The sequence below is a fragment of the Pyxicephalus adspersus genome, chromosome 9 (assembly GCF_032062135.1).
Source record: "Pyxicephalus adspersus chromosome 9, UCB_Pads_2.0, whole genome shotgun sequence".
NCBI classification, from domain to species: Eukaryota; Metazoa; Chordata; class Amphibia; order Anura; family Pyxicephalidae; genus Pyxicephalus; species Pyxicephalus adspersus.
In genome coordinates, this window is record NC_092866.1 from 52,587,468 (window position 1) to 52,649,321 (window position 61,854).

At 40.9% G+C, this 61,854-nt stretch overlaps 3 protein-coding genes across 44 annotated transcripts in view; 1 reads left to right on the forward strand and 2 right to left on the reverse strand.

Annotated features, from left to right (window-relative positions):
- The window catches only part of MADD (MAP kinase activating death domain), an 84,737-nt gene extending 70,754 nt beyond the window's left edge, over positions 1–13,983 (reverse strand). For 39 of the 42 annotated variants that reach the window (XM_072421989.1, XM_072421982.1, XM_072421986.1 and 36 more), the window contains exon 1: positions 13,832–13,983. The gene's annotated coding sequence lies outside the window, so the exon portion shown is untranslated. Of the gene's footprint in view, positions 1–3,185; positions 3,361–4,793; positions 4,946–13,831 lie in introns of those variants that run through there. The other 3 variants (XM_072421947.1, XM_072421948.1, XM_072421946.1) reach the window with 3 other exon arrangements.
- Positions 13,984–28,681: 14,698 nt separating this feature from the next.
- Positions 28,682–45,499, forward strand: ACP2 (acid phosphatase 2, lysosomal). Its single transcript, XM_072421547.1, has 11 exons — positions 28,682–28,900; positions 32,702–32,797; positions 34,123–34,209; positions 35,399–35,551; positions 35,652–35,750; positions 35,828–35,917; positions 37,162–37,294; positions 38,698–38,783; positions 40,089–40,195; positions 41,235–41,431; positions 42,082–45,499. Exons 1-11 carry the CDS (start codon positions 28,778–28,780, stop codon positions 42,216–42,218), a joined length of 1,308 nt encoding a protein of 435 aa, XP_072277648.1. The 5' UTR covers positions 28,682–28,777; the 3' UTR covers positions 42,219–45,499.
- A 1,954-nt stretch (positions 45,500–47,453) lies between these two features.
- On the reverse strand, positions 47,454–60,152 carry DDB2 (damage specific DNA binding protein 2). The gene is made up of 11 exons (XM_072421990.1): positions 60,063–60,152; positions 58,202–58,394; positions 57,443–57,543; positions 57,088–57,276; positions 54,844–54,989; positions 53,252–53,351; positions 52,391–52,568; positions 51,995–52,140; positions 50,672–50,836; positions 50,421–50,466; positions 47,454–49,561 (listed from the first exon to the last, which is right to left on the reverse strand). Exons 2-11 carry the CDS (start codon positions 58,392–58,394, stop codon positions 49,305–49,307), a joined length of 1,521 nt encoding a protein of 506 aa, XP_072278091.1. The 5' UTR covers positions 60,063–60,152; the 3' UTR covers positions 47,454–49,304.
- Positions 60,153–61,854: the final 1,702 nt, after the last annotated feature.

Sequence of the window (61,854 nt, forward strand, 5' to 3'; positions counted from 1 at the left end):
AGTTTGATAGAACAACATGGACTCCGAAAAATAAATTAATGCTCTCATAAAGAGAGTTATGTCTCTAAAATCATAATATTGTCATCATCTGTCTATCATAGTAAACAGAAGACAGCTTAGATCGGTTAATAAAAGTAAAACTCATAATATATGTTTTGTTAAAATATGTTCTAGTCCTCAACATCAGAAAAAAGGTAAAAACACAAAGCAGCTCCTTAAGGAACTATAGACTGTTATCACACATTTTTGTTTTATGGAAATTGTTATGGTGGAGCAGCCTTTCCTGAATTTTTTTTTAACATGGAGGAACCCTTGAAATAACTTTTGGGTCTTCATGGAACCCCTTCTATAATTACTATACCCGCAGCTCACAATAAATTAGTGTGGCGGTCAGTGGGAAGAATGCTCCCTATATTGTTAGCCAGTGGGAAGAATGTCACCATTACAGATAGCTAAAAAAGATCATTGGTGTCACTTAAACGGACCTGAGAGGTACAAACTGATCATTACACAAGCAACCCCGAACAAACCCTGGAAGAACCCTGGTAGAGAAACGCTGGATTAGAATCTGCTGTGACAAGTCAGCATCTGTCCAACTTTACATACCCACTGACCCCAACACCTAAACACAAGACAGCAATAGCAAATTAAACTATGAAAATGTACAGTAAACCTTTCATCACTTGTTCACTTTAAGTAGTAAAGGTTCCCACAGACAAATGCCGGCTCCAGCCTTGGTATGAGTGAACAGAAGAACTCACTGCTGGCCAAGGCTTGAAAGGGGAAGCATTGATCACAAAAGCTTGTGTACACAATATTTTATTCCCATAAAAGTCTACATTAATGGTATCTGCACTAAATCCATCTTCCCTTTCCATAGGCAAAACAAAGGGCCCGATTTATTAAATCTCTCCAAGGCTGGAGAGGATACAAGTGAAGCTGGGTGATCCAACAAACCTAGAATGGATTTCCAAAAATTCATTTGCTATTTGTTAGCAAATGTTTTCAATACTAGACCGGATCCATTCCAGGTTTGCTGGATCACCCAGCTTCACTGATAAAAATGTGTGCTCTCCAGTCTTGGAGAGATTTAATAAATCAGGTCCAATATGTATATTGTATATGATCATTTATGTGTAAGGAAATACTGATATACTGCATAGCCAGCTTCCTCTAATTTGCACAGTCCTCCCTAATATTTTAAAGCTAAACTCAAGGCAAATAAAAAACAATTATTCTAGGTAAGTTTCCTCAAAAAACATTACAATTTTTTTTAAACAGCTCCGCAAATTATTGAGGAAGATGGGGGGTTTGGATGCCTTCTTTATGGAGGAGACTTCAAATGTATTCAGAGGCTGAATCTATACCAGCATGAGGGAGAAGGGTTTGCTCCTGACTACATACTAGTTGGTGTATGCGCCCCATGTGCATGATTAACCCAGGTCATACTCCACTCCGTGGCTTTGTTTTCCCTCCTGTGTGTGGCTTTGATGCTTTTTCCAAGACTGTGGACAATGGCAGAGGTCCTATAAAGTAAATTGTGATCCTGATGAAGCATAAAGTTCCTCCCATTGAAGCATAAAATGCGAAACGCGTTGGGTAACAGAGATTAATAAGAAAAATGGTTATTGCGATGGTCACATTTTTAAAAGTGTGTATATGTTTGTAAATTTTATTATTCTTTTTTTTTTACGTAAATTCATATTTTATTTTAAAACAGCTAATATAAGATAGAGGCATTCATATTTTTGCAGTCATCTGCACAGAAGGGCTCAACTGTGGGTGGGAGGGCAATTATTGGAGTCAAATAAAATCCACTGTGCTCAATTCAGTCAAAACTGAAGGTTGCTAACAGAAGAATAAAATCAGTAGCAATGCTTCCTTGAAAGTCAAATGAAGTCACAGAAATAGATATGCAGTGTAACAGACTTTGCATTAACAACCTCAATTTTCATAGTTCAACGGGCACCAGTTATATTCAACACAAACCCAATCAGGCCCAACCCTCCACCTTTCTATGCAATGCAAGATATGTCATGAGGAGCGCTGTCACTCAGCTCTGCTGGCAAAGGGCTGAGCCCCTCATATTCACAGAGGCTAAAGGGGTATTTAGGCATTTCTTAGTACATATCCGTAACTAATGACATGAGACTTTAAATACTGTTGGGTCACTCTGACCTTGCTGTCTGACATAGGAGTTTAGATCACACAACTATTTATTGTACAGCGCTGCATAATATGTTGGTGCTATTCAAATCCTGTTTATTAATAATATTATTATTATTATTATTATTAATAACTGGGTGAACAGAATTACAATATTCATAGCTACTAAATATATAATAACTGTGCTTTTAGCTATTTGCTAAATGTTCACCTCTAAGTCAAGGCAATGAATCCATCCATGCTATTTTGTTTTTTTTTTACATCTCTTAGATTGTAAGCTTTTCGGGGCAGGTTCCTCTCCTCCTCCTGTGTCACTGTCTGTATCTGTCATTTGTAACCTCTATTTAATGTACAGCGCTGCGTAATATGTTGACGCTATATAAACCCTATTATTAATAATAATACATTGTCATTATACCAAACAAATCCTTTACAGTACGGGGAAACAAGAAAGTAGGGTATACACAAAGGACAACAAACAAGTCGTGAGCAAATTACCCAACTATGAGCGTGTCCTCATAGTATGGTTTCATTCTGACATCTGGACTGAGGAACATTCAGAAATATAATATTACAACAGTTTTCTCAACCAAAGGACATTTCTGCAAACACAGATGAAGCATGATTTTCTGATCATTTCTAAACATTTCCTTCCTTTCCACAGAAGCTGACAATATTCCTGTTATATGGAGGTCACCTCTATGCAGGCCAGGGACCCCAGCTGGGTCACCTCTACCTATACTATGTGCCTGCAGTTTACCCTTCACAGATACCAATATGACCAGTGCATATACACTTCCCCAGTTATTACAAACCCCAACTGCATCCATCACTCACCGGTCCCTTTCACACACAGATGTTGCTTGTGAATCTGCTTTCACCTCATTTCCTGCAAAATCATTCTAGAATATAACAGCTTATCCATCCTTGTACCGGCAATCCTATGATCAATTCCTTCCCAGCCTCTCCCTTGTAACCTATTAATCATCCATCCCCGCTGCTATTCTGGAACATCTTACCCTGCTTCTCTTGCACCTCCAATGATGTCCTGTTCACCTGCACAGTGGGGTTTATCCCTCCAGGAATACAGCCATCACTGCCTGCGTCTCACAGTGAATATATACACATCTCTCAGAGATTCATCCCCGCTTCTCAATCCAGCACGGCCAACAATTCCATCCTCCAGCAAAGCTGGCCCTCCCCGTTTGCCTTTTCACACGCATGCTGTTATTAGGTTCTCTGCTGTAACAGCTATTCTCTAACACTCACATTGCTTCCTGATAAGGATGCTGGACTTCCTCACATTACCGGGATGATTTAATAATAAATGGTGTAAATGGTGATGGTGTGGAAACCACTGACCGATATTTTCGTAGCTTAGGTTCGTCAGTTTTGGATCCTTGTATATACACAACCTTGGATGCAGAAGGATTCCTGAGTTGGAGTGGCTTCAAGGCTGAAGTTTGGCCCACCAACTATCATGGTGGCTTGCCAGGGTAAGGCTGCCTACACTCGTCAAATTATCATCATTCATGACGAACGATGAGAATCTGTCATGTGTACAGCGGTCCCACAACACTGTTTATTGATCCGTCCTGGCAGATCAATGAACGACCAATCAGGAACAATCATTATGCACATCAATGGAGAAGACAGTGCAAGGCCAATCGCCAGCCCCCCCCCCCAAAAACAGAATGTGTACAGAGCTCGTTCATTCATCTGGAAATGATCACAAAAGGTAATTTCCTGCAACAGATATTGGACATGTGTACATAGACTTCAGGGGAACTGTTCATGAGAAAATAATAAAAGGTTGCCATTGCTAATCTCTGCTTTTGAGAATGCCAGCTGCCCATCCATCATGTTATCATCATGTTTTGTTTTAATGATGTTTGAGTAATCTGGAGTAGACCTGGGTGATCCAGTAAACCTGGAATAGATGTCTTAAAAAATAATCTGCTATTAGTTAGCAAATGTTTTCAATCCAGGAACAGATCCATTTTAGGTTTGATAGTTTATCTTGTCCAGTCTTGAAGAGCTTTAATAAATCAGAAGCAAGTGTCTTGAGCTGGAACAATTTATGCCACTTTCATTTTTTAAATCCTAGTATTAGACCTCTAGATGTCAAACACAATTCAGTATTTGTAGGTATGCAATGTCTTTGCTGCGATATCCAAAGAGCAATCATTCTTCAATCAATCAAAGCTGCAAATACTCATAACATCATATTGGATTCTCTATATTGCTGGAACTGGAAATAGTGTGATCAGACAGGTGTCTTCATTTCTGGGGTATCAGACTAACAGAGATGAGGTGTGAAAGCAATAAAGATTGATTCTTGTTCAGGGCAATAACACACGGTGTGTTTAAGGCAAACCACATTCATTTTAATAGGGCTGCCAACACACAAATAAAACTAGACACTTTTTTTTCCCATTACATGGTTCCACAATTTGTGTAATAAGGTGCGCTGAGCAAGGTGCACTGGGGTGCCACTTCCTTCATTCCTCCTATCCCTAAGTCTCTGCCATTCATTGCAAGCTTCCTAATCATTCCCACTGTATTAAAGTCCTAATCTAGCAGCCTCCTTTTTATAATAAGCACAGTAATAATAAAAAAGATCTTACCTTGTGTATACACAGATCCTCCTACCTGACTGCACAGACAGCCATCTCCGCTATGCCCGTGCACACAGCCAATTCCAGTCATGCCAAGCTGGCTGATAGCAATACTCACTGAAGGGACGACAATCCTCCCAAGTATAAAAACAGAAAGCCATCTGCCTCCTTCGCACACACCCCTCCATTTACAGACAGAAATCCTATGTTTATTCACGAGTGCTGTGTGTAAGTTATCGCGGTGTTTGCTGTGACACACGGCTCCCGTGGGTGGCTAAGAGATGTCAATGATTATTAGGTGGGCAGAAGAGGGTCTGTTCAGCAGAATCGTCTACTTAGAGAAGACATAATGCATTTCTGCTTTGTGTATACACAGCCCGTCCACCAGGAAATTATATTTCAGCCCTGAGTGCAGAGATCTTGTTATCAGATTCATGGAGACTGCCCTGGGTAATGTACGCATGTGATGATGAGCCTCCATGATTGAAAGAACTGAAATCAAATGAATAAAAGGAGTGAGACAAAAGGAGTGAGACAATCAGCATGGATTGGAAAGGGATGGATGACGCTGGATGTCTTTAAGCCAGAAAATGAGGCAGGGCTCTGTCTGATTTCCTGCAGCTTTTAATGCACACTGTGTGCAGTGATATCAGTAGACAAAGGAGAGGTGCAACTGTTGAAAATAAGGCTGAAACTCAGCTTTAAAGATTAAAGAAAAAAAAGGACAGAATAATTACCGTATTTTTCGGACTATAAGACGCACTTTTTTTCCTCCTAAAGTGGGGGGAAAATCAGGGTGCGTCTTATGGTCCGAACGCAGAGGTACAGGGGCATATTTTTTTACTTACCTGTGTCCCCGCCGGTCCCCGGCTGCGCCGATCTCTGCCTGTTCTGTGATCCAGCGTGCGGCACTTGTGCTCGCCCACGAAGGCGGCGCCGATTGATTTGATGAATGCCGATCGGCGCCGCCTTCATGGGCGGGCACAAGTGCCGCACGCTGGATCTCAGGGGAAATCAAATCAATTTTTTTTTTCTTGTTTTCCCTTGTGCGGAAAACCTGGTGCGTCTTATAGTCCGGAGCGTCTTATGGTCCGAAAAATACGGTATCTGTAATAATCAATACTTTATTAAATGTATTCATTTTTTTATTGCATGTGTACGGTTCAGTCTGCACAAGAGCTCAGATATAGGAAAGAAGAAGCAGCACAAGAGCTCAGATATAGGAAAGCAGCACAAGCAGCCAGTCAGTTGTGCTGCAGTGGTGCATGCCAAACTCATCCACATGCTTCCCACACATTGAAGAGAGACGGAAGGGGTTTTGTGTGTGGCCAAAAGCAAAGTTTCTTTCTATAGAAATAAATATTGATCATAAATTACATCATATAATTACTAATACATTTTAGTAATCTATGGTACCAACATGGATTATATTAGTATACATTACACCAACTGAGGCACTGGTATTTCAAAATAGTGAGGTACAGATGTTGAATTTGAATGTGATACCTAGTCTGGCTCGACATAGGACTATTGTTTGAAAGTCAGAAGAGAAGTCTCAAACCCGACGCGTTTCGCCTCTTGGCAAGAAGAAGAATTGATGCCCCCTTCAGATTGGAACGCTTTAGCTCTGACTCCCCAGATAGCATGTCTGCAGAGATATCACTGCTTCCATTTAGAGAGCAATGGTCCTGCCTACAACATGTTGGCAGAAGAGGAATTTCTTAAAAAGCAACCAAAACTGTAAGACTTTGCACTCCATTTGTTTTGATGCACCTGAAAAGTATTAAGCCAATATAAAAAAATAGATCAATTGGGCTTTCTCTATTTAAATCACAACAGACTCATTAAACCATCCAAGATAAAATGAATTAGGTTACCCATAACGGGTTCTGGTGTCATTTGTCAGCACAGCCTTGAGAATTACAGAACAAATCTGAGATTATGAGCAATAAATGCCTCGTTTAGAAACCTTGACAATTGCGGCCCAATGTCACAGATGCAGAAGAACAGATCTAAGAGAATTCTAGAATATAAAACGGTTACCTGATGCCAAAAGCGGAGTTTGCTGGGAATCGCTGACTTGTACAATGGCATATGATACACCTAATGGATATTTAGCTAAAGCCAATATAGATCTGAGGGAAGGGTAAAGAGGAATGACCAGGCATAACACAGAAAGGTGACAGCAATGTTGTAATGTATTTTATGATTACTATGTCTTTCTATAAAAATACACAATGTAGGAACGCTGGAAGGTGACACAAGGAGGGGGGCTGAGACAGTATGTGCAGATGTCTAAAAATCAAAGCGCCGGTTACTAGGAGAAAACTGGAGCTGCAGCTACATCTTTGGTAATAGGTAATAGGTGTGAAGGCACGATTAATACATCACAGATCTAGAAGCCCCTAGGATTTTACTGGACTACTTTCAAAAAAAAGTGTGCACCACAGAGTGACAACGCTCCCCTGAGCGTAGGCTAACTGGTCTCAGAGTTGTCACCCTATGGCATAAATGGCATTCACTGGCATGGTCACCTGGTACACCGACAGTGAATGTGAGCCTCAAAAACAAAGACTGGCTTATTGTGGAATAAACGAACAGAATTTAACTTTTTATTATTTGGGAATTACATCACCATTGGTCACACATATATCAACATTTTCATTTTATTTGACTTTAGTTAAACTCATCAAGACACAGATCTAATGCTACGTACACACAACAGATGATTCTCATCCGATTATTGCATCAGGGCTGATATCAAACAAGAATCTGGAGTGTGTTCAGGGCTTGTCATTCATGGATCTGTCCGAACAACGAACGATCGTAATGAAAGTGAAAGGGGGAAAGCGAAGCGGGGTGCCGCTCCATCGTTCTCTCACTCCCCTTTTCAAATAACAGAACCGCGCTGTATGTACATCGCTCGTTCAGTCTTTTGTCGGTGGAAAGGATTGTGAAAGATCCTTTCCAACGACAATTATTGCACGTGTGTACCAGGCAAAAGACTAATTTGAATATCTGATGCAAAAACCATTCTATTGCCTTAAAATGAACCAATGCCCCCCACCGCTTATATTCAACTCCCCTCTTTGCTTTCTGGATTGAAGAAAAAAAGAACTGTGCAACCTCCAATTGGTTCTGATCATCTACATCCAAATGCCATGGCATCCACACAGGTCATGGGATGGTCTCCATGTCCCCATGTGATAGCAATCAGTATGGGTGATTGGCCGCCCAGCATTGCAATGTGAGAAGAAGAAATGTGCACATGCTCCTCCATACCAAGAAATGTAGCTCAGGTGGAAAATGGAGTTTGGTGAAATGAAAAAAAAAAAAAAGAGCTGCTTGAAACTACCAAGCCGTTTCTGACCTCCAAAGCTGTGTACACGCGTGCAATTCTTGTCATTGGAAAGTATCTTTTATGATCCTTTCCAATGATAATAACCGCATGATGCATGAACAAGTGCTGTACATACTTCTGCTCTATGGAGAGGGGAGGGGGAGAACGACGGCGCGGCTCCCTGCTGCGTGCTCTCCCCCTTCCCTTGTATTAAGATTGCTTGTCCTACATCAGGGCAGATCCACGTATGATTGCGTGCTGTACACACGCCAGATTCTCGCCTGATATCCGCCCTGAGCAGATTATCGGGCAAGAAATTTGACGTGTGTACGTAGCTTTAGGCTGATACGAAGCATCTCTGACTGAAGAATGTCATCTCATTTCCATTAGTCTTATAATCTGATTGTTTACTTCTCAATGAAACAGAGAAAAGGATCAAAACACTCCTAGATTGTAAGCTCTTTGGGGCAGGGTCCTCTCCTTCTCTTGTGTCACTATCTGCATTTGTCTGTCGTTTGCAACCTCTATTTTATGTACGGCGCTGCGTAATATGTTGGCGCTATATAAATCCTGGTTAATAATAATAAAACATCACATGTACACCATTATCACCAACAGATAACAGCCCTGCCATAACCAAACATTATGTAGCTAGCACAAAGATGAGCAGATATTTCCCCACACAAATTTCTCAAGCTGATTATTGATTTTTATGGCCACAATAAGTAAACCAGACCGGTAATCAAAATCTGTATTTTAAATAGGGAGTACCGGCTGCATCTGGTCATCCTAATGAGCACAGAGCCATTCTGAATGATGGACACCAGAGGATATGTTGGCTATCTCTGTGTTCCTCTTCCCAGACATCACCATCTTAGGTGTAGACGCCAAGAAAGGCTTCTGTACTCATTCCCAGCTAAAACGTACTTACGAAAGAACCTAATGTAGTTTTTGAACCGACATCAGAAGTATTGCAATGTTAGGGAAGTGGTGGCATGGATCTTTCAAAAGTAATGCACAGAGATGTCACTGAGGTTGGATGTCATTACTAAGTTGGGGCCACGCATGTATAAATTACAGAATGGAAAGGGACGCTATTAATTCAGGAGGCACGTCAAAATATTCTCGCATGAGACGAATGGTTGTGCTTGTCTTAGGTGAAAAACTGTCTTGAGTACAGCGTTCATCCAATGTCGTTCATTGATCTATTCTGGTGGATCAATGGCCTTCAACAGCCTGATCAGGAACGAATTCTGTGGATGTCAATGAAGGAGAGCACAGCAGGGTGCCGCTTGCTCGTCCTCCCCTCTCCTCTTTCCTTTATTATTATTACACAGCATTTATATAGAACCAAGATATTACGCAGTGCTTTACAAAGTCCATAGTCAGCTGTCCTTTAAAGGGGCTCACAATCTATTGTCCCTACAATAGCCAAATGTTATTATTACAGTCTAAGGGGAACCAATTAACCTAACTGCATGTTTTTGGAATGTGGGAGGAAACCGGAGTACCTGGAGGAAATCCACACAAACACAAGGAGGACCTGCAAACTCCATGCAGATAGAGTCCTGACCGAGATTTGAACCCGGGACCTAGTGCAGCTAACCACTGAGCCACCGTGCTTTCCTTAGAACAGCATTTGTTCGATCATTTTTCACTGGAAATGATCGCAAAAGATCATTTCCAGCATCATAAAGTGTCCAAGTAATCTGCATGAGTGCTGGTCCGCTTTATTCAGCCTGCAAACCGAGGTAACACCCATCAAATCCAACAAATTGTTGCCCTAAGGATAATTACGATGTGTACAGACCTTGTCATCTGCCCACACAAACAACAATTATCAGTCTTCCTCCAATGTTTATGGTTACCTTTAAATCCAATGACAACAGCTGGCCATTTAAGAGGGATGGTGACTGTGACAGATTTGGAGATACCAAGGGGGAGGGATGTGGTGACAGAAGATTTGGAGGGGGATGGAAACTGTAAAAGACTCTTTTTTTTGGTGGAAACTGTGACAGATTGCACATGAATTGCAATTCTTTCTTCCAATCAACCTCAGGGACAGGAAATTTCAGGACAGGAAAATCTAATTGCAAGAAAATGGTAAAGGCATGAATAAAGACTTCCTTGGAGTGACTCTGTTGACACAAGCAATGGATGTAAAGATAACAGGGGTGTCAGAAAAATGAATAATGGGCCAACAATGGACAACGCCGGCTATTTATATAAATGAAGTAGTACAGGAAATAATAAAGAGAAAAGGAATTATCTGCATCAGGGAGCCAGGCAGTCACAACTGCTGCAAAAATCCAAAGGTTTGCCTTTAATAAAGTTTTCTCAATCAATAGGGAGTGACCGGATTTTTTAATAGATTTATATAAAGTCTGACTACCAACTAGTCAATGGCCACATTAAAGCTGAACTTAAGTTCCACTTTTAAAAATCAATGATCAGGCCAGTTATTATTGGAGAAAGAGGCAGGCGAATGCCTTCAGCAATAATCCTTCCACCGGTCTGATTGCTCCATGTATCTGGAAAAATGACGAAGTTCCAGCTTCAGTTTCCAGGTAATCCCGGGAATTAATTAACTCTGGCGCAGGTGTCATCCCGGTCCAGCCAATCAAGATGGCTGAAGGTCAAAACAAGGAAGAGAAGAAGGAAGAAATGGCAGCAACGGAATGGAGACGGAGCAGTATACAGGGTTCGGTTCCACTTTAATAAAAACAAACTAAAAAGACATTTTTTTTCTAAGTAAATATTATATTTATAATTCAAGGCAAAATATTCAAATTCTTGCAGAAGCCCAATTGTAATCGCTGAGATAATAAACCCAGCAAAAATGTGGTGCTGCAGGAAATATGAAAACAGGTAGCAGGTAGCAATAAGATGGAAAAAGTAAAATGAACGAGCCGTCCTACAAGGTAATAAATCTTCAATAATGGGACTGACCAGTTTGATAACAGAAAAGGAACAGCCATGCAGTATATCCAGGGGTTTAATGTGCCAATATTGGAAGTGAATTTAGAGAAACAAGACGACTAAATAAAGTGTATACAATGAAAAAAATGTACTAATTTAGCACCCCTATCAAGAGATCTCCCATGAATCCCGGCAGCTGGCACCTTGCCAGTCACTCAGCTCCTTGCACCGCTGGGCTCATTCTTAACCCCCCTGGTGGTATGAATACTAAGTATTTTTAAATGTAAAAGCGGTACATTTAAAAATACTTAGGATTTTAAACTTTCCCTTTGTCCCTGGCTCCCAGCTGCACAGTCCCGCCACCCATACACGCACTCACGAGCAGATGCCCGGCCGGCATCTGCTTCCCCTGACTTCGCGTCTCCAACATTCACATGCCAGGGACGCAAATGACAGACATTGCCAGGTTACACAGAAGCCCGGCCGGCATCGGCAGGTGAAGAAGTTTCCGGATATCATTGGAGGAGCCTGCGAATCCCGCTGGAATGTGGGAACTAGGTAAGGAGTTTTAAACTCCCTGGAAATTTCACCACGAGTGTGGCTCGGGGTTACCGCATTTGGTATGGAAAATTTATCCCAAGCCATACTCGAGAATACTGCCAGGAAGGTTAGGAAACCAGCATTTGCACATTTGACAGCTTATGGCAGGAATGGTATCAAACCTCTCACTGTCCCCGAAGCCCCCAACCCCGGACTAATTTTTTATTTCTTAACAGTATTTATATAGCGCCAACATATTACGCAGAGCTGTACAAGGTATGTAGTCATGTGACTAGCTGTCCCTAAAAGGGATTCACAATCTAATGTCCCTACCATAGTCATATGTCTTTAATACAGTTTAAGGTCAATTTTAGGGGGAAGCCAGTTGACATAACTGCATGTTTTTTGGAATATGGGATGAAACCCACAGAGACACGAGGAGAACCTGCAAACTCCATGCAGATAGAGTCCTGGCCGAGATTCGAACCCGGGACCCAGAACGCCACCCTCTGAGCCACCATGCTTTTTTTTTTTTTTTTTTTTTTAAAAAAGTGTTTTTTCGAGGAAACAGTTCACTGGCATGAGGAAACCATAAGTGTACCACAACCTCACCGCCAGTCTGACCACAGCCTAAGTGTCCCCTCTTTGTGCGGGGTATTTTGGAATGATGACTCTGATGCAAACAGTAGGAGAACCTATTGGGCCACAGGACATTGTGCTGGACCTGTACACATACCAAGGTTGGAACGAAAGGACCCAAATCTATTAAGTTTGATGGAAAAGCTGCATACGCAGAACCCTAAACCAAAACTGGATCCAGAGGAAGACAAGAAAATCTTTAGAAACAATGATCTAATTTGCTCCAATGTGCAAAACAAAATTCCTTCTGTGCCCCTGGAGTGTATTTCAGCAATTTATGGTGTTGTTAACTAAATATTGACTGTTACATTCTGTGTGTTTAGTAATTATTGTAGATTATTTTTACAACAAATTATTGAGCAGGCCAGGACTAGATCCAAAGAAATCCATTACAAATTCTTACAGTTTGAGGGATAATTCAGACTGGCGGTCAGCTTTTTATTATTAAACAGTATTTATATAGCGCCAACATAGGACGCAGTGCTATACATTAAATAGGGATGTGCTGCATTTTCCAGGAACCTCTGCCACTCGGGGGGGGGGGGGGGGTTGTTATGTGTAGCATCTCCCTGCAGCAGTCCTAATGGGAATGAATAGGGTAACAGTATGAGCACTGCCACCAGCTGTCACACGTGCAGAGTCACAATTAGCCAAAAAGCTAATTGATGTGATTAAAACTGACCTAAGAGGTGCAAATTGCTCATTGCTCAAGGAACCCCCCCAGCAACCCCTGGTTGAGAAATATTAGTATATTATTATATTTATTGTTATTAAACAGGATTTATATAGCGCCAAATTTTACACAGTGCAATACATTAAATAGGGGTTGCAAATGACCGACAGGCAGTGGCACAGGAGGAGAGGACCCTGTCCCCAAGAGCTTACGATCTAGGGGGGGAATCTGGGGGAAGTCTCACACAATAGGAGGGGGGATATAGAGTGCTGGGAAGTATTGAGGGTTTAGGAGACAGAAGAAGATGGGATATTGATTGGGAATACCAGATTTGAGCACCTTTCTAATCCAATGCCGCTCCTCTAATGTAAATCAGCAGCCAATGGGAACAATCCCCATCATTTACTACCCTGCAGGATGTTAATGTGAACAGCAGGGAGCACTCTTATGGGCTGCTGATTTGCTATAACCCTTGATCAGACTGGTTGATGGGTACATGGCGCTTATACCATGTGAACCAATCACTTACCTGGCCATGAACCCATCAACCAATCAGTGGACATAAGAGACTTCCTGCCCGGTTGCCATGGAATCGCAGGCCCATTGCTAGGGGATGACTTTCATCAGCCATCATGGTGGTGATTCCATAGAGGTAAGTAGTAGGCCTCCGGTAAGTTCTCACAAATAAATAAGGGTCTGATAAGAAGCACAGAGGTAACATGATGGTCATTTACCCCAGTTGTGGTAACTAAGCAGACCTGAATATGGTGCAGAATGTCTAAGCATAGCTGCAGGTAAGTAAACCATCAATGTGCACTGACTGACACATGCCATGGCAGGACCACTGACAGCCGGAGGAGGGGAGGAGCAGCTACGGTCCTTATACACACACAATAACAGGAGAGAAGGCCACAGCTAATGTCAACCAGAACCTACCTGCCGGTAGAATGAAGCACCGAAAGCCCAATGCCGCTGTCTTCCCTTCTCCCTCACTCGCTGCCGCAGTCACTCCGGGGCCTGACAGGACATACGAGCGCATCCCCGAGAACCTCTCCACCTCACGTGAACGCGCGCCAGCTCAGGGACGTGCCAATAGCAAGCCCCGCCCACTCTCTCAGTCTGCCAAAGCCGCGACGCACACGTCACCTGTACGTCATGACGCACGCAGGTTGCCTGGCAGCTGCTGGTGTACTGCAGTGGTGGAGGTGTTATGGTGGCTCCTGGTGATTACTGATCTGCCTGTAAATCTACTGGAGAGTCAATAAACAGTAGCTGGAGAGTGATAATGTGCACTCCACCCTGTGTGCTTGTTTATCCGTAATATCTGTGACCTATTTCAAGTGTTCTATTCTTATTCTGGCTCTAGTACACATCCTGGATATTTATTTCCCAGGATATTATTAGTATACAGAATTTATATAGCACCAACATATAATGCAGCGCTGTACATTAAATAGGGGTTGCAAATGACAGATTGATACAGACAGGAGGAGGAGAGGACCCTGCCCCGAGGAGCTTACAATCTAGGACATTCGCATATAATAACAACGGGTGAAAATTTGGTATCATGGATCTGAAGTTGCTGTTTTTCTATTGTCAGATTTTGTTACAACCATGCTGAAATTTTTCAGATGAGCAGACTGGAGGTGCAAATTGCCCCAGATCCTCCTCAGCTAATGGGGCCTTAAGTATTATGAAACTGGGTTTATATAGCGCCAACATATTACGCAGCGCTGTACATTAAATAGGGGTTGTAAATGATAGACAGTGACACAGGAGAAGGAGAGGACCCTGCCTGGAAGAGCCTGCAATCTAGGAAGTGGGGGAAGTAACATACAGTAGGAGGGGAGATATGGAATGGTGGGAAGTAGTGAGGGTTTGGCTATGTACACACCTGCAATAATTGTCGTTAGGATCTTTTGAGATCCTTTCCAATGACAGCACAATGCATGAACGAGCGCTGTACATGCAGCACCATTCTGCTCTATGAGGAGGGGGGGATGACGGAGCAACACCCCGCTGCTCCCTCTACCCTTCACTTCCATTACGATCGTTCCTCATCGTCCGTGGATCCGCCAGGACGGTCGTTCCGACGATTGATGAGGCCCAGAGCCGATTATCGGATGGGAACAACGTGTGTACTTAGCTTTAAGGAGACTGAAGAAGACGGTTTTGAAAAAATGGGTTTTGAGCCCTCTTTTAAATGTGCAGAAAGTAGGGGCAAGCCGAAAAAGACCATTTCAGTGAGTCAGGCGGCTCTAGAAAAGTTTTGGAGCCATTCGTGTGATGAAGGTATGAACTAGGAAGTCATTAGTAGGTCACTGGAGGAGTGGAGAGTGTAAATTCTGCACAGGGGCCCACCGCTGGCTACGTCTGCTACTGTCTAAATATCTGCCTTATGTTACCCCCCCCCAACCACCCTTCTTAACATATGCCTAACCTGAAGTGGAACTTTCTATAAAATATAAAATGAGACTCACCTTCACTTCTGCAGAGCCCTCCAACCATTCACAATCGGATTAAATTCGGCCCTCTGCCATCCTGAATTCTTCCTTTGTCCTGGCATGGAGGAACCACAGAGATTGTCATCTTCTTCTTTTGTCTTCTGCCTATGTCACCCAATCTCACACTGCACAGTCAGGTGACATTTCTTCCTGTAAATGTAAAAAAAAATACTGATCTCACTGCGCATACACAGAAGGAGCAGCCCAACGCCTCCTGGTATTCGTGACATGGGTATTCCTGGGGGCTCTGGGCTTCTCATTTGGTCGTTACAGAAGAGAAGAGAGAAAAAAGGATTTTGAAAAAAACACATTTTTCGCTTTTTTAGTTTTTATAAAACAGTTATCTTTAAGTGGTCGCCAACTATTTAACTATTTAGACCTCAAGAACCACTAAATTTACAGACTCCAGGCCGTGCATGCATGGGAAGGTGTGTGACACTCAAAGGGGAAGAAATTTTCCCCAGAGTGACGTCATGATGCAAGAACCTGCCCACTCTCCCATCACAGGTTTGAGCCTGCCATGGAAGAGTGGACGGGTTGTGTCCAGAGACACAACCGCCCAGAACCTGCGATCCATACAGGAGACATGACCTGTGGCTCTGGCCAGTGTGTCCCTCCCAGAAGGGTCCTTCCCCTGGCCCCGCTGGGTGGCGCACCGGCCACAGCCACGGACCACCAAAATTTGATCTAGATAGTTTCTGTGCTTGAGTGACAACGCTGATCCTCGATTGACAAGTGAACCTTGTCAGTCCAGAACGGAAAAAGTGTTACTGGTAAAATGACCGGGTAAAAAGGAAAAATGATGTACCATATTACTTCTTTTGTAAAAATAGCAACCAATTTTCTAAACATAGGGACCAATTAGATTTTACTGTTCAAGATTCCATATCTCTGAACTAAATTTAATTATCTATAGAGATATAGGACGGACTGGAGAAGTAATAAAGGTTAGGTGTGTCAATGTTGTGCTAGATTCCGGGTCTTTATGGGAATTCTGACATGATAAAATACCAGGTATGAATGCCAATCCTATAAAGTGTATTTTACTTTAGGTGACTCATTGAGAAAGTATTCAGTGAATTCTTAGCTCAGTAATACTCACAAGATCAACATAAGAAGAGAAAGTGTGTCATGACAATCCAAAACAGTTGTGCTAGGTGCACAAGTTCCGTAAAAGCATTTTTTTTTATTTTCAGAGAAAGTATTTCAGGATTAGACTCTTTGGCAGTGCAGGGATTAGATCATTTTTTTACTAGGGGTGTAGTTGTAAAAAAAAAGAAGAGGGACACGGAAATAGTGAAGGCTATCAGTGGCGAGCACACAGGGACAGTCTATACGGGGGTCCCAAAAAAAGTGAGGGCACGGTGTGCCCGCCCCATTACACCCCTGTTTATTACCCAGGGTAAAAGAAAGCCAAAGTGCCCCACCACCACTACTCACAGTGAGCTATTTCAGCATCATTGGTTGCGGACCCTTCACTCTTTTGTCCTGTCTCCTGCTGCAGTGCCTAAGATGACGATTCCTTGTGTTTACCCCAAAGCCCTGCCCTCTGTAAAATTTCTAATGCAATTTATGCCCCCCTCCTGAAAACATTCATCTCTCAATTTGTCTTGACTATTGTCATTGTGACTAAAAGTGAGAAAAATACAAAATTTGAAGATGTTGCTAAAATAGAAATAAAGCAGAAATCTCCACATGGGGACACTTCTTCCAGGGACAGCTGAGTTGGTTTTCCTTACATTTAAAACAGAAAATATTTTACAATATGACAGGGCATGCCGAGTATCCTGGCATCCTCTGGGACTGCCGGGACTGAAATAATTCCCATGCGTATGTGCAGGAGTAATGTGATACCGGCCGGGTCAATAAAGATAGCTGAAGATTGGGAAACTGGAAAAAGCAGAAGACAGCACCTGCATTGTAACAGGGACAGGTGAGTGTATTTAAAACGTTGTATTTAGGCAGGTAAGGTTGTGTTATTGCACAAAGACATCGCTTGCAATAAAGAACCTGTCTGGTTGCAATGTTGTTAGGATGTTAGGATTCTGTATCACTTCCACTTTCGTCCTGTTGTGACTATAGAAGTGGAGGTGGAGGGAAATCTCTGGAACACAAATGATGAATCTGGTGGGGGTTCAAAGCCATCCATATTTTGTTAAAAGCAGAATAATGACCTGATTTCTTCACAGACATGATCAGGCTTGGCAAATAGCCGTTCAAGTTCAGTCGTTCCATTCTGGAGTGGGAGAAAGTCCCATGCTCCCCCATGTCCTAAAATACCATTATGAGGTGGATATGAGGCTGAAAGGACGATCATACAAGGAGAAGTAGCGGAACCCAAACAAGGATATTGAAAACTTAGTGGGAAATCTTGGATATTGGAAACTCTATGTAGTCCATGGTAAGGAAACATCTATTAAATGGCATCTGAGGACGGTGTATCTTAACCAGGGTTCTGTGGAACCTGGGGTACCCCCAGAGGTTTCTAGGGGTTCAAACTAGGAGCTATTTGTGACTCTCAGGTCAGTTTAACTAACACCAATAATCTTTTTTGGCATACTTCCCACTGGCCAGCAATCACTCTAATACAGAGGTCGCCAAACTTTTTGGACCCACGGACCACTAAAATTACCGGCTCCTGACCACTCATTTGTCAATCAAATTGGAGGAAGTTCCCCATAGTGACGTCATAACCCCGCCCACTCTGCCATCGCAGATCTGAATCTGTGTTTCACTACACAACCCGCCTGCTTCCCTGAGCTGGGGATTTGGACAGAGGACGTGGTCCGCGGCTCTGGCCAGAGCCGCGGACCACTAAAATCTTCTCACGGACCACCAGCGCTGGTCTAATATACTGTGAGCTGTGGTTACAAAAATTATAGCTAAGGTTCCCTAAAGACTTGAAAGGTATTTCAAGCGTACCCCTATAATAAAAAGTTGAGAAAAACAGTGTGGTACATAGGGAAGGCCTCCTGCAAAATTTATGTTAAAAGTAGTTAAATTAGCTGTCGAATGAATCTTATGCTTAGCTAACCATAAAAAGCTGTAAAATGTAACCTGTCAACAAGATCAACAAAAGAATTCCTAAAACTTAACATATCACTAACCTTCTATTCTACACTTCTGGATAGCTTAACATACCAGTCTAAGCTGTTTACATAGAAGCAACGTACTAATATTGAAAGGACTTATCAATGTTTATGAAATGCTAATTTGTAACTTGTAAATGTATTTAGTTGAGTGAAATGCACATTATAAAATATTTTCATTTTTTTTCATAAATATACACAGGTTATAAAAAACAGGTCAGATGATTCTCGTCCGATATTTGTCTCAAGACTAGTATCGGGCGAGAATCTGACGTGTGTACAGTGCTCGTCGTTCATGGATCTGTCCTGGCAGATCCACGAATTGCAAACGATGAATGATTGTAATACAAGTGAAGAGAAAAGAGCGCAGCGGGGTGCTTCTCGTCGTTCCACCCCCTTCCCTTTCCATAGAGCAGAACAGCACTGTATGTACATCGCTCATTCAGTCTTCTGTCGTTGGAAAGGATCGTGAAAGATCCTTTCCAACAACAATTATTGAATGTGTGTACGCAGCCCTACTGTCAGGGTCAGATTTTGTACCAGATCAAAAAGGCTGTGGGACACCATGGCCACCCATACCATTTAATTGCACAGCTCTGACTCCTGACTCTCATTTATTAGGAGATCATAGAATCTACAATCAGGCTCCCACCTTTGCATTTCAATATTAGTGACAGCCTAGTCCTACCCCACTTGCTTCTATTCCCACCATATGGTGCCTTCAGTGTATCCAGGGCATAGTGCGTCCTGGGTAGCAGCTGGAAAACTAATTTCCCAAGGGTGTTGGGATTTTTCACAACATATATTCTGTGAATATTCACTTCAATAATCCCAACACTTCACTTGATTGGGTACTTGAAGTAAATATTCACATGGATTTTAAACTCCTACACGAATGTTTTTAAAAACGTACGTAAACGTTCCTACTGCGTTTATATGGATTTTATGCACTTTTATTAGAGTTTTAAAGCCTGCCTTTAAAACACTGGAAAATGTCTACGCGTTTTCCTGCGTTCTTAAAACGTTTTCCCACATTTTTAACAGGTTTACATTTCAGGTGCGTATAAACGCGGCAAAACTCCCCATGATATCAATGGAAGCATTTACCTGCGTTTTCCCACGTTTTTGGGCGTTTTCCAGCAATAACCCAGTGTTTTAATTTTTTAAACGTTGCAGGCAGTGTTATAGATAACACTCATAAAGGTGACTCAAGGAAACGTCCTGGTGTAGATTAGCCCATTGGAATGCATGGGGATTTCAAACATGGGCTTTTAAAGCTTTGGGTTAAACACTGGGGAAAACTTCCGTGTAGACTAAGCCTTAGTAAAACCCTAAATTAGAAATCATAAATTAGAAATCATTCAGACTAGTGCACATGCATGCAATTTTACATTACCAAAACACGTAGCAATGTATGTTAGTATGTTAGTGTACTGGGTCGCCATTCATGGTGATTGACAGCCAAATGCACCTAAGGAATGTGCTTTAAAAAATGCAGTATGTACACGTCTACATTTTTGTGCAATGTGCTGTCTTGGCAGCTTATTCAAATGAATTGGCTGTTGTGCACAGTATATTGTAATTTAAATGGTAATGCTTGTGCATTAATAGAACACACTACATGCTTATAATGTGAAGAAGCCCTATAAACCTGATGCGTTTTATATGTTCAAACATTACCGGTATATGTTCTTTTCTGTTTTATATAATTGTTGTGCACAGTTCACATTTTTTTTAATGAATAAAAATTTAATAAAATATGTGAACAAGCCTATGTCCACATAAGCAAGCTGCCTGCATACTGTGCTGCTGAATCCTGGACTCGGTCATACTCTCTGACCGAGTCCTGTTCTAATAATAAAAATATATGGGGTGAATATTTAGGCATTTAAATGTCATCAATTACCAAGCAAATAAAAGCATTTCTTCATAGGCTTTAGCTGAAATAAAGTATACAAACCTTTCTGTTTTCTGTACGGTGAAAGTCGCTTGGCAGGTCTCGGGACAGTTATTGTGATTGAGTTGAGTAATTTAGTAATAAAACAATTATCTCCAAGGTAATAAAGTTCCCCAGTCACTGAGCAAGCTTCCCCATATCTCAGGAAGTCCTGAGGGTCAAAAGCCATGAATGAAGTCACCTAACCTGATGTGGCATCTTACATTCTACAGCATAACAGTTACATTCCACATATAAGTTCAAATACGTGTCAAAGGTTGTATGCACCTGATATGTGAAATTTATATCTGCAGGCCAGGATGAGTTCACAGAAATCAAAAGTACAAGTTGCATATTGTGATAATCAATAATCAATATGCTAGGTCAATAATTCCAAAGAGAATGCATATACAATACTAGAACCAGGTTATCTACTTTAATTTATTTGGTTGAATCTGAATACCAGGCTAATAGCTAAATACACATAGTGTTAATTCCCCCACCTCCTAGATTGTAAACTCTTCGGGGCAGGGTCCTCTCCTCCTGTGTCACTGTCTGTATTCGTCTTTTATTTGCAACCCCTATTTAATGTACAGCCCTGCGTAATGTGTTGGCGCTATATAAATCATGTTTATTATTATTATTATTATTATTATTATTATTAATAATAATAAAAACATACAGGTGTACCTGTTAAAGGGTTTGTATTTTAGTTTTAGGATTTACACAGCCCCATCACAGTCATGGGGATAGTATCATCTAATTTACAAACATAGAAATGTCTTCTCTTCATCCCCACTGACAAATAAAAAGAAAGATCAAAAAAATAAACACATCCCTTTGCTCCTCTCTTACTGCTTTCTTCTCTTGTATACAATATTTGTTTAGTGTTTTTCTCCCATAGGCCTCAAACCTCAATGTAACCTTTGCATTGTGTTCTTTTTCCTGTAGGTCCTGTATCTGTATACAATATGTGTATTGCATTATTCTCCCATAGGCCTTGTACCTATATTTAAACTTTGTATAGTGTTTTTCCCTTTAGGGCCTTGTACTTTTATACCACATGTATGTTGTGTTCATCTCCCCATAACCCTTGTAATGCCAGAGCCCCAGGTTTGTATCCCAGCCAGGGTTCCACGTTTGTATTTTAAGCAGGGAACTAGCTGCAGGCATGGAGTTTGTTTACTTTCTATTCTCTGTGTATAAAACAGGGAATCTGACATTCCTTCAAACATTCCCTGGTGGGAATCAATTACTACAACTGAAACACATAGACCAGGAAGATTGGGCAGCACAGTGGGTCAGGGGTTACTATCTGCATGGAGTTTGCTGGTTCTCCCCATGTTTGAGTGGCTTTTCCAGGTACTCTCGTTTCTTCCCACATTCCAAAAACATGCAGTTAGGTTATTGGCTTCCGCCTAAAAATTGACCTTAAACTGTATTAAAGACATATGACTATGGTAGGGACATTGGATTGTGAGCTCCTCTATGGGACAGTTAGTGACATGAGTATGGGCTTTGCACAGCGCTAATATGTTGGTGCTATAAATACTGTATATTAATATTCTAGAAGATTCCCATGAGGGAATGTCTGATTACTTTTTGTTAAATAGAGTTGTGTGTGTAGGTTTCCTTATACAAGCACTTGGAGTCCTATGGGTGTAAAGCATTTTGCATTGCAAAATGTGCCCTGCTAGCACATACACTCCTGTAGGGTACATCCGAAAGCAAAACTAAAGTCCGCTATACTTACCTCCGTTCTGCTTATTTACGGTACTCAAGCCCCTTGGTGCTACAGTCATCTTTAGCTTGCCCTCTTCTGCATAGAACCATTTTTGGGATAGCCAAGGATGATCTAACACCTGCCAATAAACAAAAGATAACATTTCAGCACCCAGCCCTCCCAAGGCTTTACTTTCTAAATACTCTTAAAAGATTGGTATGTGCAGGATTTGCCTCACCAGTATGCTGCTGATCCTTTAATGTTCAATCAACAGGATTTTAGGTCTTTCCCAATAAAATCATGGGTAAATAGGACCCTAAAGCTAGACACAGATATCCCCTAATAGATTTAAAAAAAGACGTCTCTAAGCCCGTCGCGTTTCGCCGACTGGCTTCTTCAGGGGATGCGTGGAGACCATTTATATGATGTATTACCGTGGTGGTTCTTCATTGGGAATGGTTATATAATAACCAACTCCCTGCCAACCCTCAGGGTTAGAACCAGAAGCCATTCGGAATACTTACAATCCCTAAATAAGTAATTCTCCTCCCAATGTTCACATTTCACAGTTCATATTTCAACTGTCCATAAAGCTCCCTACCTGGAGTTCAGCTGTAATATAAATAACATTAGAGTAATGGAGAGTAGTGAAGTAACATTAGACTACATTGGTAATCATTATAAATCACGGAAACATTTCTGTTCATCTCTAATAATAAGAATTGCAAAAATCTATAGTAAATATCACATCATATCCAGCTGTAGCACATGTATCTCATGTAGAATAATAATGTGCTGGAATAAGGTTAGGCAAAAATCTCTCTCCCGTGTTTATACTTCTGGATATTATCAATAGAAATAACAGGATTATTTTCACATTAGGAAAAACCACCAACAGCTTTAAAACGCAGTTACCATCTGGAAGACGGCCAGCCTAGGATGACGCTGAGCTCTCTGCTAGTCCTGAAGGGGTGACTTCTATGCAGTTTTTATTATCTCAAATGATGTGTATGTTCCAGCAGAGATGTCACTGTAATAATATTCTTTCATCCCTACAACTATGTTTGACGTATTTTTATTACAGGATGATTCTATTACAAAGGAAATTAGATTTGGAAGAACATGGCATGAACTGCACAATATGTCCAGCAATAAAAACAGCAAATAATGATAGGGATTTGACCCAAGCTCCATGGTCTATGTTGAGAAGAGCGGAAGATTTATATTTAAATCATTTTTTCCTTTCACTTATACATACCTTTGACATATTTCACCCTGAAAAATACCCAATAATTCAGGGTATAGTGGGTGTCATGTGACCTTCTTGTTCTCTCGATGGCGAACTCAAAGCCAGAGTAGCCAATGGCTACTGGTCAGCACGGTGGCTCAGAGGTAAGTGCTCCTTTGGAGCACTGGGTCCCAGGTTCTAATCTTGACCGGGACACTATCTACATGGAGTTTGCAGGTTCTCTCTGTGTTTGCTTGGGTTTCCTCGAGGTTTCCTCCCATATCCCAAAAACATGCAGTTAGGTTAAATGGCTACCCCTCAAAATTGACCTTAGGCTGTAATATAAAGACATTTGACTGAGGTAGGGACATTAGATTGTGAGCCTTTAATGGACAGTTAGTGACATGAGTATGGACTTTGTACAGCGCTGTGTAATATGATAGCACTATATAAATAATGTGTAATAATAATAATGGTTAGATATGATCCCTGCCACATGGAGAGGGGGAAATGGGACCACAGACTGACACCATACCCATGCTCAAAGACTGCAGTAATAAAACGCTTTCCTATGGAAAATGGGTAGGCTGCCACCGCTGACCTGCCTTAAAAACAAAAGTCTTGTCATTGTTCTTCACATCCTCAAAATTTCTGAGTTACTGTTCTGGAACAACAAGGAAGAACTTCTGATTTTCATACTTTATTCTAGTTAGCATTATGCTTAGGTCTGACAGCCAAGTGACTCTATGGGGATAAAAAAGAATTTACTAAAGAACATACCCGCTGAAAGGTAAGTCTAGAGAATACCACAGATCATGGCAATAGTAGGACACAAAGACAAAAAAACCCAATCTTTTCTTCCAATATGGTAACCAAAAACCTTTGGTAATTGTACCAAAAAGTAAATGAGGCAATGTCCAAATATTTTGTATCATGCTTGCTGGACTGATTTTGGCTATTGGACAATATTAGCTTTAGATTTACCCCAATGAGTTCTTAACCATCAGAGGCCAGCTACAATGGATCTTTCTTAGGCGAGCAAATGATTTGTTACACATAAGACAAATATATATATATATATATATGAAGACAAATTGTTATGTAAGAAGATATCTTTTTATATATGAGAAGATATGTTATATAGTTGTGTTTAGAATAATAGCAGTGAGTTTAAAAAAAAGTGAATAGGCTCATAATTTTTCTTTTTTGGTGCAGGGGCCACAGTTTGTCAAACAACCCCCAACCGCTGAATTTAAGCCATAGTATACGGTGATGCATGGCGGTGCAAGCATCATGTATGGGGATGTTTCTCATATTATTATGTTGGGCCTATTTATTGCATACCACCGATCATGGGTCATGGACATCAAAGTACTTGAAGAGGTCATGTTGCCTTATGCCGAAGAGGAAATTACCTTGAAATTGGTGTTTAAACAAGATAGCGACCCCAAACACACCAGTGAATTAGCAACATCTTGGTTCCAGACCAAAAAGAGTGACATTAAGTGGCCAGCCCCTGGATCTTAATCCAATCCAGGAAACTTGTGGGGTGGCATCAAAAATTCTTCTTCTGAGGCAAAACCAAGAAAGACAGAAGAATTGTGGAATGTAATTTAATCATTCTGGGCTGGAATATATATTCACCGGCGCTAGAGGTTGGTCGACTCTATGCAACACAAATATGCAGCAGTTCTCAGAAACAGAGGTTATACAACTTAATATTAGTTCAGTGATTCAAAGAAAAGCAATATCAAGAATAATGTTTATTTTCATACAGTGAATGTTTGAGATTGTGCAAAAAAAGGCAACTACTGAAATTTTTTTTTTAACTGCCTAAAATTCCCTTTTCTTTATTTTCTGTAAAGGAACAACACAAATTTATTACATTTGTCTTCATATTGTGATTTGGAATAGAATGTACAGTGTTCCCAAATGCATCTGTGTGTATGGAAATAAAAGCTGGTATAAGGATTTTGAGCTTTATTAACTTTTTTAAACACACTGCTATTATTTTGAATAAAGCTTAATGTATAGAAAAAAGTATTGTTATTTATAGGTATCTATATTATGAGGGCCACCAAAGCAAACCCTTATCATAATACAATTATAATATAATCTTTTGAAATCATAACAGGAAAAAATCAGATTTTAGTTTGGACTTTATTTTGAAAAAGACAATCTATGAAGACTGGAGATGTCAATCAATCCATCCATCAATAGTCCCCGGTGAATTCTATGGACTGTTCAGCAGAGCCCCAAATCCTATTATATAGAACTGTTTTCACCCTCCCAGTCTGGGGTCCTGTTTCTACCATAGCAAAGTTGTTCAGGGATAAAAATGCTTCAATATATTAACATCATACCAATCTCTGCTCCCCATGATACAAAGAGAGAGGAGATTGCAGTAATTGGGTCAGATGAGGGCTGAGAGTTTTATAATGGATGAGATTAAAGACGAAATGTCTGTGTGTATATACTGATCACACACTGCTGGAGGATTGCCGCATCTCTCTACCATCTATATATTTCCCAGCAATCATTTCAAATTTACATCCATTAATTGGGTCTATTACACAAGCTGGGCAGTTTAATTTCTTTCTCTATGTAACCCTTTTATTATTTCTTAACCCCATTTACCCTCTGTCAATCACTCCCCTTCTACCCTGTCCATTTTCTATATTCTACCCACTCTCTCTCTCTTCTGTACTCTCTCCAATCATTCTACTCTTTTCTACAATTTCTCTTTCATAGATTCTAACTTCAAAAATCTCCCCTTCCTTTATTTTCCCTCCCCCCCCCCTTTATTTCCCATTTCTACCCCATTATTCATCCCTCCTGAATTCTATTCCCTCTCCACCATTCTGCCTCCCCTTCTTCATCCCATCTCCCCTCCTCCATTCCATTTCCTTTTTTCTTTCTATCTTCTTCATTCTCTACATTTTATCTTCCCCCTCCTTCATTTTTTTCCACCTATAAACTTTATTTATTTTTCACCTCTAAACTTTATTTATTTTCCTTCCCCCTTTTTTTTTCATCCCCTCCTCTATTCTATAACCTCCCCTATATGTTTTACCCTTCATTCTCCATTCTATCTCCCCCTCCACCATTTTGTTTCCCCTTCTCCTTCATCCCATCTCCCGACCTCCATTCCATTTCCCCTCTCCTCTATCTATATACATCTTCTTTGTCCTCTCCATTGTATTATTCTTCTTCCTCCATACTATCTCCCCCTCCTAATTTTTTCCTCCTGTCTCCTCCATTCTATTCCCCACCTCCTCTATTCTCTAACCTCCCCATTTTATTACCTTTCCTTCTCCATCCTATCTCCCCTTCACCATTCTTTTACCCCTCCATTCTTTCTCTCTCCTCTTTTTTTCCATAACCTCCCCTCCTATATAGGAAGAAGCACCATGTCTTATCAGATCCCTCATCATCCACATTTTACAAATGAGAACGGAGAGGTTTTTGTTTTTTTATTTTTTGTTACCCAAAACCCTTTTTGGTCTTTTGGGGATTGTTTTGTGTAACCAAAACCACAAAACGGTCTTAGAGCATCTGATCTGATTGTCAGAATCTTATCATTTCTTCCAGCGCTGAATGTCAGAGCAATGTCACCACATGCAGCTGGGTCCCCTTTTTAATATCAGCACCTTGGTCTGACACAATGATCAGAGGTATATTACTTACTTGTGACGCCCTGTGTCCCCTGGATACACTTCATTTTAGGAGACCCTGTCATTATTGTAAAAAAAAAATGCTGGTAAAAGCAGACAAATCAAGTTTTTAAAGGCTTACTTTCAGTGGTTTTCTTTTTCACAAATCACTTGATGGACTTGTAATATTCCTCAGAACGTAATAGGAAATGTTACTATCTTAGCAGTCATTTGGCACAGCCTCTTGGTTTCTTAATCATCCTAGCCCTCTATGAGGAGAGTGCCCTGCCCTGAAGAGCTTACAATCTAGGAGGTGGGGGAAGTATCACACAATAGGAGGGGAGATATGTAGTGGTGGGAATAGTGAGGGTTTAAGAGACAGAAGAAGACTGGTAGGCACATTTGAAAAGATGAGTTTTGAGCGCTCTTTTAAATGAGCAGAAAGTAGGAGCAAGCAGAATAGGATGAGGAAGACCATTCCAGAGAGTTGGGGCAGCTCTATAAAAGTCTTGGAGCCGTGAGTGTGATGAGGTTATGAGTGAGGAAGTCAGTAGCAGGTCATTGGAGGAGTGAAGAGAGCGGCTAGGGGAGTATTTTACTATCAGGTCAGAAATGTAAGTGGGACAAGAACTGTGGAAGGATTTGAAGGCAAAGCACAGTAAATTAATTTAAGTCTCAGGTGAAATGGAAGCCAATGAAGAGAATTACAAAAAGAGGCAGCAGAAGAGGAGCGGTAGGAACAATGGATAAGTATAATGCATCCTATTTGCAGGTATCTGTTTTGCAATATCTTTGGGTCAATATTCTGGCCCCTATTACAGTTGTTGGTTTCCCTACATGACATGTGTGGTGGAATGATGGAGGGGCGGTGAGAGGAATCCCTGAATGCAGTGAGGGATGGAGGGATTGGCACTCACATAGGGGTTGGTTTCAGAGGAGCAGAGGATTTCTCTATAGGTGATATTTTCTGTCTCTTTTAGGAGGCAGAAGTTTTTAGGCAGCTTTTTTTTGGTGATCAGGGGCATTTAGGACTGGCTTCATACTTGTGCCATGTTTTACCCCACACAAGTGCTTGCATGGTACCGTGTGCATTCATTCAGAGGAGCACGCCAATATGCACACATAGAGTAGCCACCAATTTACCTGCAATACACTGCACCACAACATGCATAATGCAGGTTTTTATGCATTGGCAGCAGCCAATTTATTTTATTGGGATTTCTTACAGTACAGTGGACTGTACACTAACATGGAAGGTCTGCTTACACACAATTTGGGAAGGGGTCTAAAGAGTGAAAGCGGACATCATTGCTGTGGGGCATCATCCTGATGGTGATATAGTCGGAGCATGCCTGTGTGATGTGTTTCCGCACTGGTATAGCATGTGACTGACAGCGCTTCATCAACACTGAGGGCCAGTTGTCACCCTGTAATAGGAAGAACCCAAATAAAGACCTGTTTTACACACTTTTTTTAGTGTACACTTTATAAGATTTATTAAGTTTTTATTTAGATTCCTTTATTTAAAATAACAAACATGAACATAATAAAATGAATTCAGAGCTTCAAGACTTCTCCCGTTTCCTTAGTCAGCAGAAAACCATGTGACGCGATCACGTGATTGTCTGGTCAGCTGACAACGTTTCACCAACCAGCAGACGTCTTTGTACACCAGCTTAGCACGGCTTTAACGGCAGCCATATTTGTACTCTCAGTGACAGAATTCCGGGGTCGGACGTATTGGTAGCTATGGCTGATAGAAGCGGCCCGGGCTCGGTCTCCTGGCGGGGCATAGCGGTGCTGTTACTGGGCCAGGTACTGGCTGCCGCTGTATACACCTCAGAAGCTCGTCAGCTCCGTTTCGTCACCTTGGTAAGTGAAGGGGAGGGAGGCCGGGGGCTTTGTGACGTCATCATTGTATTGCATTGCCTGGTTTATGAGGAGACCCGGAAGTGGCAGCGTTAGGGTGACTCCAACATTGTGCCGGTCATGGCTGCTAATATATGAGATGTCTGTATATTATACATCTTTGTTATTGCAAAGGTTTCTGTCTTTCATGGGTTAGTAAAGAAAAAAAAAAAGCCATTTTATTTGACCACTATTTAGAGAGAAAAATCACTTTCCATTGTCTTAAAGCGTCTTGTCTTGCCTTTGGACCACACGGAGGCTTCGTTGCTATGGGTGATCCCACATATGATGGGTCCTGGAGACAGCGGCACTTGGACATTTAAAGGGTCAGAATGGAGGTTCAGATTAATATGGTTGCAGAGGCAAATGCGGTCGTTGCACCATAAAAGAATTCCTCAAAGCGTACCTCAACTTAACATTTTCACTTTACATAAAAGGGTTATTTATATGTAAATTATATGTAAAGGGAAAATGTTATTTTTAAAGTGCCACCAACCAAAGGGTGGAGCAACACACCGTTCACCTTGGCGATCAAGACCGAATGGGAGCGCAGAGCCTCCTGGGATACCTACGTCACACATCCTGGAGGCTCGGGGTGCTTCTTCTGCGCATGCCCGAGATCCCAGACATGTGCAGTAGAAGCATTCTATTCTTTTAACCTCCCTGGTGGTCTGAATAATAGGAATTTTTAAATGCCAAAACGGTACATTTCAAAATACTTATTATCTTAAATTTCCCGCCCTGCAGCCGCATGCTCACACTGCCCAGCCGGCATCTGCATCCCCTGGCCTCGCACCCCTATTGTTCACACGCCGGGGACGCAGATTCCAGCATCTGTGTAGCCTGGCTGGAGGACACCACCAACACCGCTGAAGGATGCCGCAGGAACGTGGGGACCAGGTAAGACTTAAAAACTCCCTGGCAATTCCTTCTTCCTCAGTCTTCTTGGCACATCACCCGATCTCACACTGGTTACCGCTTTTAGTATGAATAATTCACCATGAACCACACTTGGCACTACCGCTAGGGAGGGTAAAATAAAGAGATGTGATCTCATGCATGCGCAGTGAGATCGGCTCTCTTTTTTCCCCCTTTACAGCGGGGGAAAAAAATAGGAATTCCAGGACGATGTAGGAACGGATAGCGATAAAAAACAATCACCTTTATTTTCACAGATCCCTCCTAAACTATTCTGGATTGAGTCCTGCGCCATCCTGTAATCCACCTTCTTCCTGGCATGGAGGAAGCACCAGGCACCACCATCTTCCGACCTCTGCCTGCATCACCTGATGGTAGATCGGGTGACGTAGCATAAATAGGGAGTGCAAATGCATGAGATTGGCATCCCCCCTTCTGCGCATGCTCGATATTGGGCATGCGCAGAAGGAGCAGCCAGGGTATCTCAGGAGGCTCTGCATAGTGATAAAGACCAAAGGAGAGGAGCTTCACACAAAAAAAAGGGGGGGGGGGGGCTAATTTTTACCTTGCATAAAAAGGTTGTCTAGAAGTCACATGTCCCAGGAGGCTGCAGGCTGTTCCCTTGGGGCTTGTCACTTCTCCGAGGGGCTTTCCTACAATGTAAAAAAGAGGGCCCAAGATCATTACATTTTGTTTGTAGATTTTCAGGAAGGCACGTCACCCCATCTTACACCTGAGCAGTGCAAGATTGGTTGACAGAGGATGGGGTCACCTGTCCCTTCCTTGTCAGAAGAAAGGACAGCATGGGACCTACTTTTTTAGTGAAGGTTTCACTTTAAGCAACTCCTTCTTGCAAAAACAAGATAGCAGGCCTCCGGTTGAAATAAATTCAGGCCCTGGGCTTGTATAAACAGCAAAACAATGGCTCACTGAGCATCAAACTCACTCACAACACCAACTGAGCAAGACAGAAATAAAATAATTTTCTAGATCAGGGTTCCTCCTGCTAGGGATTACTTGAGCAACAAAGACCACCAAGCATCTTTTTGGCTATCTGTGCACTGTAATGTAAGAGACATTCATCCCATTGACACTAATATACTGCGAGCTGTAGATATAGTAAATATAGAGGGGTGTCCTGAAGTCTTGAAAGTTATTTATGTTATAAAAGGTCCAGGAACCTCATTCCTGGCTATACAGCAGACATACATATAGTGCAGTGTTTGTCCTGAGGTGCTCTGTTCCCTCACAACTGATCACACGGAGCTCCTGGCAGTATTTTGCTTCCTGATTAAATCGCACACCTGTGCTCCACCTGTACAGGTGAAAACCTAGACATGAATCTGGTGGACCCTAACAATCCAGCTTTCCACAAAACCATACATCACAAACATCTTCTGGAGCCTTAAAACAGAACAAAAAAATTTTTTTCCTGTGAAAAATCCTTGATTCCTCCACAAACTGACGCCAGCAAGTCCCACGCAGTCTTGGCTTCTCTTTTTTTATGTAGTGCTGGATGAATTGAATTGGTGGCCATCTTCACTTTCAGGTTCTTTCTTCAGGTTGCCCAAACTCGCGCTGCACAGGTGTAAGAATGGGTGGACTTACTGCACTTGAAAGACATCAAACACATTTTGTTTACATTATGGTAAAGCCATTGATGACACAAGTCTCATCTTGGGCATTTTCTGAAGGTGCAGCCCACAGCATCCTGGGATATATGATGCAAGTATCCAAGGAAGCTACGGGTCTCCCCTTTACTTCTGTGAAAGTAAAATGGAAGAGAAGGAGACCTCCCCAAAAATGTTTTTTAAAAAAGTTTTAAAAACAAAAACATTTTATGCACTGTATAAAAGGGATATACACCCTTTTATATGATATTAACAATGTGGTGATAAGTCCACTGTAAAGCACCCATCTTGCCTGCTGTCTTGTGTTTTGCCCACATATGGTAGACACCTGAGTCCTGAAGACAGCCTTGCTTGAAACCATAGAGATATTTAAAGGAATGTAAATCCAGCCTAAGACCAAGGGAAATACTGAGATCACACTGAGCTTCTGGCACTATAATGATTTTTGGATAAATAGCACACCTGTGCTCCACCTCCACAGGTGAAAACCCAGACATGAATCAGGTGGACCAGGGAAACCCTCCCATTCATTTCTCAGGCTCCAGGACCCTTACAATCTGACTTTACAAAAATCCCACTGAAAAGCCAGACAATACAAACATCTCCTGCAGCCATAAAACCTTTACCTGGGTGATACATCCAGCACTTTCCCCACCAGGCTTTGGGAAATATTGTAGAGTTGTCACCATATCATTTATCCCTATTGGAAGATTTAATCACATTCTACACCACCCCCACTGCTCTAATTGGTCAGCAAGTTTAGTGTTTTTTTTTCCCCCCTCTTTGACTGATGATGTCACGCTTCTCCCATGATCCTCCGCAGCCTCCTCTTCATTGCCACGGCACAATGGAGAGCCCAGGGGGTGGGGTCAGAGCAGTGTTTTGACAATTTAGGATGTTTAGAGAGGATAAACAAAAGTAAAACCAGGACAGATCAGTATACCCGGCTCATATCATTGGTGACTGGTTCTCTTTACATCCTATGCATAGCTTTGTGAGAGAGACAGATTGGGGTAGTAACATGGAAAGGGAAAAGGGCAAATTCTGACTACAGACCCACTAATATTCATTTTTCACTTCTATGACTTGTTTCTATTGGTTTTAATGGATTTACAGTAAATGTTTAGCTACTGTCTGATAATTTTATATTTCCTCCACCCCTGATGAAGAAGTCCTATTGTCTTGATTTATGATTACTCCATCGTTACTCCTGCAGGTATATCGTCATGGTGACCGGTCCCCAGTCAGGTCCTACCCAAAGGATCCCCATCAGGAAAGTGCCTGGCCCCAGGGATTTGGGCAGCTCACACAGGTACATTTATATAATTGTCTTTCTGTTTGTAATAATGTAAATTTTTACACAACATTAGCTCCCATGCTTCTTTTGATATTTATTCTGTTATCCATCTGATTACACAGAAGCCATTTTTGTTCACTGTTTTTTATCACTGTGATACCAAACCTCACAAAGCAGGACCTGTAAAGAATATTGCATATACAAGCGTGTTCATGCCCGTTCCCTGATGTTTGCCCTCTTGTAGAGCAAGAATCTCCCTACATAGGACTCTCTGGTCCCTATGTCACTAGTGTTTATTATAGTGGCATAAGACTAATGGAGGAACCACAGAATACAGCAGGGACATTGCTAATCAACAAGCCTGAAAATGTGCCAGATGTGGAGATTCCTCCAGTAGCGTAGTCCAGCTATAGAACAAAGATTCCAGTAATAGGCACCAGACCAGGGAAAAAAGGGTTACTGGGTTACTGTAAAAATCACTTTACAATCTTTTTCAGCATATCTATTCCTGTTGGCCCAGAAATTTTGGGCTACAGGATAATAAACAGAAGCATCTCTGTAAAACGAGTAAATATCCACGATAAATGTATATTAACTAACACATTCTATGTGATGATCATGTCATTCTCATTTTCTACTTGTCATGTTAATTAATAATATTTTTACACAGTATCTCGCCGACATATTATGCAGTGCTGTACAAAGTCCATAGTCATGTCACTGGCTGTCCCTCAAAGTGGCTCACAATCTAATATCCCTACCATAGTCATATGTCTTTAATACAGTCTAAAGCCAGTTAACTTAACTGCATGTTTTTAGGATGTGGGAGGAAACTGGAGTACACAGAGGAAACCCATGCTAACACAGGGAGAACCTGCAAACTCCATGCAGATAGTGTCCTGGCCAAGATTTGAACTTGCAAAGGCCAGTGTGCTAACCCCTGAGCCACACGTGCTGCATGTATACTGAGCATTAATACATGTGAATGCAAAGATACTGTTGTATTTCATAATGTTCGTGTTTTTTTAATACATTGCATACATGATTGTGTGCCAAAAGAATCCTCTGCTTTTCTCTACTTTCTTCAAACAAAACTACTATGGCTTCATATTTAACAGCCCTGCAATTTGTGCTCCAACGGGAGTCTGTCCACCTGAGCTTTAAAATTTGTGTGTAATTATTTTCTGTGGTTTGGATGCTACAAAGTCTCTAAAGTATAGATATATAGTTCTTTATATCGGTAAGTTTGCCAAGCATCATGATACTTAATAGATCTAATCTTATTGATACTGTGTAATGTAAATTCTTTGATGTGCATTGTATTTGCATTCTGCTTTTAGATTGGAATGAAACAGCACTGGGATTTGGGACAAACACTGCGAGATCGATACAAAGGATTCCTTAATGAGACCTATGACCGTCATGAGGTAAGAAATCATCATTACGAACTATTTAGTATCTAAAGTAAATGCATGCAATGACTTTATTATAATATCTAAAGAACTTTCCAAGCCTCTCCTGTATAGAAAGCCAAGTCTCTTCTGCACAGTACTGTGTTTGTCAGTACAATGCCAGCTTTGTCTGCTTATCTACATTACTCAGTATGATCATTTTCATGATAAATAGCAACTTCTAAAGCTACGTACACACGGCAGATTTTTATCGCCCGATAATCGGCATTGGCCAAATATCGGGCGAAAATATGCCGTGTGTACAGTCGGTGTCGTCCATCGTCCGAACAACCGTCCTGCCGGATCCACGGACGATGGACGACAACCGATCCTAATGAAAGGGAAGGGGGCGAGCGCGCAGCAGGGTGCTGCTCCGTCGCTCTCCCCCTACCCTCTCCATAGAGCATGAACGGTGCTGTATGTACAGCACCGTTCATACATCGTGCAGTCCCTTGTCGTTGCAAAGGATCGTGAAAGATCCTTTCCAACGACAAAAATTGCACATGTGTACGCAGCTTAAGGGCTGTGCTCCTAAATCCTACCCTCACACCATTAACTAATACAAGATTTCCCATGCTCCATTTTGGATCTTTAATTTATTTTGCATCCAATAGTAAATGTGCAGCAGGAGTAAAACTGCATGGGGAGCAAGGACCTTATTGGAATTTTCAATATTAAGAGACTGGTGTTATTGATAAGAAACATTTTTTAACTTGTAAAACCTTTCTGTTAATGTGTTGTGAAAAAAGTTACTGATCATAAATCTTGCATGTGCAAGATTCTGGTTAGTCCCAATCCTTGTACACATTGTGCCCCTTACTTCTGAAATTTTCACCCCCTCACCCAGTTCTAAGCATTGTACGTACCGTATTATTCTGCAGATTTTCAGTGTGCAGTAGAGGCTACCACGCTTTACAGGTAAATGATGGGCAGGACTAAGTACCAGTAAGTGCAAGTCCTTACAGGGGCATGTGTTTAAGATTAATGGGTGCTCCACAAGGACACATGTATTAATAACACAAGTTCCTGCACTTCAGCACTGTGCACCTAGGTCTAGTCTGGTTCACATTAGAATGCTATCTTACTTAATTGTAGTGAAGAAATGTTGTGACGATGACGATAGTATGATTCTGTATAACTCTGTTTCTCTTCTCCTTTTATTCAGATCTATGTAAGAAGTACGGATGTGGATCGGACATTAATGAGCGCCGAGGCTAACCTGGCAGGTCTGTACCCACCAGAAGGCATCCAGGTATTCCTCCCAAACCTCACCTGGCAGCCAATTCCAGTGCATACAGTGCCAGATTCCGAAGAACGAGTAAGTAACGATGACTATGTAACTGACAACATGGTGGTTGGCTGTATAGGTCATGACCACTCAAACACGTGTACATTTTTCTTTGTTCTTGTTGAAATAGCTTCTGAAGTTTCCTATACTGCCATGTCCAAAATATATGGAATTGCAAGAGAAGACACGACACTCCCCAGAGTATGTAAACAAGACAAAAGACAATATGGTAAGGTCATAGAGGAACAGTAATATCAAACCAGATAAGTCAAGCCAGATACACTCATATAGTCTCTGTTTTAATAGGACTTCCTACAAATGGTGGCAAATAAGACTGGACTGTCTGACTGCTCCTTAGAATCTGTGTGGACGATCTCAGACATTCTCTTTTGTGAGGTCAGTATGCAAGAAAACATTATCCTTATTATTGTTTACAGATAAACATATACATATACATATATTTCCTTGTAAAACACAACAGAGAAAATGTTTTGTGATTGGTTACTTTTGCACTTTTAATGCTAATGTCAGCTCTATTAAATTGTATGACAAAGTATTCAATATTGGAGATACTTTCAAAAAATCTAATTTTGAAAGGTGAAATAAATATGTAAAGTGTATGACAAGCCAAAACATTTTCTTTTTAGTTTTGAATAGAATGAGGAGGGGCTACAACCCTCAGGGTCATTGTTTGTTGGTTTTGTTTCATTGTGGATATTTCCCTTTATTTCCTTTCCTGGAGATGCTGCAGGAAATTAAGGGAAATTGTTCCAAAGACAATGAAGTTCCTATCTTGGAGAGTTCTTACAGAAACAGCCATATCCTCATGATGACTGATGGGAGTTGCTGTCAACTTCCTTACAGGAGGAGCAAGGGAGTGGCTTAAGTTTGACTATTCGTGACCTAGTCCTGTTTGGGAATGAGCATTTTAGGTGGCAATGGTAGGGCTCCATGGCAGTTTAGCCATCCAAACACTAAGTTTTAAAGGCTTTGAGATACAGAATCCCAGGCAATGATAACATTTTAAATGAAAGCTTGTGTTTTTAAAACCTTGTTTCTGTATATATTTTGTAATTTTAAATGTACACAGAAGCAGCCATATTCTTCTCACATCAAGTTCATGGTTCAGCTGACTCAATAAAACAAAGCTCTCCTATTGTGGCTGATATTTTTTCCTTACATTTGTCAAACAGGCAGGTAGAAAAACTACCATTTGTGGCAAATAAAACCTTTTTTAAATCTATATGTAAACCTTTAATAAGTTTTGATGCTTTTTGCATCATGTTGTACAATTTTCTTAAACAAATAAATAATTGGAATCTGTTCTAAAGAGATCCAGACACTTGCTATGCACACTGACCACACTTAGCTATTGCTTTGCAATGGGCAGCAGTGTTGTAAGCATGCATGAATTTCCTTCATTTGGCCAATTGTCTTATCCATAATATTGCTTATTCTGTTGATCGTTAGGCAGTGACTAAGCATTGTTAGCCTGTAGTAGGAAGTGTTGTTTCAGGTCTCCAGGAAAGAAACTTCTGGAAGCAACATTTCCCCATAAAAATTTGCTACATATACCCAGTTCTTGGATCAACTTTTTTATTCATAATGTAAAGTAATATTTCTGAAATTGATCCCCCTAGGCAAAGCATAACCTGAGTCTTCCCTCCTGGGCAACACCAGAGGTTTTGGCACGACTGACTGAATTGAAGGATTTCAGTTTCAGGTTCCTGTTTGGAATCATTGAACAGGAGAAGAAAGCTCGTCTGCAGGGAGGTGGGTAAACATTAAATGACAGAACACATAAACCATTATCACCACTTTTGTATTAAGAGCATAGAATAAATACATGAAAATATTGGTGCATAAACCACAGAATCACAATAACGGTAAACCCTAATTTATGTCATCTATATGGTGGTCACATGATCATTTTAATTGTTGAGAATTTTTTTTAACCACTTTATTGGATTCAGTGTTTGGTGTTTGCAAATAAATAAATATATATATATATATATATATAAGTATATGTATATATAAATATATGTGTGTAAAACGATTACTATTGGATTCAATGCAGTTATTTTGTATTGAATCCAATACAAAATAATTTGAATATGCCACCACACTCCCGCACGCAATGATGCAAGCACCGACGTCATAAGGGAACGTCGGCACACTCACCGGGGGACGCAACTCAAGACTGGCAGGACACTGGAGGAGTCCGATGGGACCAGGTAAGACTTTATTTTTTATTTTTTTAGCTATCCAGAGTGTGGCTCGGGGAGATGAAACTATGGTAAGACTATCTACATACTCATATATCTATGATAGGTAGAGCCAACTTACATTTCTACAGGTGGGAGGCAAAAGATTACTATTATTACTAAACAGGATTTATATAGTGCTAACATATTACGCAGCGCTGTATAATAAATAGGGGTTGCAAATGACAGACGAATACAGACAAAGACACACGAGGAGAGGACCCTGCCCCGAAGAGCTTACAATATAGGAGGTGGGGGAATTACCACACAATAGGAGGGGAGATATTTAGTGGTGAGAAGTAGTGACAGTATCAATAGACAGAAGGAGATGGGTAGGCAAGTTTGAAAAAATAGGTTTTGAGTGCTCTTTTAAATGAGCAGAAAGTAGGAGCAAGCCGAATAGGATGGGGAAGACCATTCCAGAGAGTCGGGCAAGCTCTAAAAAAAGTCTTGGAGCCATGCAGGTGATGAGGTTATGAGTGAGGAAGTCATTAGTAGGTCATTGGAGGAGTGGAGAGAGCAGGGGGGGAATATTTATTTACCAGGTCAGAAATATAAGTGGGACAAGAACTGGGATAAGGTGACGCCAAAACAACATGCCAGAGGGGAGGGACGAATTGTTGTTAATAGTTAGGAATATGTTGGGGGGAGATTTAGAATTTGAGGGAGGGGGGATGATGAGTTCTGTTTGATCCAGTAAATTACTAGTAATTTACTGTGATTTATGGTTATCCTTAAAGGTAGAGGTCCTTAACCCCCGGGCCACAGATTGGTGCCAGTCCAAGGCTGGTGAGTCGGGGGCTGCAAATGGGCCGGGCCCTGCTGTCAGAAAGGTTGGTGACCACTGCTTTAAGGTATGTCATTCGTTTTAGTAGATTGATCCTTAAATATATACATTTTGTTTTTACTCAGGTGTCCTGGTGGCACAGATTCTGAAGAATATAACAGCAGCTGCACACAATGCCAATAGTAGCCTTAAGCTCATTGCCTACTCATCAGTAAGTTATAATTGCACGAACGGTGCTTTTTATTTTTTTCCCCATGTTTAATGTGCATTATGTGTTTTGTTCAGCTCCTAATAGAGTACTTGTAACACTTGTCCATTGATACTTTTAGCATTTTGACTGTAATATTGTCCACTGACCCTGCTAGTTCCCCAGCTTTGGCCTGACAATTTATGGTTTTGATTATTAATAGCATTTGCCTGGGACATGCTGGTTCTATGTTGTTGCAAAATGTAAGTGACTGCCTCCTGTTTTGCATACTTCTATAGCGATAAGGTTGTACTCATATCATCTTCATTCTCAGTAATGTTGCGTTTATATTTTGCAATTAGTCCGTAAGATTTCTAAACCCAAGAAAAAAAATGGAATATATTGCAGCTTACTAGTCCCTAGATATGGTGACTGCATTCATTTTTTTTTTCAACCTACTCTCCCTCCCTCCTTTATTTTCATCTGGTTGTACTGCCAGCAACACATTGTGCTGCAAAAAGTGTGCTTTAAATAAAAGAACTGCTCCAACTCCTAAATCTTTATTTTTGTACACCCTTTGAGAAGGGGTGTTGCCAGTTATAAAAACTATACTCTTGTCAAATTTTGTATTGCCTTCCTCCTTTGGATGCACCATTATTCCATTGTCATTCCATTATGCCCCAACTGTCCAATGCTCTTTTAATGTGCCCAGCAACCACTAGGCCCCAGGAGGCGCAACAAGAGGTAACTGCTAGGAATTTTCACACTTTTTTCAAGTACATTTGCAAATGCTTAAAAACACTTCCATAGAGGTGACAAGCGGTTCCGATTCAGGTCAATGAAGATGGCTGGAGAAGTAGCCAACTGCCTTTAAATATTGCATGTAGCATCTAGAAAAACGTGAAAAAGTTTCCTATTTTTGCAAGAAGTTTTAAGCCGTTAAACCGCTAATGTAAACTAAGTGTTTTACAGTAAATCTGCTGGTTATTGCTTACTGGTACACCAGGGATCTCCTGTGGGCAGCAAATAGTTAGTGATCTGTAGCTCTCTGATCCCCTCTCCCCATGATGATAGCTTCATGTAAAGCATGCTTACAGTGAAGGCTCCTAACTTATAAGTTTTGCTCCCAGAAGATGGGAAGTAAAAAAGTTACAAAGTATCCTCCTCTAGCAGCAGAGCTGGTAGGCTGTCTGTACTCACAGAAAGCTCTCCCTACACAAAACCTAGCCTACGTGGTTACTGAAAGTGCAGGGTGGTGCCTCTGGTTAAAAGCGGCTGAGGAGAACACTGGTAAAATATTAATCTGCTTATTTTTTTTTTCTCCTTTAGCATGACACCACACTTGGTGCTTTACAGATGGCCCTAGATGTGTACAATGGGAAGCAGTCTCCGTATGCATCCTGCCATATGTTCGAGCTGTATGAAGAGAACCCTGGGTATATACATACACTTTTCTTTATATCCTTTTCTGACTTTATTTTTGTTAGGGATATTTAGTTATATTGTTTTAAGCTACTTTTTGTTTAATAAAAACACATAAGATCAGATGTATAGAGACTAGATAAATCTATATCGTGATAGAAAAGGTGACAGATGGAGCCTGGCTGGATGGTTCTTCGCGTCTGTTCGTTAACAGGTTGTTCGCTCGACAAATGGCATTTTTTATACACAAATAATGCTATTGCCTTATTTTTCCTCATTCATGTAAGTGGCTATCCACTGGCCACTTCTCATCTTTTGATCATACCTTTTAAACTGAATGCACTTTTGCACTAACATACTCCAGTCCTCATATTTATTGTGTGTACTCTGGCCTAATTACCACTATAGATCACCAGATTATACTACTTTCGTATGACAGCCACTATAGGGTCCCAAGTTTAAATCTCCACCAGGAACACATGTATGGAAATATGTTCTTCATGTGTTTGTGAGAGATTCCCTTGGGCACTTCTTCCCACATCCCAAAAAGGTACTGTCTTATCCCCCAAACGTAATTTTTACACTATGTTAGGGGGACTAGATTGTCATAGGGACAACAACCTGACAATAAATTATGTACAGCGCTGTAAGAAATGTCAGCGCCATATAAAATGCCTGATTATAACTAGCTCTTGTACTAGGCCTTTTACTTAAAGCTTACAGAACAAGTATGGGGGTCAAAAAAAGTCAGAAGGTCATACAACCTTACCACCTTACTTGTGTATTTGTTCTATGTTAGTGACCTAGAGTTTTGAAGCCATAGGCTCAGAATATTGGCCAAGCATCTAGCATTTTCAGGAGGGGAGGTCATCAGAGGCAATTGATAAATGTTCTTTATTTGGTCATAGGTCTTATATTAGGGCAGGTTGGGGGAAAAGTGCTAGGTCTTATTTTCGGGGTAGGTCTTACTTTCGGGGAAACACGGTATATATTTTTATATATATATATATATATATATATTTATTTATTTATTTATTTATATGAATATTATCTAAAGATTTCTCAGTTATTTTGTATTGAATCCAATACAAAAATATTTGAATTTCCCGCCACTCTTTCCGCCCGCACCAACGTCACTGGGAAACCCCGGAGAACGTCTCTGCAGTCGCTGGCTGAAAATCGAAGGAAGAAGATGTGTCCCGAAGAGCTGCAGGGACCAGCAGGACCCCGGGGGACAACAATGGAACAAGGTAAGTGTTTTTTTTTATGTTTTTAGCGACCCCCAGTGTGACTCGGGATTACCACTTTTTGCGTGGTAAATCCACCCTGAGACACACTTGGGAATACCTCTAAGGGGGTTAATGCTTATTTATTTATTAAGAGTATATAAATATTTGTAGGTCCATATGCCAGCTACAGGTTTATTATTGTTAATGAATAAAAGAAGGAAAAGTAGACATGATAGATGATAAACATAAAACATTGGAAACAACTACTCGTTAAAAAGGTATACTGAATATACTGAATTTGTTTTAGTATCTGAGATTATATTAGGTGGCCTATCTGAAAAGAAAAGGACTGTATTCTCCAAATCCTGAGCCTCTTCCTTACTTTGGCCTGATTTATTAAAGCTCTCCAAGGCTGAAGAAGATACATTTCATCAGTGAACCTGAGTGATCCTGCAAACCTGGAATGGATTTCTTACATCATTTATTATTTGTTATCAAATGTTTTAAAACCTGGACAGGATCCATTCCAGGTTTGCTGAATCACCCAGGTTCACTGATGAAAGTGTATCTTCTCCAGCGTTAGCTTTCTTAAATCAGGGCCTCTGTGTTGGGTCATTAGGAGTTCCACAGTTATTGGAAACAAGAATTTATATTTGCCGTCCTTTTTTCAGAAATCGTCATCGGACTGATCGCCTGTGGATGTATCCTCTTTCTCCTCATCATCCTCCTGCTCACAATTCTTTTTCGACAGAAATCACAAACCATTGGCTACCAGCATGTTTCAGATATGGGGGAGGAACACAGCTGATGGACAGGTAGCACTCTGCACTAATACATGTGGCCTTGCTGCCCCTCAACCCCGATGATCCAGTGAGAGGCAACCGAGGGATACTTTTTTTTTTTTTTTTTTCCTTTTAAGTGGGATTTTAATATTGAAATGCTTTTAAGTTTTGAATCAACAAGAGATGTTGATTTTACTTTTAAAGAAGATTGAAAATAGGAACAAAACAATGCAATCAATAACATGGATGGGGATGTCTGCACATTGATTCTTGTGAAATGTTTAGGATGATTCTAATGACATGGGTGTCCCTGTTTAGAGTACACTGTGGGTATAATATAGTTCTTGGGCTGCTACTTTAAGAAGATTATTCTGTCCGTTAGCTTTTACTTCTCTGTGCTGGCTGCAGAAGAAGAATGTAGAACACTTGGTGTATCCGTAAGCAACACAGACGTTACCACTACAGTGGCATCAAGGATGCCCTTGATTTGGTGTCTGTGATATTCTTGCACTTGTTTTTAGAACCTAGAATAATGAAATATAGTGGTGCTGCAATAGATAACAGCCATGTGGTAGCTTAATAACTTAATTGCAAGTTCTCCTAGAATCCGATGGGATGCTCAGCTTCAGTTTTTGGGTTATGTTCCCCGACGGAACCTTTAATCGGAGAGATGATCCTGTCTACCTAACATGTTTAAAAAGCCTCTTTATGTTCTGGTGTCAAGGTGGACTTTTGAAATCCCCTCTCAATTAATAACTACCTGCTCTGTTATCTTTGGGAAATAAGCTTGCTAAGGAATCTTTATCATTAGGCTCACATCTAGGTGTGTCAGCTGCCTTCCCCCTTTATGTGCTGTGTGTTTTTTATTTTCCTCTTGCTACTGCTATATATATTGATATATTTTCAAGCTCTTAATGTTGTCTTGAAGTGATTCACTTGCTGAAGAAAAAAGTTCAGCAGAGTCTCTTAAAATGGACCTTTTATGCTAAATGGAGGATCCACTTTTTGTTATCCTTCAACTTCCCCAGTAGAAATGGTTCCAAATAAACTGTAAACAAAAAGAAATGTAAAAAAAAAACTTATTCCTAGCCTTCTATTCCTGTGGGTGGCACAGGTAATGTCACCTTGCTTTCAGGCAAGAGCTGGGAGCTCAGAATCCCAGAAGAATGCAACTTTACAATAAAATGGTGGCTTTTTTTCTAAGCCATTTGTGTTAGAGAAGTGTATTGCTGGGAAAAAGCAGGAAATATAAACGTACGAAAGATTCCTAGGAAATTATTTATACACACCGGCTCCATCCCCATTATGTATTTTGCGGCATTTGTCAAGTCCGCATTTTGACTTTTAGGAAGAAGTAAGAAGGTGTAGTAGAGCTGTACAATAGAAATTGTTTTCACTTAAGTGAAAAGTGGTATTAAAGAAGAAGAATTCTAGAAAGGCAATAAGGGATAATCTATATTTCCTTTTCTCGAGTTTACTTACTGATCTTTTAAAGCTCCAGACTATCGTGGGTAAACCTAGATGATCCACCTGGAATGGGTTTCCTAAAATAATTTGCTATTATTTGGCAAATGTTTTCAATCCTGGAACAGATCCACACCCTGGTCCACCCATGATAACTTATCTTCTCTATTCTTGGGGAGGTTTAATAAATCAGGCCCCATGTTTTGTAAATGGTTTATGTGTTTTTTGGTATGTAGCAAACCATGCAGTTGGCTTTATAGCTGCACCTATCTAGTATTAAAGGATATTGTATGTTTTTTTTCTGTGGTAGTCCGTTATACTCCAGCTATATTCTGTCCAGGCAGTAAGATATTTTTTAAATATGTGTATGTGTTTTTACCTTTGTGTTTTTTAAAATGGGACCTTTGGGTTTTTGGCGTCATACTGTCAGATTCTTGAACATTTTTAAAGACTGCTGTTGTCTTATTTTTGTTGACTGATATGTTAATTATCTTGGGGAAAAAAACATTTTAAAAAACTTTTAATTGCAGTAACATATTATTGCTTGGAAAACAGTTCATAATATATGACAAGTTCAAAATGAATTGATAGCCCATACATTGCAGTGTTCTCTCCAGAAATTGTTTTTAGCCGGGTGGAGGGGAAGCTATAGCTGGGTGGATAAAAAAAGGCAGGACAACATGCGACGCCTAAAGAATTGCTCAGGTTAATATTTCGGCTTCACCCTTCTGGGGTTGTGGGGGCCAGAGGACAATCCCTCCCTTTCTCTCCCATTTTAACGTGCCAACACCCACTAAGGTGGTTCTATTTAAAGTCTATAGAGAGGGTTGGGGAGGTAGCTAACCACCCTTGAATGTTACATCAAACTTTGTATTGCCTTCCTTAGTATGCACCATTTTTCCATTGTCTTTCTATTATGCCCCAACTGTCCACTGCTTTTTTAAAGTGACCCATTTTAATGTGCCCAGCAACTGCTAGGCCGTGGGAGAGACAACAGGAGGTAACTACTTGGATTTTTCAGGCAAAGGACAAAAACTGAACCATTTGTTACAAAGTTACACATTTCCGCAAGAAGTTTTCAGCATTTAAACATCTAATGTAACCTAAGCCTTATACAGTAAATCTACATTTTGGTATACCAAGGCACTGCTGTGAGCAGCAAATAGTGATCAGTGCTGGAGCTCTGTGATCCCCTCTCAGTATAATGATCGCTCCATGTAAAAGAACGGTACAGTGAGGGATGGTAGCTTGTCAGTTGTTGCCAAAAGATAGGAAGTGGAAAAAGATACAAAGTATAAATCTGCCTTTCTTCTGGCAGGCTGCTTTTACTCGCAGATAGATGACAGCTAGGTGGCTTTTGAAAAGTGCTGGGTGCTGCACCCAACTAAAAGAGTCCGGGGAGAACACTGGATTGATTCTTCTCTAACTGCTTCCATTGGTGACTGATACATATTAAATATATAATCTGCCTACAACGGATTTTTTTTACCAATGGGTATATAATAAAGAGCCGACTCTTCCACTGCTCAGTCTATATAATAGTACTGGTTTAATCATTGTCTTTATTTGATCTTTAACTACAACTATAAACTGTTTAGTTGCTCAGGGTAACATTTTCTGTACAATTTCCTTTTCAAGTTGGTACCCAGTGTCCTTCAAAACGTTTACCAAACAGAACACAATCTGCAGTAACCATTATAATTACCTCTGTATCATTTTAAAGATGTCTGATTGTTTTGTGCACAATCATTTTAATTTGTTGTAATGTTTTTTTGTGTTCTATCTTTGTGAAATGACCAAAATTTAAATAATGTGACATTCAAAATAAAAAGAGGAGGTGGTCTTTAAGTCTTATTATTGTGAATGGGCAGAGCTGGAGATGTACTGAAAAGTTTTCTCCTAAAAAACAGCACCAACTACAAGGTATTTATTAATCAGTACAATCCTATAATGTGTATTTGATTTTATCATATATGCCTTTTATTTTATATAACAGCTTTTTCAGCAAACAATTATTTGCTTTCTTTTAGCAGAATATTAACAAAAACAAACTTCCAGACAAAAAACTGACAAAAGGCACTCACAAAATAGTCCAAAACCTTGTGATTGTAGCTTCTGCTGTTGGAGTGCTTTCCACTTTGGTACCAGGGTCCTAGATCCAAACTCCAGTTACCACACCTAAACATTCACTTCAACTCCGGTAACACAAATCTCCCAGAACTCCCTGGGATTTAGGATCCACTCACCAGCACAGGTAATTCCTATACACCAGGTTCTGTCTAGGTAAGACTTCCTCATTGTACAGGTTCTGGGGTGTAATGAAAAGACCCGCCTAACCTTTCAGAGCTTGGGATCCTGAAACAGTTTCTAATAAACATGCAGCTATTGGTTACTATACCAACCACGGGTCCCAATACCTTGCCACCTATGGAGACCGGATGGCAAAAAACCCATCCATGCGTTCCTGTACAATATATCAATTTCCCTTGAACATTGCTCACAAAAATCTCTCCAGACTAAGACCTTATTACCATTATTAACATGGCTTCAACTAGAATAAAAGTGTGTACAGCAAGAGTTTGCAGAGTTTTCATGCAGACTTGTTGAAGCCTTGAAAGCATTATTTTCTGCTCCAGTTTGTGGGAGGTGAAAGGATAGGGCCACTTCCACTGCCCCCACATGCAGCTAAAAGTGGCACTCACTATCTGGAAATATCAGAAGGTACTGTAGATATATAAACCATGGCACGGTGTGTTGCTTTATGCAGTTCACAAACGTAATGTCAGGAACGCAGCAGACATTGTTAGGTAAATCAACCTAATAGCAAATCCCAGACAAGAACTGACCGTTACCTAAAGAGGACCTATCACTGGAAGAATATAAAAGGTTCCATTGATAAACTCATTCTAAAGAATAAAATTGCTGGGAACTAATGCTGATATTTTGGTTTCAGTAGATTCAATTGCATTTATAACAAGCATGGAGATAACTGTGGGTGAAGTTGTGTAGCAATCAGTTGAACACCTGAGCTGCATACTCATTCTGGGTCAGGGATTCAGAAAGTATTTGGGGCAGAGGATCAGAACACCAACCAGGCAGGAAGTATTTTTTTACACCAAGGCAAAAAAGGGAACTGAATTTTATTTTTGAATGATACCTCCTATTATAACATCCCAAGAGTTGTATTAATACACAAGTAGTTACTGAGGAGCCTATTGTAACACAGTATCATTATTATTAATAAACAGTATTTATAGAACACCAACATATTAGGCAGCGTTGTACAATTATTAAGGGTTGCAAATAACAAGACAGTGACACAGTAGGAGGAGCGGTACCTGCCCAGAGGAGCTTACAATCTAAGAGGTGGGGAAGCAACACACAATAGGAGGGGAGATATGGAATGGTGGGTATGTAGTAGTGAGGTTTGTAAGAGACAGAACACAATTGAAAAGGCATACCAGCCTATAAGCAGAACCAAACTTTAGAAATAAAAAAAATTAGACCAGGCAGGTCATTTATTGCAGATGGGACAAGCAATGTCCCTTCTGCAATAAAATAAACATACTGTACCTGCCTGATCACAATTCTTTTATTTACCTGTCCTTGCTTTGTTGTGAGCACCACCATCACCACCTGGTCCTCTTCCAGGTGTCTTTGGATTCCACAACATATGGGCAGATCTGAAAACTCAAATACAGAGATCTAACCATCAGCATTCCTAAAAGACTCACAAAGTCAGTGGGTAATTCTTTCACTTCCACAAACCCTTCTCAATAAATAAAAGGTGCCAAGTCTTACAGGTATTCTAAGATATTTTATTGTCAATAGAGTAGGATAAGTTAAAACTGCAATCAGCTAATACAAAATCTTTTTACACCCAAAGGGGTGTAGATTTTTTTTTAACAGACCACACAAAAACTGTAAAAAAACAAACAAACAAAAAATACATACATAAATGCACACATTATATACAATGCTGGGTCCACACAAATTGACAGCACATATACATATGTACAAGTTGCTGCTCTATAGGGTCTTGATGAGCCTGTAGTGCCTTACTAAAAAATGTAGACTGTGAAACTGTACAATAATGGCTCCACCTCTGCAGTCCTCAAGTGCAAAATACTTCGGGAGAATTCCAACAAAGGAGACATGGCTATAATTTTCCCCATTGTCATATTAGCCCTGGATAGAAAAGTGTAAAAAGGTGCCCATAACAGCCAATCAGGTCCACAAATTTAATTTTGAGAGGGAATCTCTCCACTGATTTCCTGTTGGTGACCATGGCAAAAGTACTGCACTACCACAAATACTTTATTTTAAACCTAGCAACGTAACCATAGGCCCTCTGGATGCCAGGGCATGTGGGAGATTCCAGAAGGGCAAATATCAAAATGCCTTGATGAATCTAAACATTCCTAGACAGGCTTTATTTGGATGAAGAACACCCTAAGTAGAGCCTAAATGTAATGTTGAGCTTCCATGAATGAAATAAATAAATGAAAGGCACAGGCTGAGGAGGAAAGGGTTAGAAGATGCTGGACATCCTAAAGTTAGGTAATGAGACAGGCTCTGACTTCCTGTAGCTTCTCATGCACATTGTGAGAGGGTGACGGTGTGCGGTGCAATCAATGTAAGAACTTTTAGCATAGGAGAGAAGCCTGCATAACTGTGCAAGACTGAATGTAAGGGTAGAGCTAGAGTAGGTTCAGCTTCAAACGAATATTGTTTAAATACAGTAATGGTCTTTTTTTTCATCTGTGCTGTAATCCAGTAATTTCCTGTAATAAAGACTGGTCACTAATGTTTCCTCTCATCATGCAGGGAGACCGGTCTGATATTTGCCCCCTGTAGTTTCCAACAGACAGACTGTAGTCAGGGGGCCTGCTTGGATCCCTCCGACACTTCTCTGTATAAACAATGTGAAGCCAAGTAATGTTCATTCTGTTGTTACAGGGTGAAATATTTGCAGAGGCATACATGTACATGTGCCTCTTGTATTTGTTAAGCTCAGTGTCCCAGATGCAAAAGCCTGTATGCTTGCGTTTGTCTTCTTACAAACTCTTCAGCCAACTGTTGTTTACATTGCTCAGAGTACCGAGCTCTGTCCTACTTATCCTGCAAAAATTATCACTGTTACCAAATCCAAAATACCAGCTCTTTCGCAGATGATGCTATGAATTAGGCAAATACTTCTGGTTCCTGGTCATGACCATTTAGTGCTGGGAGAAAAGACCACCAGGTTTTGTCATGGAATATGGACGATGAGCAATCTTAATTTGACCTAGAAGACCCAATGTTGAATCCTTAACAGCTGCCAGAGGAAGACAAAAATAATAAAGCAGTCATATACACAAAGCCAATGTTGTGCCTCCACCTTCTCTTCCATTCATCCACACACCGTAATATTCCCATACCAGGGGTACCAGGCTGCAAGAGGCCACTGCCCGTTCTTTTCTGCATGCATACAACAGGTAAATTGGGAAAGAGCAAGAGGAATTTGTAACCTTGGTAAAAAGACATGCCCGTCCTGATGTAACAATACACGCTGCTGGATGAGGTCAGTGCAATAAGGCACTATAGGGAGTTTGGTTACTGCAGCCAGGGCTAATTGTCACGCCATAGGGCAGGCCTTGGATAGCCACTCATTTGTCTTTTTTTTTCCCTCGTGTGGTGGTCGACTCTTTCGCTCGTGTGGTGGTCGACTCTTTCGCTCGTGTGGTGGTCGACTCTTTCACAGCAGTCCTAGTTTTGCTTGTCTCAGATTTGACCTTTGAACTTGATCTGCTTTTTGGCTCTTCTTTTCTCCCCACTTGAATCCCCTTGGCTCGTAATGCTTTCATCATCTCCTCCTGCTTCATCATTAACAGAATCTCTCGACTCCAGATCAAGATGTTGAAGCCTGGAAAGGAGACAGTACATAGTTTAGAATCAGTAAAAAAAAGGTCATACCCCTACAAAACTGACAATCCAGAAGCTGGGGGAAGTCTCACACAATAGCCAGGGGGATATGGAGTGGTGGGAAGTAATGAGGGTTTAGAAGACAGAAGAATACGGGTACAGCAATCCTCTTTAGTTGGAGCTAATTAGCCTAAGTCATTCTGCCGATTTCCTGGGCTCACCCTGTGGTTTTTACACCACATCATCGCGCACACTGAACTTATTTTGTTTCAGGACTGATTGGCACTAAAATCTGCTGTTTGGTCCAGGTAGCATGGCCACGTCCCCCTTTCCTACTTGCACCCTAAGCTGATCCTTAATACCAGCTGACCCACATACAATTCCTTTTTATATTTGCCTTATAGGAAAAGCTCAATAAGAAACACCTATTGCACAAAGATAATCCAGTAAATCTTTTGTCCATTTTTTAATGTTGCTCCAGTAATAGGCACTCCCCCCATTTTTTGTCCTACAATCACAAGGACAAATTATTAATAGGTAAAAAGTAAAGCTGTTGACTACATTATTAGGTACTGTGGCGCAAATGACTTTTGTGCTGCCTCCTCTTCTGCTGTACTTCATTATCAGTAATTACACTGCTTGCATTAACTTTTATTTTTGGAGTTCACCTTCAACATACACTGCAGATGAATCATACTCTGTTATAGTGAAAACACATGCACCAGAAGATACACCTGCAATGAAATCTGATATTTTTTTTTTATTTTTACAGCAGTGAATGTAAGTAAATGTGTGGAACACAAATTAGAACATTTTCACCAATGAAGATATGCTGCAAATCAGAACAATAACTGACTTACCCATTCCTGATGCCAACAGATCTCCCATTGGGTTAAACTTGTTGAGCTACACGTAAAAAAGAAAGATAAAAATATCGGAAATAACCTAAAAATAGCAACAAACCGAAATATATATTGCCTGAGTAAGCAAATATTTCCAATAAAGCATATCCAGGCAAGTCATTTTTTGCTTCCCACCCACATGACAAGTGAACCCTACAGCAGCACTAAATGATACAAACATAATGCTAATAGGAAACAAAATATCTTACCGAGACAATCCCTGATGCATAGGGATCATACAGCTGGCAGACTATATTTCCAGTCTGCCCATCAAACACATCCACTGTGCGCAATTCATCTGAAGTGTATCCTGGGAACTGAGGATCTGGATATCGACCGGCAACAATCAGGTCATAGCGGGGATGCCATGTGGCCTGAAATAATATGAAAGAAAAATGTTGGCTTGATTTTAAGAAGACTTTTTTTATAGTAATTGCAGGTCACAGACTGTGATGGAAAGTAGTGTGGTGAGAAGTTTAGAGGGTAAGTTTTAATAAAAGTTCTTTTACAGTTTCTGTTTGGCATCACTTAACATTTTGAGTTACATATACCCCAAAAAATCGTGAAGCACTGTCCTTTTTCCTACAGTTAGGTCCATAAATATTTGGACAGAGACAAATTTTTTCTAATTTTGGTTCAGTACATTACCACAATTAATTTTAAATGAAACAACTCAGATGCAGTTGCCCCTGAAATGAAGTGATTGTGTTAGTTCCTCACATTTTTATGCAATCTCTTTGTTCAACCCACTGAATTAAAGCTGAAAGTCTGCAGTTCAACTGCATCTTAGTTGTTTCATTTAAAATTAATTGTGGTAATGGACAGAGACAACTTCTTTCTAATTTTGGTTCTGTACAAGTATTTATGGACCTAACTGTATGTATACTCTCCTCCCACCCCCAGTAGTATTTTACTGCCTCTACATTTACTCCACACAGTGAATGTAGAGGATGCTGCTGTCAAAGATCACAGTATTTATAAACATTGCTCAAACCCAGGATCAACAGATACAAAGTAACAGTTTACTTTTGTATCTGCTCTGTTTCATTCACCTGCAGACCAAAGAGATGAGCTTCCATCTGCATATGATAATGACAGGTAAATCAACCTACAAGTTAAAAATGACACATTATACATATATTAATTCTTTTTTAATTACTTTGTAATCCTACTTTACCCTAATCAGTCCTAACTCCTCCTTTCTCTTAGCTAATATTTTCCTTTATTTAGTAGGATTGTCCTCATTGATGCCGGAAGTTACATCACTGTTCTCTGCATTCTCAGTTGAGAGTGTTGTGGCTCCGCTCCTCACTAGGATGGGTCCATGACATCTTAAGTATGTCCTCCCTGTAACCTGGCAGGCTGAAGTGATTAAAGCTCTGAAAGGATAGTATTATTGTTACATAGGTTTTTGTTTTTCTCTTTCTGCAATGCTGGTGGGAGACTACCTTAAAAAAAAAGAAAAAAAGAAAAACTTGTTCCAATTTGGGCTTTATTAAGTGTTCTTCCTGAGACAAAGGAACCCCACAAACCTTTATGGCAGTCAGATGCTGGAACTGGCGATGAGGATGAGGGATAATACGCTGAGGCATTGACCAGTCGCTGGCGGAGTATACACGGATTTCACTGTGCTGGTCGGTGGTAAGAAGCTTAGCTCCATCCCAAGGACTGAAGTAAGCTGCACAAAACAAATTCAAAGAATGAGACTTTGTTATCAGCCCTGCCCAGGTCACCTCTGTGGACTACAGAACACATAACCTCTGTGTTTTAGAAATGAGAAAAAGTCTTCTGTAATCCTGTCACTTTCTGTCCTAAGGTGACACTGCAGTTTCTCCATAGGTTCAGTCACAGCCACATCTAAGGGCTGGAAAGCTGCAATTTATTACACTGGATACACGTTAATTTCCTGAGAAATAAACAGGCCTTACCAGAGTTGACTCCGCGAGTGTGCGGCATGGTATACAAGCAGCTGGACTTGTCCTTGATGTTTCTCATATCCCACAACTTAACGGTTTGATCCACAGAGGCTGTGGCCAAAAGCCAATCACACCGAGGGTTAAATTCCACATGGGTGACTTTTTTCTTGTGTAGTCGCATCTTGAAGATCTGAAAAATATCAACAATCTGGATTTCAGGGTCATTCATAATAAATACCACCTAGCAGGCATTTACTGACTTCTAGAAGGCTCAAGAATAATATATAAAACGGATCCAAAAATAATTACCAAAAAGTGCTTTCCCATAGATTTTTTCATGATATTCGGGATCAGAGGTTAGCTCGGTGGTTTAAAGGTTAGCACTTAACACCTAAAAGCTGGCAGACACCAGCATATGTTTAAAGCCATACCGACACACTTATGAACCACGGGCTCTGCTGTACACATTTCATTTATTGTGTAAAGAGTCCTGCAGATGTGAACTCACACTCTTCTTCATTGTGTAATGGCTCCTGCATATTAGGAAGGGTTGTTCCTGCCCAGAGGAAAGAGGAGCAACAATTCATAAACAAGGCTGACCAATTTCCTTGACCTGACCTCATCCTTCCTACAAGGGTTTATTTCCTGCACAGGTGAAAAAAAGTCACCATTTGCCACGTTTTGTTTTCGCTGTTTTCTATGGCCATTGTCAGAAGCAAGGATTTACCATTACAGTGATAACTCTGACCACTAGTGATGGGAAATCACATCTGTTGTAAGAAGGAAATTTGGTCCACATTCTCAGCCCTGTGCCTCCATTGTCAGGCTTTGTACAATATATCTGCAGTTTTACAGTCCAAGCGCCAGACTCACCTCCTTCCCACAAGTCTCCAGGAGCACCACATTGCCCACATTGTCTCCGGTCACCACGCATTGTCGACTGGCAGATACATCCAGGCTGCAATACCACATGCTGGAGGGACACAAAAGCATTATCAAGTCAAATTTCATACTCCTGGTATGTCAAAATTATAGAAGGATTTCCCTTTATCCCAGTGATATGTTATGGCCATCAATTGTGTACAACTGTGTACTCTAATCCTGTGCGCCTTCAGAGTCTAAAAGTTAGGTGTAACATGCTCAGCTATCATGTAATATACGTAATAAAGGTGATATTACACTAATATTTAATGTGAACTTTTGGCATAGTTCCTCTTATCCTTCTTAAATTGTAAAAACCTAAAAAATGCAAGATATTTTTTTTACCTAGTGCCTCCCCAAATCTCAAAAAACAGCACTGAAAAGGCAAATTCTACTTTTTATATAGTGCCCGCCCATCTCAAATTTTGGCACTGAAAAGCCACGGTCTACCTATTACATTGGGCTTTTCCCTACCTGGAATCACGTCCCTTTAAAAGCAGGGTGTGCTTATTACATAGTCCTAATCTCAAAACACAGTGGCCCTGATTTATTAACGCTCTCCAAGGCTGGAGAGAATACACTTTCAGAAGTGAAGCTGGGTGATCCAGCAAACCTGAAATGGTCCAGGATTCAAAACATTTGCTAGCAAATAGCAAATGATTTTAAAAAATCCATTCCATGTTTTATGAATCACCCAGCTTCACTTCTGAAAGTGTATTCTCCCCAGCCTTGGAGAACTTTAATAAATCAGGGTCAATAAAAAAAAAGAAAAGAGAAGAGCCGCACTTTACATCACAGTGCAGTACAAGAGTTTTTTTTCTTCTCAGTGACTAGGCTATAAGGAATTTCCAGGATTTTGTCATTCCCTACACCTAAGCCCCATTAATATGTTTGGAAAATGATTTCGGGGCAGCTGCTAGTCAGTTTTTTCATACATAGCCACAGCCTGAAATCTTCCAAGAGCCTTTTCACATACATTCACACACTGCTTATGTAAGCATTTTCAGTTCAGAGAGTTTTACAGATAAACAGTAGTAGTGTATTCCAGAAGTCATGGCTGACATTGCTGGTTGAGATCTTAGTGCAGCAAAAGCATGGTATTGCCAGCTCAAACACACCGTTAGCAGCACTCATGATTTGTTTTAAATGACCATATTTTTCTGTACTTGTAATGCTTTCTAAAGAGATATACAATCATGCAATGTGCATGTATGCGAGAACTGAACAGAATGGCTCAGCTCTGTCACAAAGAACAAGTTAAATGCTCCACCATACCAGGAAGAACTTTTTATAGCTTGTTGCTCCGAATAGAAGAGTTTGGGAATAAAGGTAAAGCCTGTATACATGGCTGGTAATGGGGTGAGGGTTAACATTACACATAGAACAAGTTAAATGCTCCACCATACCAGGAAGAACTTTTTATAGCTTGTTGCTCCGAATAGAAGAGTTTGGGAATAAAGGTAAAGCCTGTATACATGGCTGGTAATGGGGTGAGGGTTGGTTGTCGGGCTCCCACCCTGCCTGCAACTTCACCCTCCACTTACGCCCAATCTTCAGTGTTCGTATACATCTGTATTGTGCGTCCAGTCAAATCTTGGAGGATGGTGCTACCCGCTACAGACGACGTGTATATCTGATTGGAGTTGAAGGGGTCAAACTTCATTCCGGTAATACAGCCGCCAGCTCCAATCTGCAAAGATAGAATGATAGTGATAAGTACGACACTGAAAACAAACTCAGGTCTCTTCTTTCTAGCAGATCAGAACAGTACCCATTAATGTAACGTGAGAGAACTTTCCTCCAGACTTTGGGTTCTGATAGACAAAACGGAGAGTCAAAGGAGTGAGTGAGTGAGTGGAAGAAGAGGAGTCTGTCCAGAGAACCCGTCCCTTGCCCTGAACTTGCAAAATGATGGATTCTGTTCAAAAGTTCAATGCACCCAATACTTATAGGCTACCTGTGAATGCTAAAGAATTAAACCATCAAAAGGTTTCTTACATCTCCTGGCACTTTAGTAGTGGCATCTCTGTGCAATACTGAAGTGGGAAGTTATGAAGGCAGAAAATATGCTGCGATAGATTGCACTAGATAAATGTCACAAATATAGAAGTGGCAACTGGGTGTCTCCGTCCAACACTGACACTATATGGGCCTGGGATTAGGAACGGGAAGAGGCCACTAAAAAGAAACATTTTAAAATTATAATTCATTTCTATTGCTGAAAGTACTCCAGGTGAGCACAAACAAAGAATATGAATGGTAAGTCTGCAGATTTCCAATAACGTTAATGGTATAGTGTAGGTGCCCAATCTGAGTAGGCACTACCTGGGTTAATCTCTGCAAGCAGAAGAACCTATCAAGGTCCATTATTAAGGTCCTTATTCAGGCCAAATCCAATATATTTTGGCTAATAGGCAGAAACTTGAGCTTAAAAGTTCTGGCCCACCCTATGCTTATCCTAAAAAAGGGGCAATAGAGGGCTGACCAGCCCTGCAATATGAACTCTGCCCGCTGTTTTTTTTTTTTTTTTGCAGGCCTGTGATTCAGCCACACAGCAACGTCATTCATTACTAACATGCAGCTCTCAATAAATCTGATTACCACTTCACACCAACTAACTAGGGTGCCCAATAACTTTAGAACTACAATGGCACACTAGATTTAGCCAGTAGGTGAAACATATAACTGCATTGCTTGGTAACATTTGTAAGATTCAAGTAGTTGGATACCCTACCATGTAAACATCATCTAGCTTCAGCTTATATTTTGTACCCACCTATTGAAAGGTTGCAGAGATTTTCCTTGGAAAAATGTTTAAATCAATAAAAACCTATAGGCGCTTTGAAACAATAAAATTATTCACACCAACAGTCAAATACATGATGATACTCCATTGAGCGAAACACGTATGGTAAGGCTTAATCACATTATGTGAATTGTTTATCATTCCAACTATCAGGTATTGGTATTTGCTCAGATTGTGGGTTAATATATATATATATATATATATATATATATATAATATATTCCACGATGATGGCTTTCTATTCCTTTTGAGGAGTGTGCTGCTTAATATTAATCGCTTACCCTGGATGCCATAAGAAGGCTCTGTTTAGAGTCAATCCTTTGAATTTCCTGGGCTGCATGGTGGGTCATATGTGACAGAGCAGTTGCAGAATTTTTGGCATTGGTCTGCCGCTCTGGCCGCTGTACCCCCTAGTGGGATTAAAAGAAGGACCCCACTGGGGGAGGGGGGGTTTGTGCACCAGCCAGAGCTGCGGACCAAGTCCCCCGTATGGAAGAGTGGGTGGGTTCTGGCATCATGACGATACTCTGGGGGAAGATTCTTCCCTTATGAGTGACACACAGCTCCCCGGGCATGTGCAGTTTGAAGTCCGTGACATCCAAAAGGTTGCCAACCATTTTGTTACCTTGTACGGCAGCATGTTATTTTGTCTGGACAGATTGTATTTAATGGTTACGGTTTCAAAGCGCCTATAAGTTTTTATTGATTTTAAAGTTTATGTAGAGGGATTGGTCTATCCTGACTGGGCAGCTATATTTATCTTTTTATATGATTTTTACCGCATTGGTATAATAAATTTTACCATGGAAAAACTGCCTTAATGATTCCCATAGGTCTGTCACCTATTGTCAATGTTATATTCCAGTACTCAGTGATCTCTAGAAATGAGCACAGTTTGGAGACCCATGGAGTACTGTAGCTTAATTGTAGTTAGTGAGTTCCTCCTCCTTGTACCCCTATTGTCCCCATTGATCATACTTACTCCAGGAATAAGTGTGCTGTTCAGGTCCTCGTAGTCCCATAGAATGATGTCCCCTCCTTTAGACCCCACAGCCACTGTGTTGGGGTGAGCTGGGTGCCATTCCAATGTGGTGACTCTCCTATCAAAGGGGCTGTTGGTTCGGTAGAGGATGTAGGAGGCCAAGGAGCACAGGAATGGAGTCTGCAGGCACTGTGGGGGATACACATGTAAGACCGAAGCCTGGCACACCTTTTATTATTATTATTATTATTATTAATATTATTGTTATTATTATTAAACAGGATTTATATAGCGCTAACATATTATGTAGCGGTGTACATTGATAAAAGAATGGTGGTACCCAATGGTAACTTACCTTTGCCCGTACATTTCCGCCCAGCGTACTCTGGTACAGATAGTGCACAATGTTTGTCTCCTTGTCAGGGGGTTTGTTAAATTTAATGGTACGTTTTACACCTGCAAGGAGAAGATTCATCACATCATTCATTCAAAAATGTATATAAATCTACTGAATGCACAAAAAAGTACAGCTATCCCCCCAAAACTAAATTGGCCCCCCTATGTAGGACGTCGGGATACAGAGATCTGCCAACTGCAGTGTAATGCCTCTACAATCCACAGCAGCAGTAGTGAACACTTGTGATGTAATTTCCTGTGTAACCAAGGAAGGCGGATGGTATAAAGGAGGAGGAGCTTCTGATGGCAGGGGGTGGAGCAGTCTATAGATGAAGTATTGTTGGAAGCTCCTGCTTGACTAACAGAATTCCCCTGACGAACAAACTGATATGAGAGACAGAAGGAGGGAGAGAAAGAGAGAGCAAGAAAAAAATAAAGAGCGAGTGCAGGAAAAAGGTAAGAGCGAAAGAGTGCAAGAAAAAAGGGCAAGTGAGCGAGCACAAGAAAAAAAAAAAAAAAAAGTGAAAGCAAGAAAAGAAAAGAGCAAGTACAAGAAAAAAAAAAAAAAAAGAGCGAGCAAGTGCATGAAAAAATTAAAGAAAAAGAGAGTGTTAAATAAGAAAGAGAGAAAGGGAATATGAAGGAAAAAATAATGTGGGAAAAGAAATAGGAGGGAGCGCAAGAAGGAGAGACAGAGAAAAGTTTTTCTATTGATTACCTGCACTGCTCCCTGCAGCTTCGCAGCCGTCTTGCACAGCATTCTTTTTGCGGCTGGATTTCTTTGTCCTCTGCTCGGCACTCTTCTCCTGCTCTCCTCGTCTCTTCTTTGATGGAGACTCCTCTTCCTGCTCTTTATCCCTAGGGGGTGGCTCCAGCCTCTTTTTTCCCTGCGCTGCCTTTTTGGGGGGCATCTAGGGAAGAGGATAAAACGCCATTTATATAAAACATTAGACAGAGCTGTAGAATAGTAATACATATACGATTTGATATTTTATTCTGCCGGTGAGATTCCCTCCCGCTGACATCCAGGGCACTGCTGAGGTTTTTGCTGGAGTTTCACTTTAGGGACCCCAGCAGATTTCTGTGTTGTGGCACAAAATGTGGTCGTCACTACTATCATTCAAAACAACTGTAATCAACAGAAATGCCAATAAAATTCATTGATCCATTTCTAACATTAAAAGAGGGATAATTTGTGCAATATTGTTGGCCACCAGTAGATGGTGCTGTGTCCTTACGTAATATGCTACAAACTCCGATGAAAGAGCTTGTTACACACTGTATATGAGTGCACATCTCCATCTAGTGGTGTGACCCGAGTATAAACCAGAATTTTTTATCAAATTAAAAAAAAAAAAATCTTGGTTTATACTCAGGTGAATACATACTTTTATCCCGAGATCTAAAGTCCTTGACTGCTTCTCTTTAGCTCCCACTGTAATATTTTATTTTTCCTTCTACCAAATAAGTCCAATTTTAAAACTTTTCTTTAACCGTACCGAGTCCATTACATGACCAACATGCAGCTCAGATCTGAATCTAATTGAAAATTTATGATTTATGAAATTGTAAAAATTGGTCCATGGTCAGGCTCCTTCCTGCCAATCTGATTCATCAAGTACTATACAAGAAGGTTGGAACCCCATTGATGAAGATCGGTTGCCATTTGTGAAGTCTGTGTCTCAAAGGATTCAAGATGCCATCAAAGCTGGAGGAGAAACAACAATATACGAAGGGGAAGATAGGAGATTGTACAATCAGATTGTATGGTGTATGAGCATCCTATAGAAGATTGTACGATCAGATTGTATGGTGTATTAGCATCCTATAGGAGACTGTACAATCAGATTGTATGGTGTATGAGCTTCCTATAGGAGATTGTACAATCAGATTGTATAGTGTATGAACTTCCTAAAGGAGATTGTACAATCAGATTGTATAGTGTATGCTCATCCTATAGGAGTTTGTACAATAAGATTGTATGGTGTATGAGCTTCCTATAGGAGATTGTACAATCAGATTGTATAGTGTATGAACTTCCTATAGGAGATTGTACAATCAGATTGTATAGTGTATGCTCATTCTATAGGAGTTTGTACAATAAGATTGTACGGTGTATGAGCTTCCTATAGGAGATTGTACAATCAGATTGTATAGTGTACGAGCATTCTAGGAGAGATTGTACAATCAGATAGTAGAGTTGTATAGAGATTGTACAATCAGATTGTAACATATGCGGTCATCCTGAATCTTTCTAAATGCTTTCAAAACTTGATGAAAAGACTTTCTGAACCCAATATAAATATTTCGCCCCCTAGAAGACCAATCTGTATGTTTCACATCGATCTAATCGCTTTCTCTCTGCACAACTTTACAGATTGCACATGAAGAGGACCTGTCTGGGGTCAGGTGACAGAAGTAAACACGTGACCCCCCTAGTCTGACAATGACTACAACCCCCAGCAGAGGCTGTCTGAGCTTGCTGGGACTTCTTGTCCTCCTCTAGCTGAATATACAGACGTTGTGTGTTGGTTCAGCAGCACCCGGGGCCCCCTCTATACCCCTCCCCCCAGGTGTACCTGTCAGTCCCGGCTTCCAATACACAGTCCTCGGGTACACAAGACACCTATGTGCAAGATGTCGCTGCGGACAGTGTGCGCATGCGTGAGTGACGAGGCTGACCGATTATAGCCCCGCCCATCACAAATCCTCTTTGTCATTGATTGGCTGGGCGGAAATGCATTGAGCGCGCGCCGCAGGCTGTATTCAGCTGATTGTGGAGGGGGCGTGGATGTGGGCGGGGACAGACCCTAGAGAACTGACAGACTGCAAGAGATGGGCACAGTGCAATCATGGAGAGGCACTGCATTCTGACAATAGTGAATATGAAATAATAAATGGGCACTGTGGGCATACAATAGTGGGTATTCATTAACATTCAGCATTAGACTGGCACAGGCACTGTGGGCATGTAGTAATGATAGGCACTGTGAACGTACAATATTGAATGGGCACCGTAGGCATGGAGTAGTTGATAGGTACTTTGGGCGTACCACAGTAGATAGGCTCCATAGACATTCAGTATTGGATGGACACTGTTGACGTACAACGGTGAATGGGCACCATGGGCATGCAGCGAGGGATAGGCCTTGTGGGCATACAATCATTGGCAGAGGGATATACACTGTGCAATACAGGAGGACCCTGGGGTTTGTGCACTCTTCACAAGCAATAGGGGGCATACACTGGGTAATGTGTGGTGAAGATACAATAGTGTATGGTTACAGTGGGCATGAAATTGTTAATAGGTACAATGGGCATAAAATAGCTTATAGGCAATGCAGACATTTGGAATTGGATTGGTACAAGCATTGTGGGCATATAACACTGGATGGGCACTGAAGGCATGCAGCATTGGACAAGATCTGAGGACATACAATACCGGATAAGAGTTTAGGACATAATGTATTATTGGGTAGGCATTGGGGACAAATAATAGTTGATGGGCACCTTGGGCATACAATACCAGATAAGCAGTGTGCATGTAATAATGGATAGGCATTGTGGACATGCAATACAGGGCAGGCACCATGGGCATACAGCGGGGGGTATGTAATAGGGGCAGACACGGGGTATTTACTGCAGACATACAATAGGGGACAGACAGACACTGGGGGTATGTAATAGGGGCAGACAGCGGATATATACTGCAGACATATATTGGGGGACAGACAGACACTGGGGGCTATGTAATAGGGGCAGACAGCGGGTATATACTGCAGACATATAATAGGGGACAGACAGACACTGGGGGCTATGTATTAGGGGCAGACAGTGGGTATATACTATGGACATATAATAGGGGACAGACAGACATCGGGGGGTATGTAATAAGGCCAGACACCGGGTATATACTGCGGACATATAATAGGGGACACACAGATACTGGGGGGTATGTAATAGGGGCAGACATAGGGTATATACTACGGACATAAAATGGACGACAGAAAGATACTGGGGGTTATGTACAAGGGACAGACACCGGGTATATACTGCGGACATATAATACTGGACAGACAGACACTGGGGGCTATGTAATAGGGGCAGACAATTGGTAAATACTGCAAAATATAATAGAGAACACACAGACACTGGGGGATATGTAATAGGGGCAGACACCGGGTATATACTATGGACATATAATAGGGAACAGACAGACACTGGGGGCTATGTACAAGGGACAGACACTCGGTATATACTGCGGACATATAATACTGGACAGACAGACACTGGGGGCTATGTAATAGGGGCAGACACCCGGTATATACTATGGACATATAATAGGGGACAGACAGACACTGGGGGCTATGT

Excerpts from the sequence above, each read along its gene's own strand:
- DDB2 (XM_072421990.1), bottom strand. The coding sequence starts at position 58,394 with ATGCCCCCCAAAAAGGCAGCGCAGGGAAAAAAGAGGCTGGAGCCACCC. Across the intron at positions 57,544-58,201 it reads AGCTGCAGGGAGCAGTGCAG|GTGTAAAACGTACCATTAAA; the intron begins GTAATCAATAGA and ends TTCTCCTTGCAG. Across the intron at positions 52,569-53,251 it reads TGGAGACTTGTGGGAAGGAG|ATCTTCAAGATGCGACTACA; the intron begins GTGAGTCTGGCG and ends GATATTTTTCAG.
- ACP2 (XM_072421547.1), top strand. The coding sequence starts at position 28,778 with ATGGCTGATAGAAGCGGCCCGGGCTCGGTCTCCTGGCGGGGCATAGCG. Across the intron at positions 32,798-34,122 it reads GATTTGGGCAGCTCACACAG|ATTGGAATGAAACAGCACTG; the intron begins GTACATTTATAT and ends TTCTGCTTTTAG. Across the intron at positions 35,751-35,827 it reads ACAAGACAAAAGACAATATG|GACTTCCTACAAATGGTGGC; the intron begins GTAAGGTCATAG and ends CTGTTTTAATAG.